The sequence below is a fragment of the Humulus lupulus genome, chromosome X (assembly GCF_963169125.1).
Source record: "Humulus lupulus chromosome X, drHumLupu1.1, whole genome shotgun sequence".
Taxonomy (NCBI): Eukaryota; Viridiplantae; Streptophyta; class Magnoliopsida; order Rosales; family Cannabaceae; genus Humulus; species Humulus lupulus.
Window position 1 is genome coordinate 210,430,810 of NC_084802.1, and position 72,089 is coordinate 210,502,898.

General features: G+C 35.6%; 1 protein-coding gene and 1 pseudogene across 1 annotated transcript; both read right to left on the minus strand.

Moving 5' to 3' along the window:
- Positions 1-3,615: 3,615 nt before the first annotated feature.
- Positions 3,616-17,317, minus strand: LOC133806696 (uncharacterized). The gene is made up of 4 exons (XM_062244791.1): positions 17,302-17,317; positions 17,080-17,151; positions 16,793-16,974; positions 3,616-3,757 (listed from the first exon to the last, which is right to left on the minus strand). The coding sequence occupies exons 1-4, from the start codon at positions 17,311-17,313 to the stop codon at positions 3,616-3,618; spliced, it is 408 nt and encodes a 135-aa protein (XP_062100775.1). The 5' UTR covers positions 17,314-17,317.
- A 1,453-nt stretch (positions 17,318-18,770) lies between these two features.
- LOC133806697 (trafficking protein particle complex II-specific subunit 120 homolog) lies at positions 18,771-55,381 on the minus strand (annotated as a pseudogene).
- Positions 55,382-72,089: the final 16,708 nt, after the last annotated feature.

Here is a 72,089-nt window from a genome sequence, read left to right on the forward strand (position 1 = left end):
TATGAAATTATATGTTTATTTGATATATTTGATTGTGATTATGTGAGTTGTATGATAATATAACTCGTTATACATGTTTAGGAGTATTAAATATGCATGTGGGCCTGTTTCTTATTAGAATGGAAACTTTCGTAATTTGGCTCGTTATGGGCATAATTGTATATGTGTGCATATATGTGAGAGACCACATTATTATGTGGGTTTATTTGGATTACTCGGCACGAGACGATCCTAGGGAGCAAGTTAGCGAGAAAGTCACAACAGGACCCAATACCCGACTCGGGGCGAGTTAAAGGGCATTTTAGGTATTTAGCATTAAATCGGGTTATCGGGTAATGCGAATGAATAATTTAGGATATATTTGGAGTTAGTGAGTTTAGGAGGGAATACTGGGGATTTTGACCATTTTGCCATCAGGAACGTTTTTGGTACCCTGAGCCTCAGAATTAGCTTAAGTCGTTTAAGCCTTAAGGAAATAAAACACTCAAACCAACTCTCTCTTTCTCTCTCCCTCTCTCTAATTTTTCTCTAAACTCTTATAAGGGGAATTCTTTGAGAATTAAGGGGAAATTGTTAGCTGAAGCTTGGGAGATTGAAGGCTTAACCTTGGGATTGGATTAGCTACAACTAGGGAGACTTTAATCATAGTTGAGGTAAGCTTTGGGACCTTGATTTCCATTGATTTTTCTATTTAGTTTGGTTGTTCTTTAGGTGTTCTTGAGTCTTAAAGCTCAAGAGTTTAATTGGGAGTTTTTATGAGTTTTACATCTAGGTTCTAGTTGGGTTTTGTTGCTGGGAGGATATTAAAAGTGTTATATGGATTGAATTATTGTTTTAGGGTGAAATTGGGATAGTTTTGGTTGGATATGGCTGATGAAAAATGGAGGAAATCTGGGTTCGTAGGGCCAAGTCGCGACCCTGTTCTTGAGGGGCCGCGACCCAACCGAACCCAAGGCCCTTGGGGGCTTCTGTCTGGGAGGCGCGCCACGACCCTCAAGGGCATGTCGTGGCCCGCCTAGGTTTATTTGGCCATGGAGATTTTTTAGTGATGGGAATCTTTTCCTTAGGGCTTGGGATCAAATCTACAACGCAGTTTAGTAGAGTTCGAGGTCCCGGAGGCTAGGACTCGGTCGAGAAGCCTTTATTTGCTCATTATTGATGGAATCCTATATTGTGGATGTGACTAGGTTATTGCTAGGGGCTCAGAACTGGGATCATGCTTGAGGGTCGTTCTTATTTTACGCTATACTCGGACCTGAGCTAAGAAAACTGCACCCAATACGTGTTATATGTGATCTGGGCTTGGCCCGATCGTTAATAATAACTATGATTAAGGATTGGGCCCCTGAGAACGTTTATGTTTAAGTTATCGTTTCACTTATTGGTTAAACGTACTTGAATATTCTTACTTGCTTATGTGTTGCATGACTGTTCGCATGGTTTGTGTGGCTAGGGTGTGGTCCTGTTAAATTAGCATGATTTTTACTATTATTACAGTTACTTGATGATATTATGTGATTAACATGTATGTGTGTTTATCTTGTTGGGGTATGCCTCTCCACATCTGCTTCTGTATTGATATTCGAATACCTGGATTAGGGCTTGACTTATTAGTCAAGGACGGCAATTGCGCGCTATGCGCTAGTCAAAAGGCTTAGGCCTAAATCAGCAACGTACTATTACGTTGGCTGACCCTATGTTCATTGGAAAACTAGAGGTGTTTGGCTAGCTCTATGGCTAGTTACTCAGAGCTGAGGGCGAGGGCCCCAGGTGACTCTATGGTCACATAGCTTGGGCATAGGGCCCTGGGATTGACTCTATGGTCAACTGTTCAGGGCAGTGGCCCCAAATTGGTCCAATGACCATTTATTTGTAATTGTTGGTTGCTAGATAAGTATCTGAGAATCTGTATTTTTTGTTTATGCACATGTTTAAGTTTTCTTGCTAAGCCTTGGCTCACAGGTGCTTTGTGGTACAGGTAAGGGTAAAGGAAGGCTTGACCAACCATGAGTTGGAGAGCTTCGGTGGCGGCGTGTACATATGTGGCTGCTCGACCACCACGACCGAGGATATCTCAGAGGAACTAGGGTTGTAGCCCTAATTTCGCCGCTTAGGTCAGCTGGTTGTAACTTTTGATGTATATACACCCTTTTAAACGTTTGTTTGTAATATTTTGGGATCCCATGTATGTATGAAACTTTTTAAATAAAAGTCAACAATTCCTTTGACCAAATTTTTTAACCTTAACCCTTGATATTAACCTTAGTTACATGTGTATGACCAAATGACTTGATCAGCAAGTCTGACAAAATTTAAAATACACAGTGTAACGGTCCTGGATTAGGAGGACGTTACAAGACTAGAGGTAAGAAAACTGGCACTTGCACCGAGTGTAGAGCATGGGTACGATATGCATCTACACAGCATGAGTTGTATACTGATTGGAAAATTAATGTGAACATGTTGTGATTATAAAGTATGCAGTACATGTTAATGTGTATCTGGATATTTGTTTTACTTGTTCAAGTTTTCTTGTTGAGCCTTGGCTGAGAGGTGCTTCATGGTGCAGGTAAGGGCAAAGGAAAGATGGACCAGCCATGAGTTGGAGAGTTGTGGAAGCGACATGTACATACTCAGCCTGCTTGGCTACCACGGTCGAGATACTTTTGAGGAACATGGTTTATTAGTTTGATTTTGCCGCTTAGGTCAGCTAATTTTGTAATTTTGATAAACCTATATTTTTATTTAGAAACATTAGGGATCCTTTGTATTTAGTCAAACCTTTTTAATGAAAAGTTTCACTTCATTGACAAACTTTTTTTAATACTGAAACTGTTGTTTAACCTTAATTACACTTTTAAGTCCAAATGACTTGCTTAACGAGTTGAGTACTATTTTTAACATAGAGTGTAACGGTCCTGGATTAGTAGGACGCTACAGGTCTAATGCTATATTAAAAAAATATTATACATATATAATATATATTTTGATTTACTGATATCTCTCTAACCTAACCCTAAATATTTGTTGTTGCCTACCTCTGTCTCTCTCTACTATCTCTCTTCTCTGAACTCTTGATTGAGTCTTGACCATTACCAGGTGGAGGCAGCTCCATCTGCAGGCAAAGCTCCAAGCAGTCGAGGCTCTAGGCAACAGAGGTGGAGAGCGCACGGGGTCTAGGCGGTCGAGGCGTCAGGCTATGGCTCCAGGCGATCGACGGAGGTGGAAAGGGCATGAGATCCACAGTCACAGCACACTAGCCCACCACCACTACTCCCTTCAGCACGACAGCCACCACCACCACCACTCTTCCCTCACCTTCAGCATGGCAGCATAGCAGTAGCAAGCTGCCTTACTCCAAGGAAAATACGGTAGCAACTCTCCAAGTGTGTGAGTTTTCCTTTAATATATTTGTATATAAATATTTATATATGTGTTATTTAGTTAGTTCCTGTACCATTTTTAACTTTGATTTCTCTATCCTTTTGTTTTCTTTTACTGTGATGTATTTATTTGATATCTATTTTTTCTTTTGTTGTTGATTTCTCTATAATGTTGAAATATCTATTCTCTTACTCCTGGAAGCTGAACAACTTGGACTCCTAAATAAAATAGTCAAAGAAATGGTTTAAGGGACATTAAACCAACTTTGTATGAAGCAGAAGATGTATAAGAACTCATTTCATCGTTCTTTTGCAACTTTGATGTGTGGGAAGACAAAAATTCTATGAATTTTCCTAGTAAAGTTGTTACCATTCTACATATTGTATACATTTTCCATCAAAATTTCAAAAATTGAATTAACTCCCTTTTTTGGATTTGACTGTAGGTGTCACCTAAAGAAGTTTTGTATGAAAGCAGAGGTGAAATTTTTGGTCCAAACCTCCCCATCATCAATCCCTTAACTCTTTCTTCTTTATTTTGATTGTTATAAGCTAAACAAATATTTTTGTATCTTATTTATACTTTATATGTTCTATTATATACTCTATTAGTTGATATTTGTTGGTAATTTTGTATTTTATATCCTCAATGTGTGGTTGATTTAGTTGATAATTGTTTCTATTTTTTTTCTTCAATAAATTTAATAATGTTTGCTTCTTTAATTATAGAGGCCGAATATAGAGGCAAAGAGGAAAAGGAGACGACCAAGACAATTGTTGATTGATAAATTCTAAGCTTTTTATTTTATTTTTTTATTTCACTTAAACTTTTTTTTATGCGCAATATTATGAATGATTGTAATATCTTTAGTACTTATGTTTAATATGTTTCTTTTGACTTATGTTTGATAGGTTTGATTGAATATATGTTTACAAGTTTTCAAATTTCTTAATTAGGTTGAAGGATGAAATAATATGATTTATAGATTTTTAAAATTAAATATAACATGAATTTAAAAATTGGGTTCTACCCAAACCAACCCAACCTAACTCAACTCATTCTTTTGTGGGTTGAGTTGAGTTGGGTTGCACAATAAATATATTTATAATATGTCTCTAGACCGATGTAGTTGAGTTGGCTCATTAAAACGCTCTAAACTCGGCCAACCCTGTAACGACCCAACTATCTATGAAACTTAGGTCATTAAACCTACTAGACATAACCACAACTTTGAAAAGAACATACATAAGAAAATTCATAACTTTATTGAAAACTTTAAAGAAACAATATTTGTAATACATAAATGAGCTCATTGTTTTAAAATAAAACACAACTTTAAATAAAGTTGTTTACAAAGCTAAATGCGGAAAAATACATAAAAACATAATTTTAAAGAGACTAAAAAAAAACGTTGTCCTCGAATCGACACGCAGCCCATCCACTCCATTCACCTCCATACACACACCAAGCTTCCAAGAATCCTTCTGCCTCTGCATCTATTTTCCAGCATCATACTAAAAGAAAATGAGTGAGCCTAATGCCCAACAAAGAAAAACTACTAATAACATAAACATACACATAAAATCATATCATAACATATGCTATAAACATATCATAACATAAACTAAAAACATATCATAACATATACTATAAACATATTATAACATATACTATATAAGACTATACTAATAATGACCATTATGACATATGATAAACCATCTACGTCCCCTATCTAATATTTGAGGTAGGGTAAATCATATCATACAAACATACAAGATCTAGCCTATTTTCCTTACCAAAACCGGGATATGAGAACAAATGCGGGACGTAGAACACTCCTAAAACCAGCAATAGAATAGTGAGTATTTCTAAAGAAAAGAGATGAAAAGAATAGAACTAAACCACCAAGAGAAAACTTACCGAAAAGACACCTTAAGTTCAAAGAACTTAAGGCCCTGATTGGTAGGGTATTTGAATACATTTTTATTATTTTGAAAACTTAAAATTTGTGGACCCCACAAGAATACATGATTGGTAACTTGTTTTTGGAAACCAAATGTTGGAAATGTTCCCTGAAAGCATATGTAGTAGACATTGTTTTTATGAAATAAATAAATGAACTGAATTTGTTATGTATATATTTTATGGACTATATTATTCTGTGATAATATTAAGTAAATATCAGGAAAATTCCTAAGTTCATATATGTGATCTCAAACACGTATTGGTACGGGAGGATTGTGTTTGAGATAATTGAACTTGAATAGTTAGCAGTAAAATAAAGTTATGGAATCTTTAGATTAATTACTACAAGTACGGTCCACTGGTATTATGAATACATGTGATCTAGATCCGGATCACTAGTGTGGTAGGACACTTTAGTGGAGGTGCTTCATATATTAGAGAATATATAGAACTGGACCAAATATGTTTATTAATACTTAGTTAAATATCGTTTCGAAGTATTAATTAAATATATCAACTGATGATCATATACAAATAGATCTTAATCCTGAAGTTACTACGAACTCCTGTTTATGTTATATGAGTTCTTTGATTCACTTGTTAGGGTCTGTCAGAATGATCAGGCTAGAAACTTTTGTTTTGGGAACTCATTAATGTAGATAGCTGGGGACATAGTATACAGATATGGAATCTATGCCTTCTCGCAAGAGATTGAATGATGGTTCTCTTAAGGGTTGACTTTTGGGACTGAAAGGTTATTAAGCTCAAATTCATAATTTAGTTATGAATTAACCTTCACTAGTAGAGTCAATGGTTCTTAAGGAAACAAGAGATAATTAAAAGGGTAAAACGGTAATTTAATTCCCGATTAATTATGAACCATTATTAGAGGGTCAAGTTGTATGCAATGATTATATCAATGGACGCTTTATGATTATAAAGTACTCAGTAAATGAAATGTCTATAATTACAAGAGTGCAGTCTCATATTTATAGTGGAATAATCATGAGATTAATAAATTAAGATTATTTAATTAAAGAGTTTAATTAATAATCTCAAATTTATTGGAGCTTGGAATTATAGGTCCATAGGTCCCCATAGCGGCTCTATCAACACTGTTCAAGGTAAGAGTTGATATGAAGGAAAAATAGTTTAAAGACATATTTAAGAAGAAATTTGTTCTTCAGGCCAAATATGCAATTATATGATAATAGTGATTAATTAATTAATTAATTACAAATTAGTTTTAGTTAACAAAATTAATTAATATTTAATTATTGTATAATTTTTGAAATTATATTAAATAATTAAATTAATTTTGAAATTTAATTAAATAATTAATTAGTTATAATTTTTGAAATTATAATAAATTAAATATTTATTTTAGAAAATTTTAGATTTAATTAATTGGTAGAATTAATTAAATATCTTTATTTGAGTGGGAGATAATAATGTGATAAGTTCAAATTGGATTTGAATTTAAAAGATTAATATTTATTCAAATAATTAATTATATTTGATAATTAATTTGAATTAGTTATTAGGTTGTTAGATCTTATTGAACAAAGTAGTTTGAATAAATAATTAAATAAAAATTGAAAAAACCAACATCCCTAAAAATTAGGAAGGCTACACGTTCACACACAGTCCATGGACTATGTGTGAATAATTAGGAAGGCTACAGTTCACACACAGTCCATGGCGTATAGGACAATTTTCAGGGATGAGATTTTCATTTTTATTTATTTAATTAATTAATTAATGGATAATTCAAAAATTGGTTTTTGGATTTTTTCATTAATAGAATAATTAATTAATTAAAAAGTAAATTGTAAAATGGTTACATATTTATTTTTTAAAATTTGAATATTTTCTTTTAAGTATGACTAATCAGAAAAATATTCAGATATGTGTAAGACAACTCTGAACATTCACTCTGTGAAAAATAGAACGATAGTTTTTTCTCCCTGAAAATAAAGAACCAATTCTCAGGCCTATTCTCTTGATCTCATGTGTTGAGTACATCAAGTAGAATCACAAATATACTATCCTTCATTCTCTAAGTGCCCACACATTTCTTGACGTGTAGAGAACGCTTTGGAAGATCTTGGTGTGAGTACGTGGGAGCGGCTTGGATAGGAAGATCGTTCTAAATACGAAAAGATAGCAAGGATACTTGATAGGCTTCAAGATGTATGAATTCTATCCTTATCTTGTTTATGATTAATGTATGTATATTAATGGATCCGCATATTTAAATGTAGTTTAAATATGTTACAAAATTTTTGTTGTACACTGGGCCAACCACACCACCATTCCGCTGCGTATTAGGAAACTCGTTCCTAACACCAAATCCAAAACAATATTTGGATTTTGTGTTGTAAAATTGAAAACAACCAAATCACGTTTTCTAATGTATCCAAAACCCCGAAATCATATATCCTCCTCTCCTTCTCATAGCACCTCTTATTACCGTCGTTCAAATCCAACCACCGCTTCTTCGCTCGCCACTTCTCCAACGCCTCTTTCCGCCCCGATAACTATTTATGTTTTTTTTGGGTGAATAAATGAGAAAATGGCTACTTGATTATACTATTATTATTTATTTGACCACTGATTTGATGAAGGTTATGTCTTCATTATAATTTCAATATATATTTTTAATGAAGATTATCTATTTTTTGTTCTGGGGTTTCTCTGATTTGTAATTATGTGCATTTTTGGCTGTAGAAGCTGTAAAATATTTGATTATTTATAGTTCAGTATGAAAATTTGGGCATTTAGTTAATTAAAAAAATGTAAATTTAATTTAGAAAAAAAATCAAAATTAATGACAATGCAATATTGTTATTAATTTAATCAATGCACTATTATTAAATTTTAATTTATCAATATAATTAAATTTTACTTAATTAAATATATTGATAAATCAAAATCTAATATTATACAACTTATGTATATAAAATATATAAAATTAAAATAATATTCAGAATTAGCTAAACCAATCACGTATTCAGTTTCTGTTATAGTTTCAAATTTAATACCAATCAAAGATTCAGTTTTTTAAAACTAAAAAACAGTTTACTGACATTGAACCAATCACATTTTCATAAACATGTTTTTAGTCACTAAATTCAGATTTTCATTTCAGAATCTCACTTTTCAAAAATACAGTTTTTTAATCGCGAACCAATCAGACCCTAAAAACCTGTAGAGTCCAAGAACTTTACTTAGCTAGTTAGATAGTAGTATAATAGTAATAGTAGTATTATTGTTATGACTGTGGATTTTTGGTTCAGACCGGGATTTATTTGGACACTCATAGTAACACTTGTAGATTTTCTAAGTTTAACCTATAGTTTAAGAATATTAATTTTAACCTAAGGTTTGATTAATATGACTGATATTGAGGATAATATTTATTATACTATAAGGTTTAGATAAGAACCAATTAGATAATAGCACATGTTATGTATGGGTTTATTAATGATTAAGTATTTTGAGGATTAAATTTATTAAGGTTAAAATTTGAATACTCTAAGGTCAGTCAGCAGCTTTGAAAACGTTAGAGGGCTTAGTCAAGGCTGTTTACTCAATTCAAATTAAGCTAAAAATGTGTAATTTCGTGTTTAAATAATCAGTGTATGCCGATATATCGCAGCACGAAGATACGAAAAACACGAAACGTTGCACGATTGCCTCGGGCATACTGGCCCAGGCGATATATCGCCTACAGGGGGCGATATATTGCCTCTCTCAGCATATTTTGAAAGTTTTCAAAAACGTTCTCCATTCAAACCTTCAACCTCATGATAAGTCCAATATCTTTTTGAACAAGTCTTCAGCCTCTGCTGAACGATAATTCAAATGTTTTTCACTTAAAAATCCATTATTTTTATTCAAGTTAAATGAAGATCTCTTCATTCCTAAACTCTATAAATAGGACCTAGTGCCCAGCCATTTATTCATCTATTACTCTAAGTTCAGAGGCTGCAAGTTGCTAGGTGAGTGTGAGAGTGTAAACACTTGGGTTGTGAATTATAATGTAGAGTCCAAGAACTTTACTTAGCTAAGTTAGATAGTAGTATAATAGTAATAATAGTATTATCTTTATAACTGTGGATTTTTGGTTCAGACCGGGAATTATTTGGACACTCATAGTAGTACTTGTAGATTTTCTAAGTTTAACCTATAGTTTAGGAATATTAATTTTAACCTAAGGTTTGAATAATATGACTGATATTGAGGATAATATTTATTATACTATAAGGTTTAGATAAGAACCAATTAGATAATAGCACATGTTATGTATGGGTTTATTAATGATTAAGTATTTTGAGGATTAAATTTATTAAGGTTAAAATTTGAATACTCTAAGGTCAGTCAACAGCTTTGAAAACGTTAGAGGGCTTAGTCAAGGCTGTTTACTCAATTGAAATTAAGCTAAAAATGTGTAATTTTGTGTTTATATAATCAGCGCATGCCGATATATCGCAGCTATAGGGGGCGATATATCGCAGCACGAAGATACGAAAAACACGAAACGTTGCACGATTGCCTCGGGCATACTGGCCCAGGCGATATATCGCCTACAGGGGGCGATATATCGCCTCCCTCAGCATATTTTGAAAGTTTTCAAAAACGTTTTCCATTCAAACCTTCAACCTCTTGATAAGTCCAGCACCTTTCTAAACGAGTCTTCAGCCTCTGCTGAACGATAATTCAAATTATTTTCACTTAAAAAACCATTATTTTTATTCAAGTTAAATGAGATCTTTTCATTCCTAAACTCTATAAATAGGACCTAGTACCCAGCCATTTGTTCATCTATTTCTCTAAGTTCAGAGGCTGCAAGTTGCTAGGTGAGTGTGAGAGTGTAAACACTTGGGTTGGGAATTATAAGCTTGATCATTATAAGCTTATCAAACACTTGGGGAAGTAAGGTTCTATACATATTTCGGTGAAAGGTTTAGATTGATCATATAAATCTTCAAGGTATTTCCAAACTCTAGTCCATTTCTGTATTATGTTCTTTAAGTTCTCATAGTCTTCTACTCATTCTAACCTTATTCTTATTCTTGGTTAGGAAATCCAAGTTCTTAAGCACATAAGTTTTTGGTAAGTATATTCTCAATGGTATAGTTCTTCCATTCTTTTCATCCATTTTCTTCAAATATACTCGCCATATTATAAATGGTTTTTAGGAGTGTTCCAAGGTCCCAAATCAGTTCCCATATCCCTGTTATTTTGGTAAGGAAAATAGGATAGGATTTATGTGTTATATTCGTTTATATGTTATCTTATGATTTTATGTTATGCATTATGCTATGATAAGTATGATTGTAGACTTGGGCATATGACCCATATGACTAACAAGCCCCAAATAGATTATGGGCATATGATTTGCATAGCTAGCAAGACCCCACTAATCTAATGGGCATATGACTTGTTTAGTTTATGGGACCCCAAGTAATAATGGCCATTATAGTATGTATGTGACATAAGTGTTATGGTATGTTTTTATGTTGCATTATGAATTTATGTAGTTTATGACATAGTTTATGTAGTTTATGATATAGTTTATGTTTGTATGACCTAACATTTCAGGTACAATAAAGGGGTAAGTGTGTCTGGACCTAAGGTGTCCAATGATGTATGACGGACTATGTCCGGTAGGCTCGGTTGTCAAAACTTTATGACGGACCTAAGTGATGTTCGGTGTATGACAGACTTTTGTCCAGGGCTTAATTTCAACCCCCTGTATAAGCACTTATCTTTTTAATATATCTGACTTGTTATTGTGACCTATGACCTATAGTTATGATTATGATTTATGACCACTTCAAGAAAAAACAGTATTCATAACACTTAAAAATTGCTAACCGGGACTATTGATAGCACTTCTGAAAATGCTAACATAGCCCCTGTTATTAAAAGTCCAGTCTTTTCTATAACAGTTTTTGAATGTTATGTTCGGTGTTATCTTAAACTATTCAATAACACATTTTTAGGTGCTATAATATTCAAATAATAACATTTAGATAGAGTTTTTGGTTACAAATTTGAAGTTTAATCTTGTACTTTTTTCATAACACTTTTCAACTGTTACATTTGATTATTTTGATAACATTTTTAGTTTGTTATATTATATAAACCATAACAATTTTTTACGCTTATAATATGTTTTTAAATCATAACATATAGTAATAAAATTTTAAATTTTATTTTGATAAGTATACTTATATGGTTTTTTTTTTAATTAAAAGATTTTCATTATTGTATTTTGATAAAAAAAATTCAAAATTAATCATAAAATGTAATTCTCAATAGATTGATAAACCATAAGTATTACATTAAACAATAACTAATTCAAACCATGAATGTATCTACTTCATGAGATCTTAGTTCTAACTTAAGTTTGAAAGCATAACATAATAAAGTTTTATAATCTTGAACAATTTTTACTTCAAAAATGAAAAATAGAAACATTACAAGATACACAAAAGTAAATTGTAACGCCCCAACTCCAGGGACCGCTACAGTGCACATTGCAAACAGTGCTAAACTCGCTAATCGAGTCGTTTGGCCATAAACGTGTAACTAAGTGTGATTAGCGGTTTAGGGGTTAAAAACTTTGGTTAAGATATAACGTTTCACTAGAACATTTACTGTATACATTGGGATCCCAAAAAAATATAATTTGAGAGTCTATTACAAAAGAATATTTACAAGAGGCCGTTCTAAGCGGCAAAACAGGGTTAAACCCTAGTTCCTCTTTCAAACCTCGCCCAAGTATTGGTCGAGCAGCTGCATATGTACACGTCATCACCTAAGCTCTCCAACTGTAATGACCCACTACTCTAGACTAATTGGACCATTATCGAAACTATACATAAAACTTACATTTTTACGAAAATACCATAATTTATTGAGTAACTTGAAAATAAGAGTTATTTACAAATAAACAGAATACTAAGAAGGATTTTGGGATCCCATTGTCTTTAAAACAAAACAAGATTTAAAATAAAAGACATTACATAATAATGCGGAAAATACACATAAAAACCATAAAAACATAAAAGGAGACTATATCCTCGAATCGAATAACGCTCGGCCCCTTGACTCCATTCATCATCGATACACATTCTCCAAGCGTGACGAATCTTTCTGCCTCTAAACTTATTTTCCTGCACATAAACAGAAAGGAGTGAGCCTAATGCCCAGTAAGGAAAATCTAACACAAAGTCACATACATAATTTCATAAGAAAACATAAAGACTTAACATAATACATATAACATACACTTATTATAATGGCCATTATTACTTGGGGTCCCATAGACTAAACAAGCATATGCCCATGGGATTAGTGGGGTCCTACTAGCTAAGTAGGTCATATGCCCATAACCCATTTGGGGTCTTGTTAGTCATATGGGTCATATGCCCAAGCCTACAAACATACACATATATCATAACACTTTTAATAGCATAAAACATATAGATAACATAATCACATAACATGTTGATTCTAGCCTATTTCCTTACCAAAGTTACCGAGATTATGGACTGAGTTGGGATTGTTGGAACACTCCTAAAACCATAAGAAAGAGTAAGTCTAAAGAAAGGAGATGAAATGAAAGAGATGGAAAGACTAAACCATAGAAAACATACTTACCGACTTATATGCTTAAAAGCTTGGATTCCCTAACCAAAATAAGAATAAGGTTAGGGGACTGAGTAGAAGGTTTTGAGAAAGGAAATAACATAAAAATACAGAAAAGAACTAGAGTTTTGGGTTTACCTCAAAGATTGCAAGATCAATCTAACCTTCACCGAAATACTATAGAACTCACTTCCCAAAGTGTTTGATAAGCTTATGATGTTTAAGCTTATAGTTTTTCCCCAAACCAAGTGTTTACACTCTCACACTCACTTAACACTAGCAGCCTCTGAACTTAGAGCAAATGGTGAATAATGGCTGGGTACTAGGTCCTATTTATAGAGTTTGGGAATGAAAATATCTTGATTTTACTTGAATAAAAATAATGGCTTTTTAGGTGAAAATCATTTGAATAATCGTTCAGCAGAGGCTGAAGACTCGTTCAGAAGATGCTGGACTGTTGAAGGAGTTTGAATGGCTGAAGGGAAAAGAATTCAAATGTATTTGAATTCATGCTGGTGGAGGCGATATATCGCCCCCTATAGGCGATATATCGCCTGGACCTTTGTTCCCGAGGCGACCATGCATCGATTCGTGTTTTCCGTATCTACGTGCTGCGATATATCGCCCCCTATAGCTGCGATATATCGGCATGCGCTGATTAATTAAACACGAGATTACACATTTTCAGCTAAGTTTGAATGGGGTAAACAGCCTTGACTAAGCCCTCAACGTATTCAAAGTTGCTGACTGACCCTATACATTCAAACTTTTACCCTTATTTAATTTAATCCTCAAAAATACTTAATCCTTAATTACCATTCAAAACATGTGCTTAAAATCCTATTGGTTGATGTCTAAACCTTATAATATAATAATATAATCCTTAATATCAGACACATTAATCAAACCTTAGGTTATACTTAATATTCTTAAACTATAGGTTAAACTTAGAAAATCTATAAGTACTACTATGAGTGTCCAAATAACTCCCGGTCTGAACCAAAAATCCAAAGTAACAATGATAACACTAAACATACTATAATACTACTAAACAATTAGCTAAGTAAAGTTCTTGGACTCTACACCAACTCAAGGATGGCCCAGCTTCCTTTTGCCTTTACCTGCACCACAAAGCACCCGTGAGCCGAAGCCCAGCAAGAAAACTCATATGCTCATAAACGGTTATATCATGATACCAAATCATATCTGGCATGCCTAGCATTCATAGCTCTATTCAGCATGCAAATGAATTCAAACAGATGCTGGGGTATCCAGAACAAGAAGTCCTGGCCTTCTGATTGGAGGACTATCAAGTCAATCATAATCAGATGAGTGTCATAACACTAGAGGTTCCGAAAAACCATGCTGAGTGACCAACAAGCAAGTCACTAGGGGCCTCAGTGCCCAAGCCATGCATATGATGATCAAAATGATCATACAGAGCTCATATCCCTGATCAGACGAGTGAATATCACTTGAGGTTCTAGTAAACCATACTGAGTGACTGACAACCAAGTCACTAGGGGCCCAGTGCCCATTTCCCGCAATGGCTCTACATGGCTAGCCCTTGGCTAGATAAATGCTTGTTTATATTCATCGGACTGGAGGTCGGTCCTACATTAATGCTCCTTGAGTCATTCAATGCAGAGGGTCGATTAGGTCCAATCGACGTAGCTTGTACTACACACTAGGGTTGTCATGACTGGTGAGTTAGCACAATGTGACCAGTGCCCAGTACCACTGCCGAACCTGACTAGTGAGTCACGGCTTCACAGTTGATACTAACACCTTTGCCAAATCTGACTAATTAGTCAGTACGTGACCAGTGCCTAGTACCACTGCTGAACTTGACTAATAAGTCACAGCTTCACAGTTGATACTAGCACCTTTGCCAATTCTGACTAATTAGTCAGAGCCATGCATGAGTAAGCAATGCTATCAATGTGTATCATATGCCAATTATCCAAGAATAGGGCATTCAGCACGCTTACTAAACAGTTGCTAGCATATTTATGATCATGCACAAACACAGAGACTCAAGCTCTGACCAATCTCATATTCATCATTCATGGCATGCCCTAATCACATGTTTCTCATGCATCACATGCATCACACTTAATCATCCAGCATGCCTCAACAACAATCATTTGCAAATGGGCAAGATTTCCAAGCGTTCATTATGCTATCAATGTGTACATTTAAACACTCAACATGCATCAATCATAGCCATGCATGTCACATATGGTGTGCAGTTTTCTTACCTTTGGTCCAAGCACAGGTTACCAACAAATGAGCCACAAGCACGATCCTGACTCCAAGCCTCTAGTGTTAACCTAGTCACAACCACAAATGGTGATCCAATGAGTTCAAGTTCTAAAACCAACCCTTGAACTAAATCTTAGCCTCCAATACATCAATCCTCACTAATCCGGGTAGTAGGAATGATCCCGAAGCCTAAAACCATGTTCCCGGGGTCAAAACACCCAAACGGGCTCAAAAGCCTGCCTGAGCCGCGGCCCCCAGCACCACCAGAAGCAAGCGCCGCGGCGCCCAACCCAAGGGACGCGGCGCCTAGCAAGACAGAAAAGGCACCTGCTTCATCGAGCAAGGGCCGCAGCGCCCAAGAACAGGGCTGCGGCCCAACTTCGGGGCAGCCATTTTCCCTTCGTTCTAACCTTTTAAAACCTCCCAAAAATATGTCTAAACATTCCCAAATTATCAAATCAAAGTTCCCAAACTTCCCAATGGTCCAAAACCACCAAAACCCAAGGTTCAAACAACCTAAAAACTCAACGATTCACAAAGTCCAATTCAAGCTTAAAAACTTTCAAAAACTTAAAACTTAAACTTGAATTACCTCCGATTGAGTTGTTTCCAACTAAATCCTCCGACTAATAAGCTTCTAATTCTCCTTAGGATTGCTATGCCTCGATCCTTGCTTGATTCCGAGTCCTAGAACTCAAGTTATCTTCGAAAATGCAATCGGGAACGAAAAGGAAACTTTAGGGAGAGAGAACGTACAGAACGTTCTTTTTTATTTCCTTAAAAGGTTACTTCAAGCTTAAGTAGCTTCCAATAAAACCTAATGCTCAGGGTCCCGAAAACAGCCCCGGGGACATTATAGTCAAAACTTCCAGACTTTCCCCCTGGTCTTACTAACTCCCAATTTATCACCAAATATTAATTCCCATTACCCAATAACCCGGTAATGCTCTAAATACCCCTTGACTTACTCCAAGTCAAGCTTAAATCCCGTTGTGACTTTCCCACTAGCTTACCTCCTAGAATCGTCTTGTGTTGGGTAACCCTGGCATAACCAGATAATAACAAAGCACCACGCCCATTTCACATATATGCCAAAAATGCCCGAAATGGCCAAAATATGAAAATCACCCAATTAATCACAAATGGGTTCACATGCATATTTAATACACCTAAACATGCATATTATCATTAAATAGCATAATAAAGCAATTATGGCCCTCCCGACCCCCTAATCAAGGTCCTAAACCTTATTAGGAAATTTGGGGCATTACATAAACCTTGCGTGAAACTTGCTCCATCCTTCAATTCATCATCCTTTGTGCACTTGTCTTTGTTGTGAGTCCATTTGTTTAGCTACAACAAAATTTAAATAAGTAATGCTTCAACTTAAAGTTATAGTAAACTAAAAGAGTACATAAAAAAAGTTAATTACCTAATTATAACTTTATCAGCTGGCCATGCAATTATACTACCTACAGCATCTTCTATAGTAGACATAATTATTGAAGGCCTCCACAGAAATGCATCATTCTTTCTCACAAGATCTATCCCCACTTTCATAGCACTAGGCCCAAGAGGAACATGGTGAACCTCATCCTTTGGGTCACTTGAGATAAAATAACCTTCTGCAATAATTTCTCCAGATCCAATCCAATCTAATATTTTGCATTTTGAGCCAAATGTGTGGTTCTTGACACTCTAACAATATATCAATATAACAAATTCAGCAGCAGTAAATGATTTTATATTGAATATTATATGTTTTAGATTTTATCATTTTCATATAATTAGTATCATAATTACCTGAGTGGAATGAACATGAGAATTTGATTGAACATTGACATTTGATTGCTCCTCACTCTGAGTAGATGTATTCTATTTACAAGTAAGATAGAAAGACATGAATTCAACATCAAAATTAAAAAAAATACAAAAGTAAAGACTAACCAAAAAATTAAACATGAATCTTAGTTATTATTGCAATTCAGCCACATGAAAATATAGTTTCAGCATCAAAATACTTACTTGATTTTTCATTAAAGAAACAACGAGTTGCTCCATGTGTTGCATTTTGTCTTTCAAATCTTTGCATTGACCTTCTATCTTCATCAAATGGTCATCTCTTTCTAACACAATTTGCAACTTTGACCGAGTAACTCCTCTTCCGAAAGCTCTCATGTATGTATTTTTTTCAGGACCAAGGACTTTTGTGAGGATGTCTTCATTAACACTTGTAGTTGAAGACATAGCAGGATCTTTCTTATATTCTTCAACCAAATCCTTCAAAAATAAATAGTATCAATAAATGTATTCAAACAAGACTGCATTTGTATGCATGCATTTAGTTCTTTTCTTTATTTTCAATGTATGCATTTGTTTTTCATATGGTAGAACTACTTTTTTTGGTATTCTACAAGACTTGCACTTAATATATAAATTTTAAACAGGAAAATATCCAGAGAATTTTCTCATAAATAGTACTTTTGTTAATGGGATGTTACTCTTTCTTTTGTATTTGGTTTTTGATGTATATATTCAAACTAAAAAAATTTATGTACTGGCCTTGCACTAAAAAATGTTTTACATTTTATTACCCAAGTTTTTGAATTGCAAGAAGCTATTTCTATAATTATTATAATATATTTCCCCACATGGGTTTCGATTCTACTTTCAAATTTCTATGGTTTTTGAAGTTTATTAGATATACATCAAATAACTAACAAAAAATCAGAAAACATTCCAACCATATTTATTAACCAACCATCAATCACAAATTCTCAGAACCTACTTCACTAATACACACAAGTTCTCAACCTTCCGTTATCACCGCAGCACACAATAATAATAATCTCAGAACCTACTTCACTATGGATGAATATCTAAGATATTCAAACTCCTCTAACATTTGCAAAGTATTTTAACAAAAATAAAAGAAAACATACCTCTTGCAAACTGCTGCAAATAAAGTTCCCTCCAATTTGAAATCCAATGAAGCAACTAAAATGAAAGCAAAATTACATACCAATTAATAAACTATCAACATCATTCGACCTTTAATTAGGAGTCATCATTAAAAAAAATTACATAATGAATACCTTGAAAGTGAAAAAATAGCCAAATGAACCAAACCTAGCTGAGATGAAAATATGAGATCCCTTTATAAATGCCTCAGTTCCCTAAAGTTGCTTGTCTTCTTTTCTGAATTTATGAAAGAGTTAAAGAAATTTAGAAACTTGTGTAGAGAACCCAATAAATCAAAAAGTCATGTCACAATTATCTCATATTGAAAGAACAACATGCTTATAAGATCAAAATAAAAATTACATGAACAAAGACATAGATATTATTTACATACTCAAATGATCATTGATTAAAAAATATAATAACCTCCTTTAGTTCAGCTCTTATTCTGTTTTAGCAGTTAAGCCAAGACTGTTTAGTTGTTAATATATTTTCATGACAGTTGATACAGTTTCTTGATAGTTATTAATGTTCTATCCAAGTTCAACACTCAATAGATTCCAATCAATGCTCTTATGGTCTTTCACTGTATTAGGCAACAAAGTTTCAATTCCCACTTCATCCAAGCATTTTGTCATCAAATGGAATCCCAGACAAGGCAATATCTCAGCTTATCAAAATCAACTGTTTATTTATTACTATATGTAAACTATTTTGTCTAAATTTCCAAGAGTATTTGTGCGTATGTTCTTTGGCTAGACAATGAATTTATGTTGGTTAGGGGATAAACTTGCTCCATTTTAGGTTAAAGCATTGTAGGTTACAACATTACATTACAATTGCGACTCACAGTCGCTTAACATTACACTGCCACTTTAAAATGAACCAAAATCAAAAGTAAAAGAGAAGTACAACAAAAAAGGTACCTGAATAATGGATCAACAACACAGGACTGCTTCCATCCTTGGAATGCCTCACTATACTTCCAGAGGCACTCTTTCCACCAGTAATATCAACATCCCCTACACCAAGTCTCCATGCTTTTAAGGTCACAGGAATTGTCACTTCTGCACCAGGTTTCAAAGGAAATGCAGATTGTAAGGTTTCACTCGCAATTGAGATAACAGAATCTTGGTTCTTCCCTGATAGTGAAATATGGGCCTGCTCAACTGAAATTGTGCCAGCATTTGCCAGACGTATCCAAATGTCACGAATTTCACCTTCATGTAGAATAATTGCACCATCACCAACAATATGTGATACCAGCAAAGGTAGTGGTGGTACCACAGAAATATTTGGAACTGATACATTCTTCAACTTCCCAGACCCACAACATCTAAAAGGATCAGAGAGCACAAGTCCTTGCATCGCTCCAAGGAGCAGGTTATCAACATCCTTAAACAGGTGTTCTGTAATAACACCAAAGTAGTGGACAGTGCACCCATGAATTGTCACAGGCCCCACTGATGTTGGAATCCCAGACAAGGCAATAACCTTTGAGGAATTAGTTGGAAGATTAACAGTAACAGGGAAAGGATCAAAATTTCTTGAATTCACAGACAGATAAATACTATCGACCCTCAAATCAAAGCCACAAGGGTTTGCCAACTCAACCAAAACTTCAACAAGTTCCCCAACAACCCAAATCAACTCCTGTTTACTGTTGTTATTTGGCTCTCCTTTGCTGAATGGTGTATATATAAAAGGTCCAGAAGGAGCTGATCCAGCCCACCAATCTTCTTTAGCTGAATTCCGCTTAACAATGTCCATTTGTGATTGATGAAGGGGAAAAGAATGTAATCTGGAATAAATTGAAAATTGCATAATAATATGTGATGATAAAAGTAGAGCTCTAAGAGTGAATTTACCCTATTTTTAACGATCCAGCCTGGGAAAATTTAAAAGATAGACTGGTAAATAACATAGTTGAAACTGCTACTGAAGCTAGAAATTTTGAGTTGAAAAGAAGTAAAAGAAAACAAATATATATGGAAAACATCTACCATCCATAACATTTTTATTTTTGGGGAAAAAATGCTAGCAGCATCTATGTCATACTATATCTTAAAGTTGCCAAATATTTCAGATTGTATTCAAATCAAAGTTAAGCAGTACAAATGTCGCCATAATTTCTTCTAATTTAAGAGTGTTTACCATCTCTAATAGTAATCTAGATTTAGTAATATGTACAAGTGAAATTGATCAAGCAAAAGCAACAGTCGAGAACTCAGTTTAGCAAAAGAAATATTCACATGCAAGTTAGTATTAGCTACAGTTATCACATTATCAATAATGGACAGATTTGGACAAGAATTATAAAAATCAACAGCCAAGTATAAACAATAAATCAAAGTGGATTATCATACACATATTATTCATACAAACATATATAGCAAGATAAACACCATGAAAAGTTTTTCTTTTACAAAGAATGGAAAGCCAGAACCTAGCCTCAGTCTGTCTATCAGTTCAGCAATTCACAACTCACAAAGTAAAGCACTACCCTTGCTTAAGCATTATGCATTCTGTGCGCATACATCACTAAAAAATATCATGTTATTTGCTCGTAAAAGTAGAATAGCCTCCTTAAGATATTGTATACTTACCTAATGAAAGGTAGAGCAGGATCAGCAGAGCGTGTTCCAGAAGGCAGCCTATCAGCTGAATTTGAAAGTGCACTAGCAAGACCATTTTCCCTACAGGTGTAATTAAAGGATAATATGACCTAAGCAGCCGTGCAGCTGCACTCCAGGCAGCAAGAGGATCTCCTGCACGGACAGCAGATAGCAGAATCTCTCTCAGTACAACCATTTGCAGGGTGCTCCATTGAGACTCAAAAAGAGAGATTACGACCTGGTGCAACATTTTTGTGCTATCAGCATGACCTAATCCAGCCTCCTTCAGTAAAGTTTCCAAGTAAGATAAAGGCAAATAAACTTGTTAACAACATATTTACAAGATATGTTCCACAAAATAAGAGGATCTGGTCAGTGAAAATTAAAAAAAAAAAAAAAGTTTAATAAATGACAGATAGTGGTAAAGAACGAGCTCTAAAATAGCTATAAGAAACATAAGAGTCCACCAACAATCAAAGTAGACAAAGTGAAACCCAACTCCTCGTGTCAAATGAATGATATGAGCCAAGAATGCTGCTTAATACACGTAAAGACATGAGATCCCCGAAAATTAAAAACCATCTCCCAGATAATATTTATATACTCACTTTTACAACAGAAGATCTAGAAACAGATGCTGTACTCTGAACACGATATGCTTTTGTTGTCAATGCCAAAACATTCATAGCACTAATAGCAGCCAACTTATTTTCTTGTTGCAAATATAACTGAGCTACCTGCCTTGAAAAGAACGCCGCCTTACGCTCATAACCAAGAGTACCATATAATCGAGCTAATTCAACATATAATATCAGCCTATCACTAGCATCAATCAAAGATTTAGCACCATCTGCAGCAGTGGTCAAAAGTTCAACAACTTCCTTAGCCAGCTCTCTTATGCAAAAACATAATAAAATAATAAAAATACATAAAATGATAAATAACAAAATAATCTCAAACAACGATAATAATAAATATTCCTAAAAGTAAATACAGGCAAATATGTGAAATCTTTAAAAAAATATTTAAGCTAATAAACATTAGTCAGGCTGAACATTGATTATATCATAATGGGTCATTGCACCAAACCCCTGCAACCCTTAGCCAGCTCAAAAAAAAGTACCCAACAATCCTTGGTAGGATCTCAAGCAAAATACTGGGTACTTTAACTTAGTTCACAATGTCTGCTAATAATGAATGTTAAAACAGATGAAACACATCAATATCGTGAGAAACTTCTTTGTATTAATATCATGAGAAGATGACCTCAAAGTGTCTGAATACAATTATGAGAATAATAATGTAAAGCAAAACAAAACAATAAGACAAAACTGCTTAGTGCAGAAAACTTCCCCAATAAGACTAATGATCCATATTGAAATATTTTCTGATGTATTTTGGGATGTGAATCTCTTCCCTCTACATATAAGACTTAAAAGATGTCATTTGTGTGTGTTTCTAATAAAAAAAAAATAGAAAAGAAAGAACGAAGCAGAATAAGATTTTGTGTTTTTTTTACATATATAAGATAAGAAACGAACCTGAGATAGTGAGCGTGAGGCAGAAAAATCGTGAGGCAGAGAAGCTCCACTCTGGAGCGTGACTTCGTGAGGCGGAGAGACGAGACGAGAGAGAGACTTCATGAGGGCGGAGAGGGCGGAGTGAGTCTTCGTGAGTGAGAGATGGAGGCTGAGAGAAACTTTCGGGTAACTTAGATTTAGGGAATTTGGCAGATGTGAGACTAACAAAAAAAAATTCATTTTGGCGCCTGAGTTTTATTCATATGGCGCCAAGTCTTCCGTGTGTTTTTAATCCCCTCCAATAATAACACTTCTAAATATATGCTATTCTTTAATTTAATATATACTAAATATTGTTGTAGTGGACCTATAGTTATGATTATGACTTATGACCTACGATCTATGACTTATGACGTATGACTTATGACTTAGAGTATGATTTATGATTTATGACTTAGATCATGATTTAGAATTATGACTTAAGCTATAATATGACCTAGAGTTTTTTGTTTGTATGGCTCTTGTGAATTTATGTTATGTTTGATTATATGACTAACGTTTGTATGTATTTTCCTTACTCGGCTTAGAAGCTCACTTCTTATGATGTTGTTATTTAAGACAATTGAAGATAGAAAGACCGGTGGCGAGTGGGACCTAAGAGCTTCGTGATGTACTCGTGGGGACCATATAGTCGTGGAAGATCAAGCGGGCATATTTATTTATTTTTAGTAAAGAAAGTTTATTTTAAAGTTTTATTTAAATGTTGCTCATTTTTATGTTAAAGACAATTATTTTATTCTTTGTAAAACCATGGATCCATGTCATTATTTTCAATATTTTATTCAATAAAAGAGCAATATTTATGAATTATGATCCAATGCTGTGTTCTGGGTAATCTATGAGAAATTAGGGCATTACATTACACTAAGGTAAAATTCAATGAAAAACATTTTACTTTATGCACCAATGCAACTGTTTCTATAGAGAGTGATTATTTAATCAAGTGGGGGAATATTATATTTTAATATAATGTTTGATTGATTAAATAAGTATTACAAAGAGTGATTATTTAATCTAAGTGGGGGTGTTATATTATTTTAAATAATATAATGTTAGATTAAATAATGTGACATAATGTGATTTGTCACACAAATGTGATTTGTCACATCTTGTAATATATTATTGAGAGTCACAAAATTAGACACATGTGTGTGCCCAAATGTGACATATTTTGGAGTTACAAAATCAGTTACAAATTTGGAACTCCCAAATATTTTCCAATAATGTGTAGAATGTGTATAACACATTTTAGTTTGGATTTCACAAAGCCATTATGAAATATGGCTATTGGAGACATGTTTTTAACTCCCATTAGGTGTATGGAGGTTACAAAATCATGTGGGAAAGAGTTTGGGACATTTTGGAAAAACTGAAATTTTTTATGCTGAAAATGGGTTGTGGCCGCGGTTTGGAGGATAGAGGCCACTGGTCACGACCACTGCTAGTGAGGCTAACAGCCAATACCACTTTTTAGTTTTTTCCAATTTGAACAGTTCAAACATCCCAAGTAACTCCCAAATCTTCATTTTAATTCCATAAACATCCAATTAAACATTGGTAATGTAGAGTCCAAAGAACTTTACTTAGCTAGTTAGATAGTAGTATAATAGTAATAGTAGTATTATTGTTATGACTGTGGATTTTTGGTTCAGACCGGGATTTATTTGGACACTCATAGTAACACTTGTAGATTTTCTAAGTTTAACCTATAGCTTAAGAATATTAATTTTAACCTAAGGTTTGATTAATATGACTGATATTGAGGGTAATATTTATTATATTATAAGGTTTAGATAAGACCCAATAGGATAATAGCACATGTCATGTGTATGTTTAATAATGATTAAGTATTTTGAGGAATAAATTTATTAAGGTTAAAATTTGAATATCCTAGGTTCAGTCAGCAGCTTTGAAAACGTTAGAGGGCTTAGTCAAGGCTGTTTACTCAATTCAAATTAAGCTAAAAATGTGTAATTTCGTGTTTAATTATTCAGCGTATGCCGCTATATCGCAGCTATAGGGGGCGATATATCGCAGTACGGGGATATGAAAAACACGAAACGTAGCACGATTGCCTCGGGCATACTGGCCCAGGCAATATATCGCCTACAGGGGGCGATATATCGCCTCTTTCAGGGCATTTTGAAACATTTTGAAAATGTTCTCCATTCAAATCTTCAACCTCTTGATAAGTCCAGCGTATTTCTGAACGAGGCTTCAGCCTCTGCTGAACAATAATTCAAATGTTTTTCACTTAAAAAGCCATTATTTTTATTCAAGTTAAATGAAGATCTTTTCATTCCTAAACTTTATAAATAGGACCTAGTACCCAGCCATTTATTCATTCATCAAACTAAGTTCAGAGGCTGCTAGTTGCTAGGTTATTGTGAGAGTGTAAACACTTGGGTTGGGAATTATAAAGCTTAATCACTATAAGCTTACCAAACACTTGGGAAGTAAGGTTTTATAGCATTTCGGTTCAAGGTTTAGATTGACTATAGAAGCATTCAAGGTATTCCACACTCTAGTTCAATTGGTATTATTTTCTTTAAGTTCTCATAGTCTTCTACTCAGAATTCTAACCTTATTCTTTATTCTTGGTTATGAAATCTAAGAACTTGCACATAAGTTTTTGGTAAGTATATTCTCAATGGTATAATTCTTCCATTCTTTTCATCTCATTCTCTTTAGTATACTCACCCTTCCATTTATGGTTAATAGGAGTGTTCCAAAGTCCCAACTCTGTCCTCATATCCCGGTAATTTTGGTAAGGAAAATAGGATAGGATTTATGTGTTATATGATTTATATGTTATCTTATGATTATGTGTTATGAAATATGCTATAATATGTATAATTGTAGACTTGGGCATATGACTTGCTTAGCTAGCAAGCCCCACTAATCTAATGGGCATATGACTTGTTTAGTTTATGGGACCCCAAGTAATAATGACCATTATAGTATGTATGTGACATAAGTGTTATGATATGTTTTATGTTACATTATGAATTTTATGTATATGGTTATATGTTAGATTTTCCTTGCTGGGCATTAGGCTCACTCCTTTTTGTTTATATGTGCAGGAAAATAGCTTTAGTGGCGGGAAAGGTTCTTGGAAGCTTGGGAATGTGTATTGAGGCGGAATGGATTCAAAGAGCCGAGAGTTTCGATTCGAGGATGAAGTCTTTACTTATGGTTTTATGTGTATTTTTCCGCACTTATTTATGTAATCTCTTTTAATTACAATTATGTTATGTTTTCCTTTTAAAACAATGGGATCCTATATCCTACTTTAAATTTTATGTAAGTTTAACATTTACTTTTTTCAAGTTTTTAATAAAGTTATGATCTTTTCACTTGTAAGTTCTATTAAGGATTAGGATCTATGTATAGTTTTCATTAATGGTCCAAAGTCTAGAGTAGTTGGGTCATTACAGGTAACAACCATGTGGGTTGGTGGAATTTAAAATTCAAAGGGTATCTCAAACTCTATAAATAAGAGCCTAATGCTCACTTGTAAGACACATAATTTTCTGTCCACAAATGACTTGGTTAGAAAATACACCATAGATGCTTGATAATCTCAAAGAGCTATTTCCTTGAGAGATCCCTTAGTGCTTAGAGAATAGGGGGAAATAAGCTTTTGGACAAAGGTTTTGAACCTTGTTCAAGTTGGTGATCCCCACTACTCTACACTTTGGTTGTGTGAGAGTTTGTGTTCTTTTCTTTCTTTTGTTATACTTGTTTTTATTTTACTTGTATTATCATTGTTTTGAGTTTGTAATCTTCTTCTTCTACATCTTTCTATTTACTTGTATTTTGTGCAATAGAGTTGTAACACTTGTATAAATATTACCTTGTCTATTGTATTTTTTGCATAGAGATGTATTTTGGTTTCCACATTTCCATTGAGTATAATATGTATTCTCTAACAAAAACAACCTAGTGTTTGTGTAGGCAAGTCTCAACATATAAGAAGAGAATTCCTAGAGAGAAAACTAAGAGAGAGTGAGCGTCTAGGTATAGAATATATGTAGTGAATTTTCACCTTGTCAAATTCATCTTTTTTAATACATTCTATAACACTTGTATATATAGGAAATTAATTAGGACATAAAATAGGCTTTAGTTTCCATTTTAATTTAATTATTTAATAATTATAATTAATTAAATACTTATCAAAATTAACCAATTATAATTTTTACCTTTATTTAATTCATTTTATTAATATTAATACTAATCTATCAATACTAACAAAATTATCTCAATTGGCTATAGTACTATCTTTTTGAGACTTTGCAATAAAATCCTCAAAGTTTCTTCTATTTCTTTTCTCACAAAATATCAATAAATAATTTAACATTTTTTATTTTCATTGACCTAGTCAATATGATATTTTTATAATTAATAATTAAATTAATTATTCAAGACTACTAGGTTCATTTTGATAAGAGATGACATGTAGGCCATGGATTCATAAACTCAAGCTCCAATAAATTACCATAAGTTTATTTATAACAAATAATATCGCTAGCTTATTAATTCCTCGTGACTCCACTATAGGCTCAAAATTGCACTCTTGAATTCATAGAACGTTTTACACCAAATGTAAATACGTTATCAATTGTCAGAACCATAACCATCATTCAATCCTCTATAGATGATCTACTAATGAGATGAGTGCAAATTACCATTTTACCCCTCATTGGTATTTTATTCTTAACTCCCACTAAGTTCCTTGTTAATGATATTTGCAGAAACTTAATTATAGAAATAAGTACTCTATCATTTAACACTTGAACCAAGCTATAAGGAAATCATCGTTTCACTTTTTAAACAGATTCTATAGATTTCATGTCTATGATAAATACTTTCACTCAATTATACTACCAAATCTCCAATATGTAAGTATGAGTTAGTCTGTAGGGTAAGCTGGTAACGAACAAATCAAAAGACTTGTATAATACAATTAGCAGAATATTAATCACTCATAATTAAGATTGAATTGACCTATGGTCAACGTTGTGATATGATTAGATTAGATAATAATGATACTTACTTATCTTATCAATAATCAATATCGGTTTAGTCCAATGGAACAAAATACATCCGATCTTATCTACTTGGTCAATGCCTTGGATAAGAAATCACACCCCGAATGTGTAAGTAGATCACATCGTAGATTACCTAATCAGTGAAAATCCAATGCAATGACTTAATCTTAGGACTCGTTCTTTTGAACATATAATTACAATTATAATCCACTGTGACCTAGTCACTATAATTGTAATTATTTAAATGTTCAAGATTTTATAAATGTTTGTATTATTCAAATAATCAAGAAAGCAACACAGTTGTCAAACTAAATGATTTCTACTTCTTTTATTGACAATATAAAATTGTGTTGCATGTCCGACATGGTTTTATAAGGGCATAAAACCCAACACTAACAACTTGTAGAATAAAGAAAAAGGGCCATGAAAGCCTTGAGACACTTGGGTGGTGTTGGCCAAAGGTACTATGTTGGTGAAGCTAGTAAGCAATTTAATATGGTAAAATAAAAGACTGTAAAGAGATACCACCTATCCGAGTGATAGAGACAAGCTAGTTTAGGTAGCTAGAATGTGAGTATTGAGTTGAATTGAGATTAGAGAGAGTATGAGAGCAGTGTTTTAGCTTGAGAGAATTCGTCAATCGATTTCCATACACAAACCTGAGGCTGAGTATTTATAAGCCTCTTGGGAGTGCCATTACCTAACCTCCACTGAGATGACTAATGAAGTGGTCCCTTCTCCTATTTTGGGTGAAGACCACTTCTCTAGGGTTTGGTTTGATCTTGATCTAGTTGTGTTGCAACACAAGCCCAAATGTTCACGTAGCCCTTGGATTAGGTCAAGCCTGATGTTGGGATGGGTTGGTCCAATCTTTTAGGGACCCTAGGCGAAAATCTACAATGAAGCATTTTTTATAGAAATAAAATTCAACTTTTTAACATTAATAAATCATCCAAAATTGAATAAAAACTTTATAGTTTGAAGAGATATTGAATATAAGAGAATTTAATTCTTAGAAAATAAAATATAGTGTAAGACATGACAATTGTAATATATATTTATATATATATATATACACACTAGGTAAAAACAATATGGAGCAATGTATATTTCCTTAGTTTTATTTAGAAAATTTATTAATTTATTTTTATTATGTTTTTTTAATTGCCATATAAATTTTAAATAAATTAACAATTTCATTTATAATAAAAGGATGACATAAATATATTTTTTAAAAAATTAAACCAAAACATTGTCTATGGTTTTAAAAAAATAAAAAATTATTAAACCAAGAATCCTTAGAGACACACATTATATATATAAAGATATGGTACATTCTAGTTTTAAAATTAAATTTTTTTTCTAATTTTCTTTTAGAAAAAATACATATAAATTTCAATATAATAAAATATTAAAAAATTCTATATTAAACTATGAATTTAAAAAATTTATTTGATCAAATTTTAATTATTTAATTTAAAAAATATTAACGCTAATACAAAGTTACATATAAATATATATTATTTAATTAATGACTAGAGCAATTAAAATAAGTAATTTCTTATTTAATAAAAAAAACTAAACGGCAAAATAAGAAAATATGTATGTTTATGTCTTATTTCACTATTATATATATGTTTGGAAAAATAAAATACATTAAATGACAAAATAAATAATTAATAAAAGAAAGAAAAAAATAAATTTAAGCACTTAAATATTTCTCAGCTATAGTTTTGAAAACATAATTGATAGAGTAATTTAAATACTTTATTATAAAATTTTAAAATATGTGATGAGAAATTATTATGTCTAATTTATTACTTTTTTATTTTCTAAAATTTATTTACCTATATTTAGATGACTTTAAAACTAACAGTGTTAGAAAAAAAAAGTGTTAAATCTAATGAAAAATAACAATTTCTGTTAAACACACATTTATAATATATAAAGATATATTAGTAATCTGGTAAAAATAACTCTATAAATTAAAATATATATATATAAATTCAAAATGTTAATCTAGCATAATTATTGTTTATTATGTTATATTATATATATATATATATTATATAATATCATTAAAGTATAATTTGATTTATAAGAAAATATACATTCATTAGTTTGCACTGGAAATTAAAAGAAAAATTAACCATTCTTTTTTTTTTTCTCATTAAATATACACATTTGCTGATATTAAAAAAATATTTAAAAATAAAAAATAAACTTTTTAAATGTATAAAAGTATATATATACCCAATTTTTTTCTTCTATGATGGTGTTCATTGTAATCATAGCAGACCTCTTGCAAAATTTCGAGAAAAATTAGATAATTTACGCTGCTAAAATTAGGGTTTAAATAATCTATTGTATGAGTGCCTTTTTTTATACGCGTGGGAGAACAAACTATTTGAACCCATTTTTTGACCCGTAAATTATTCGTATTTTTCTGAAATTATGCATGAGGCATGCTATGATTACAATGAATACCGTCATAAAAAAAACTTGGGTAAAAATTGATTTATGTGCCTAAAATAGGACTGTGTCTTACAATAGCGTGTCTTACCTTAGAGTTTCCTTATATATATATATATATATATATATATATATATATATAATGGGCACCCAAATATTTGAGAGCCTAAGAGCACTCACACTAATTTCTTTACTCTATCATTCAAAATACATCACAAAAACCCCACATTTTCTATTTTACATCAGTCTATACATCACCATATCTATATTTTTCTTTACATAATTTAAATATTGTATTTTAAAATAATATTTATTCATTTAAATAAAAAAAAGCAATAAATATTAATTAAAATCTCTTTAAAAGAGAAAAATAAAATATTAATTAATATTTTTTTGAAAGTTCATTTCTCTAGATGTAGAGAATGAATAGTAAATTTTAGAGAATCTTTAAAATGAAGAACCAATATAAATCATCCGATGGAGGGTATTTTTAATTTGTTTATTAAAATATATGAAGAATTCTTTATTATGAAGCATTTAATGAGAGTGCTATAAGGTTGTGGCCTCACTTGCATTAAGGTGAGGTCGACCCTATTGCTGTACTAGTTAATGACATTGGATTGTGGCCCAAGTTCGTTATAAGGGCTTAAACAAATTCAAGATTGACTTACATGCCTGTGTGGTACTTGAGCTATTTCAACTGACTAAAAATGGGTTGGTCTATAATTGGAATCAAATCAAGTGTTGCAAAGCCTAAACTTTTTATTGCACCTAAGAATCTTTTTTCTAGTCAAAATTGATCCACGATAGCCTACTTTTGTGTAGAGTCCAAGAACTTTACTTAGCTAGTTAGATAGTAGTAGTAATAGTAATAGCTAGTAGTAGTTGTAGTATAGTTATGACTGTGGATTTTGGTTCAAGCCGGGACTTAGTTGGACACTCGTAGTAACACTTGTAGACTTTATAAGTTTAACCTATAGTTTAAGAATATTAATTATAACCTAAGGTTTGATTAATATGGCTGATTATGGAGATGATAATTATTATACTATAAGGTTTAGATAGACCCAATAAGATATTAACACTTGTCATGTGTAGATTTAATGAGAAATTAAGTATTTTTGAGGAATAAATTTATTAAGAGCAATATTTGAAAATCCTAGGGTCTGCCAGTAGCTTTGAAATCGTTAAAGGACTTAGTTAAGGTTGTTTACTCAATTCAAATTAGGCTGAAAATGTGTAATTACGTGTATAATATTTCAGCGTATGCCGATATATCGCAACTCTAGGGGGCGATATATCGCCATACGAGGACACGAAAAACATGTAGCTTCGCACGACCACCTCGACGAGCCTCGGGTATATCAGCCCAGGCGATATATCACCTAGCATGGGCGATATATCAGCTATGGTACAAGATTTTTGAACAATTTTGAAACCGAGCTCATTTTAATCCTTAACCTCGTAATAAGTCCAGAATCTTTCTGACCGAGTCTTCAGCCTCTGCTAAACGATTATTCAAATGTTTTTCAATTAAAAAGCCATTATTTTATTCAAGCTAAATGAAGATCTTTTCATTCTTGAACTCTATAAATAGGACCTAGTACCCAGCCATTTCTTCATTCATCAAGCTGAGTTCAAAGCCTACAAGCTGCTAGGATTACTTTAGAGTGTTAAACACTTGGGTTGGGGTTATAAGCTTTATCATTATAAGCTTATCAAAAACTTGGGAAGTATGGTTATAGTGTATTTCGGTTTCGAGGTATAGTTCGGTCATAGAAGCATTCAAGGTATTCCTAATTCTAGTTCCTTTCTGTATTGATTCTTATAGTTCTTCTCTACTCAAATCCTAACTCAATCTTTTCTATTCTTGGTTAGGCATCTAAGTTCTTGAACTTGAGATTCTTATTGGTAAGTATCTTTTCGATGGTGTAGTTCATTCTTTTCATCTATTTTCTTTAGTATACTCACCTCTCTATTATGGTTTTTAGGAGTGTTCCAAAGTCTCGATCTTGTTCTCATATTCCGGTATTATTGGTAAGGAAAAATAGGGTAGATTTGTATGCTTTTATGTTGTTGATATATGTTTATGTTGTAAGTATGATATGTTTTTAGTTGTTGGATTGTTTAGATAACAATCACATAATTTGTTTAGATAACAAATAAATAACTTGTTTAGATAACAAGTCCCAATAGTAGATTCCTTGGGCATATGATTGTTTAGATAACAGCCCCATAAATTTATATGACTTGTTTAGATAACTAGCCCCGTAAATTTATGGGCATATGATTGCTTAGCTAGCAAGTCCCAAGAAGTATGATGGCCATTATAATAGATGTTGTATTTATATAGTTATATGATTATAGTTTACAGTTTATAGTTTATAGTTTATGTGTATGTATATGTTTCATGCTTGTAGTAGATTTTTCTTGCTGGGCATTAGGCTCACTCCTTTATGTTTTATATGTGCAGGAAATTAGTTATGGTGGCGGGAAGGTTCTTGGCAGCTTGGGGATGTGTATTGAGGCAGGATGGAATCGGTGGACTGCGCGTACGATTCGAGGATGAAGTTTTTAAGTCTTTTAGTTATGATTTCTATGTATTATTTTTCCGCACTTAATTTTGTAACCAATTTATTTAAGTATGTTTTATTTTATTTTCAAAACAATGGGATCCCATATCCTAAGTGAAATTTTTATGTATTTAAACCTTTACTTTACAGTTTTAAATAAAGTTATAGTGTTTTCATATGTACGTTTTCTTAAGATTAGTGTAGTAGTTATTAATGGTCCAAGGTCTAGAACAGTTGGGTCGTTACATTTTGTGACTCAAGCAATGCAGATATTAGTTGGAGACAAGCTATGGCAGTTGAGTTGTAATCACCTAACTATTTTTAAGACTTTGGATCATTAAAACTACTAGACATAACTACTACTTTGAAAATAATAATCACTTTATTAAAATTCCAAAAAAAAAACAAATATTACAAAATAGAATGTAAAACATGGTATGGATACCCATTGTTTAAAACATAAAAACATTGTTTGACAAAACATAAAAAACATAAACTTTAAATACTAGTTGCGGAATTACATCAGAACATAATTTTTTTAAAAGACTAAAATAACGTCATCCTCGATCGACATGCAATCCACTCTGTCCGTTCATCCTCAACACACATGCCAAGCTTCCAAGAATCCTTTCGCCTCCATATCTAACTTCCTGCATCACACTAAAAAATAAAAATAAAGGAATGAACCTAATGCCTAGCAAGGAAAAACTACTAACACCATAAACATACACATAAAGTCATATCATAACATATGCTATAAACATATCATAACATATACTAAAAACATATTATAACATATTCCATATAAGACTATACTAATAATGGCCATTATGACATGTGATAAACTATCTACGTCCCCTGTCTAATATTTGAGGTAGGTTAGATCACATGTAGTGTATGATAGCCCATCTACGTCCCCTATCTAATATTTGAGGTAGGGTAAATCACATGTAGTGCATGATTACCCATCTACGTCCCCTGTCTAATATTTGAGGTAGGGTAAATCATAACATAACATATTAAAACATAAACTTATCATAACATAGTATACATAACATAACATAAAAGCATAACATATCATTCAAACATACAAGATCTAGCCTATTTTCCTTACCAAAACCGGGATAATTGAGAACAAATGCGGGACTTGGAACACTCCAAAACCAACAATACGAATAGTGAGTATCTCTAAGGGAAAGAGATGAAAAGAATAGAACTAAATCACCAAGAGGAAACTTACCGAAAAGACACCTTAAGTTCAAAGAACTTAAAATCCTAACCACAAAACCATAACAAAAGTTAGAACCTGAATGAAAACTAAAGAAACTAAGGAATCAAAAGAATTAAACTTAAGAATAAGGGTACCTTTGTTGATCTTAAGGATTGGCCTAACTCCAATACCGAAATACCCTAATCCTTACTTTCCAAGTGTTTGATAAAGCTTAAGAATGATAAAACTTTTTCTTTCCCAACCCAAGTGTATCACTCTTATGTTCCCACTAGCACCTTGGAGTATGATCACAGCTAAAGAGTCAGTGAAAGGGCTGCGTACTAGGTCCTATTTATAGAGTTTGACGAGTGAAATTATCCTATTAAAAAAACACTTAAATCCTCAAATAAACATGATTATGACAAGTGTCATGCTCTTAGTGGTTCTGGAAGGTTCTAGAGTTTCTAGATCTTTCTTCTATTTAAAAAAAAATACTTAATTTCATTCTAACTATAATCCAAATTTAAATTTAAATAAAATAGAATCCTAACTTCTAACTTTCTAAATCTCGTAACTCTAAACTCACATATAGTAAAATCAATATAACTGGAGCTGTAGAACTTGGATTTATACTATCTTTATACCGTTAGAAAGCTAATTCAATTATCTACAACTTTTTAGAAATACTATTTTTCGAAATTCATAACATAACTGGGTCAAAAATAGGTCGGAAGTTACAGTATCTTAAAGTTACGGAAAATCTATTTAATTATCTAAATAACAATCTAATCCACAAATAAACAAGATTGTGACAAATGTCATGCTCGTAATGGTCTTGGAAGATTCTAGAGCTTTCTTGAACTTTCTTTTATTTAAACTATAAGTAAATCCTTAAATAAACATGCACACGACAAGTGTCATGATCTTATTAATTCTATCTAAACTTTATAGTATAATAAATAACATCTTTATAATCAACTTATATTAATCAAACCTTATGTTATAATTAATATTCTTCAACTATAGGTTAAACTTATAAAGTCCATAATTTTTGCTATGAGTTTCCAACTAAGTCCCGGCTTGAACCAAAATCCACAGTAATGAACATACTATAACTACTACTAGCTATTACTACTACTACTACTACTACTACTACTACTACTACTATAGTGCTCTACATTAGTATAGTGCTCTTATGGATAATCATAATTAGGGTTTAGTTCCAGGTGAAAGTTTGTACAATATGGTTGGAAATAAATAGATGTTTTAATTGAAGTTTTAAGCTAGATGGTACCATTTAAAGATATAAAACTTGATCATTTGCTAAAGGATTTCATCAAATACCCGGAATTGATTTTTATGAAATTTTATTCATGTTACTAAACCAATCACTATTTGAATTATACGTATGATAGTAGTCCATTTTGGTTAGGATATTCAGTAAGTCAATTTTAATAATGTGTTTCTCAATGGTGTGCTTTAGGAGACTTCTTACATGACTCAACATGAAGGTTTTGTCAATGCATGTATATAATCTTATCACGACAACAAAATAGGGGTTTGATGGCAACATAGGGAAGACATTGTAGACATTCGATGTCTCCTCTTGTGGGAGACGTTATTCTGGGAGCCATCTTATATAGCTCTACAATGAGTCACAAGGAGAGACTTTGAATACATTCAACGTCTCCCATTGGGAGACGCCATATGGTGTAAAAAGGTACCTTACGTCATCTCTTAGGAGGAGACGTTGAAAGTATTCAAAGTCTCCCCTACAAGTCATGTCACGCCCCACGTCACACTATGGCTGCTTCCTGGAATGACGACTAGCCCTACAAACCAACACGAGTCTTTCCAGCGTGCTTTGTCCTCACTCCCAAGCTTCCTGGGAAAACTTCCCAGGAGGTCACCCATCTTGAGATTACTCCAGGTCAAGCACGCTTAACTTTGGAGTTCTCAAGTGATGGGCTACCGAAAAGAAGATGCGTCTTGTTGATATAGGTAGTACCCATCAATCCATTTAAGCCCTTTTCAACTGTGTAGTCCCATACCTACACAGTCTTAGAATCATCACACTTGACCTTCCCCAGGCGGTGTGGGAATGCACAGCTTTTTACCCCATCTTTCCCTCTGCAGATCACGGGATTCTGATTATATAAAACCTAAAAATTATATAATTTAAGATTTTATTCAACGAAAGAAAATTTTCATCTTCAAAATGTACAAACATAAGTTCTTGAAAATGATCAAAACCCATAAACAGATGCAAAACTCAAACAAATTCATACTTAAAGTTTTTTGAAAATTTCACTTACAATGAAAATTAACCAACAACAGTAATTATCTAATCATAAAATCTAAGAAAACTTAATAATTTCCCCATTTAAAATCCTATAAACCCTAACCAAATAGATTAAAAAGAAAAATTCAATAGCCTCCAAATATCAGCCCAGCTCCGACCCCACACCCAAGTCTGGTTCACCATCATGGTCCCCACCGTAAGCTCAGTCGCCCACCGTCGTCCCCTTCCTCTGCACCCATCCTCATCGAAATCACATCCTCGTCGGATGCACAGCCCCACCGACGAGATGTGCATCATAGAAGCTTTCTTAAGAGTTATTTATGACACTCAATAAGCATCGTAATATGTTATGATGCTCAAAGAATAACTCATTTGTGCTTCTTCTTTTTATATTTTTGCTTTTTTCGACAAAATTGTTATACAAGCAAATAAAAAGGATGAATTATAATCAATAAACCTAATCTACATGTTATACTCAATTAAAAAAAAAGCCTATGTAGCGTCCCAAATTAGCTAATAAGGCTTAGGGCCTTGATTAGCGTGACAGGGGCAATAATTGATTTAATCATGTTATTATGTAAATTTGAGGTTTATGTGATTAAAAATGCATGTTTAGGTGAATTAAATATGCATGTGGGCCCCATTTGGTTAGTAGTGACATATTTGTAAATTTTAGCCTGTTGAGGGCATAAATGCAATATTTGTGTATATTGTGAGTGATACCACGAGTAAGTGATGATATATTTGTGATGCACGATCCGAGACAGTCCTAGGGAGAAGTTCAGCTAGAAAGTCACAACGGGGGGTCAAATACCCGTCTCGGGAGGAGCCTAGGGGTATTTTGGGAATGTTATGTGTGTTCAGGATTTATCGAGAAATGGATAGTAATTTAGCTATTATTTGAATATGTTGGGATTAAACAGGGATTTATAGGAACGCTCGAGGAGTTAGTGGGATATGGCAAATGACGGAATTGCCCTTGGGTCACTTAAGGACGTAGATAGGCTTAAGGGGGCATTTTGGACATTTGGCAAGGGATATACTTAGATTTCTTTGACTGCTAAGACACTAGAAGGTGTTAGAAGGGGAAAAAACGAAACAGAAGAGAACTTAGTTTTTGGTTTTCTCTCTCCACCGATTCTCTCTCTCTCTCTCTCTCTAATGGTGTTTGAGGATTTTGGAGGAAATCAAGCCTAGGAATTCAAAGCTAGAGGTTTGCCGAGCTTAGGGAGAATTGAAGTTTGTGGCAATTGGAATTTAGCTCTGGTCGAAGTTAACTCAGAGGTAAGGGATTAAAGCATGTTTTTTGTTTAAAGTATCTCTGTTTTGTTAGAATTTTTTGGAGTTGGAATTTAGGTGTTTATGAGACTTTTTGTTGGATTTATGGATGTTTAAGCTAGTTATGTTGTTTGGATATGAATCCTAGGCAGAATTCTAGGATTAGCGCTTGGAATTGGAGATTTTCAGGGTAATTAGCTCGTAAAATTGCATGGGATTTCTAGGTTTCGGGCTCAAGCTGCGGCCCGCTTGAGTTTATAGGCCAGGGGACCTTGAAGAGTTTCCCAAGCGCCACGACACAAGGTTGGTGCGTCATGACCCGTGTCTCTCAGCAGAGAGGCATTTTGCCTCTGACTTGGGGCGCGTCGCGACCCTTAAGGGGGGCTGGGCCACGACCCAAATGCAGAATTTTGGCTGTTTGAAGGTTTTTAGCTCGGGAACTCAAACGTTAAGGCTCAGGAAAGTTTCTACTACCCAGTTTGGTAGAATCCAAGGTCCCAGAGGCTAGATTTATGTCTCAAGGCTAGTTATTGGATTATAATTTGATGAATGGCTATTATAAATATGTTGTGACTAGGTTTTCAACGAGGCTCGTGTTAGAGAACTGTGCTCGGGATTGCGGTGCTCAGATAGCTTGGGACATAGGTAAGAAAACGGTTGTACCCGTAGAGCAGGGTGTGGCCCTATTGCTTGTATTGCAGAGCATAACCCTATTGATTGAATTGCAGGGCATAGCCCTATTGTTTATGTATAGTATATGTTTAAATATTTGTTTATATTATGCTATGTAGTGCATATTTGTGAATTAATGGTGAAGGTCGAGAACGGCAGGAAGCCGAGTACGGCAAGGGGCCGGGAATGGCGTTGAGCATGCGGAGTGCAGAACGTTAGGGCATGACCCTCCTAGGATGCTGGTGTTAGGGTTTTATGCCCTAATTAAAACCCAAATTCTTTGTAATCTCATTTTATTATCAATAAAAGAATAGAAATCATTTTTTGACTTGGTCAATCACTTTGCTCACATGTTTTAAGTTCATGATTATTTGTTTAATATAAACTTCTATTAAATCCCGAGCATACAGATAATCTTATTTATAGTGACGTAATCACAATGGAATATAAATATGATTATTTGTTCTAAATAAGTTAGTCCTAAGATTAGTCAGTGCACAGGATTTACACTGACTTGCCAATCTATGATATGATTTACTTACACATTACAGTGTTATGTTCTTTCCAGAACATTAGCAAACTAGATAAGATCAGATGTATTTGTTACATCGGACATGAGCGATATTGACAGTTGATAAGATAAGTAAACATACCGTGATTATCTATTCTAGTCATATCATATAGTTGACCATAGGTGAATTCAATCTCAATTCTGAGTGGTTAGTATTCTAACTGATTGTATTATTTGAGTTCTTTGACTTGTTCGTTACCAGCTTACCCTACGGACTAGCCCATACTTACATCTTGGGAACTCGGTAGTATAATTGAGTGAGAGTGTTAATCATAGATATGAACATCTATAGCTTCTAATGAAGAAGTGAAACGATGGTTTCCTTTTAGTTTGGTTCAAGGTGTTAAATGATAGATATCTCATTTCAGTAATTAAATTAGTTTACTGAAATATCATTTACAAGGAACTAAGTGTTTTAAGGATAAAATACAATGAGGGGTAAAACGATATTTCAGCCATATCTCATTGTAGACCGTTTATAGAGGATTGAGTGACAATTATGGTTGTAACAATGGATAATTAATAGTGTATCTGTATTTATTATAGAGCGTTCTATGAATTCAAGAGTGAAATTCCGAGTCTATAGTGGAGTCACGAGGAATTAATAAGTTAGTAAATTTATTTGTTGGATTTATGATAACTTATTGGAGCTTGATTTCATAGGCCCATGGTCCCCATTGTACCTTGGATAAAATCATCTAGATAGTCTCAATTAATTGATTTAATCATCAATTAGAATTATCAAAGTTGACCAGGTCAATTTTGGATAGTTTCACAGAGTTATGTATTTTTGAGAAAAAAAAGAGAAATTATGGCAGATTTATTAATTAAGACAAATTGGTATCTAAATTAATAAATAAGTTTAAATCAAGGTTCAAATTATAAATAATTAATTTGATAAATGATTTAAATAATTATTTAATTAATTAAATCAATAGAAAATAATACATGCCTTGATTTTAAGTCCAATGGGCTTATAATCAAATGAGAAATTTCACAGGCCTAAAACCCATGATAATTTCGACCTAGGGCTTCAAATTGGCTATTATTTTATTGATTTTTTAATTAAATTAAAGGGCCTAATTGAGTCTATAAAAGGAGTGCTTAGAGAGAATTCATTAGTTAAGATTTCTGAGACGACATATAAGTTTAATCACTAGTTTTCTGATAGTTTTAGATTATCTCTAAACACAAGTCATTTTCTAAGCCTCTTTGTTATTTTCTCTTCTTCTCTCTATATTTATCTCATGTGTTGAGAATTGCCCACACTAGTCTAGGTGGTTCTAAGGATTCATTGGAAGATTGTGAAGAAAATAGAAGATCGGTTCAGTTTCTTGATAATACTCTGCGAAAGTGAGGATACAAGAGTTAGAGAAACTGAAGGAAGGACTGTTTCATTCCGCTGCGTATACTGTAAGTATTCTAATCTTTGTTTCTCTTTGAATTCAATTTTAGAAACATGTTTTAGGCTATCTCGCATTAATTTGTTTAATATTAGATATACATGAAAATAAATAAAGATCCTGTATAAGTTTTTCCAACAGCTGGAGTCATCCTCTCGGTGAAGACCGTGAACCCAGGGCCTAGTAAAGCGCCTGGGACGGCATGGCCGCTATGTGTTTAGCCTGTGGGCTGCTTTGTTATATGATGTTGATAGATATCCATATGTTAATTGTTTTGTGTTGAGTAGTTTTGTTGGACTTCAGCTCACGGGTGCTCTATGGTGCAGGTAAGGGCAAAGGAAAGGTCGACCAACCATGAGTATGGTGAGCATGGAGCGATGGGTACATGTTCGGCCTATGGCTTCCACGACTAGAGTTATTTTGGGAAGATGTAATTCATTGGTATAGATTTGTCGCCTAAGTCAACCTTAAATGTATTTTGAGATGTAAAGTATTTTGGGATCCCAAATGTTTAACTCTTTACAATTTCAATGAATGACTACGTTTTACATTAAATGTCTTTAAACGACTTTTAATTCTAGTGTAGCTACACTTTTAACCTAAAACCTCGATTAGCGAGCTAATGGCACATTTTTAAATCACTTAGTAACGACTTTCAGGAAGTAGGACGTTACAACCTAGCTCCATTTCTCTCATCTCTCCTTCTGACCTCGTAACCCATTTCTCTCAGCCCCTTACTCTTTTCTCAACTTCACCTCTCTCCCTATCCCGCTCCCTCTCTATCAACGCTACAACAAATAAAAAATTTAGTGGGAAATTTCCCGACCCCTACCAACGACCCCGTCCCTTACACAACCCCTAGCATATCCTGACCCCCAACCCTGACACTAACCCCTATGTTGGGAATTGTGCCCTGAAAGCATATGTAGTAGGCATTGTTTTATGAAATAAATAAATGAATTGAATTTGTTATGCATATATTTTATGGACTATATTATTCTGTGATAATATTATGTAAATATCAGAAAAATTCCTAAGTTCATATATGTGATCTCAAACATGTATTGGTAAGGGAGGATTGTGTTTGAGATAAATGAACTTGAATAGTTCGCAGTAAAATAAAGTTATAGAATCTTTAGATTAATTACTGCAAGTACGACCCACTAGTATTATGAATACATGTGATCTAGATCCATATCACTAGTGTGGTAGGACACTTTAGTGGAGGTGCTTTATATATTAGAGAATATATAGAACTGGACCAGATATGTTTATTAATACTTAGTTAAATACCGTTTCGAAGTATAATTAAATATATCAACTGATGATCATATACAAATAGATCTTAATCCTGAAGTTACTATGAACTCTTGTTTATATTATATGAGTTCTTTGATTAACTCGTTAGGGTCTGTCAGAATGATCAGGCTAAAAACTTTTGTTTTGGGAACTCAGTAATGTAGATGGTTAGGGACATAGTATACAGATATGGAATCTATGCCTTCTCGCAAGAGATTAAATGATGGTTCTCTTAAGGGTTGACTTTTGGGAATGAAAGGTTATTAAGCTCAAATTCATAATTTAGTTATGAATTAACCTTCACTAGTAAAGTCAATGGTACTTAAGGAAACAAGAGATAATTAAAAGGGTAAAACGGTAATTTTATTCCCGATTAATTATGAACCATTATTAGAGGGTCAATTTGTATGCAATGATTATATCAATGGACGCTTTATAATTATAAAGTACTCAGTAAATGAAATGTCTATAATTACAAGAGTGCAGTCTCATATTTATAGTTGAATAATCATGAGATTAATAAATTAAGATTATTTAATTAAAGAGTTTAATTAATAATCTCAAATTTATTGGAGCTTGGAAATATAGGTCCATAGGTCCCCATAGCAGCTCTATCAACACTATTCGAGGTAAGAGTTGATATGAAGAGAAAAATAGTTTAAAGACATAGTTAAGACGAAATTTGTTCTTCAGGCCAAATATGCAATTATATGATAATAGTGATTAATTAATTAATTACAAATTAGTTGTAGCTAACAAAATTAATTAATATTTAATTATTGTATAATTTTTGAAATTATATTAAATAATTAAATTAATTTCGAAATTTAATTAATTAATTATAATTTTCCAAATTATAATAAATTAAATATTTATTTTCAAAAATATTGGATTTAATTAATTGGTTGAATTAAATAAATATCTTTATTTGAGTGGGAAATAATAATCTGATAAGTTCAAATTTGATTTGAATTTAAAAGATTAATATTTATTCAAACAATCAATTATATTTGATAATTAGTTAAAAAGATATTTAATTTAAATTTGAATTCAAATTTGAATTAGTTATCAGGTTGTTAGATCTTATCTAACAAAGAAGTTTGAATAAATAATTAAATAAAAATTGAAAAAACCAACATCCCTAAAAATAGGGATGCTACACGTGCACACACAGTGGCGTGTACTGCTATTTTCAGGGATAGGATTTTAATTTTTATATATTTATTTAATTAATTAATGGATAATTCAAAAATTAGTTTTTGGATATTCTCATTAATAAAATAATTAATTAAAATGTAAATTGTAAGTTGGTTACAGATTTAGTTTTTAAATTTGAATATTTTCTTTTAAGAATGACTAATAAGAAAATATACAAATAACCAATCTGAGAAAACTGAGAAGATTAGCTCTGTGAAAAATAGAATGATAGTTTTCTCTCCTTGAAAATAAAGAACCAATTCTCAGGCCTATTCTCTTGATCTCATGTGTTGAGTACATCAAGTAGAATCACAAATGAACTATTATTCATTATCTAAGTACCCACACACTTCTTGAGGTGTAGAGAACGTTTTGGAAGATCTTGGTGTGAGTACCTGGGAGCGACTTGGATAGGAAGATCGTTCTAAATACGAAAAGATAGCAAGGAAAATTGATAGGCTTCAAGATGTATGAATTCTATTCTTAACTTGCTTATGATTAATGTATGTATATTAATGGATCCGCATATTTAAAGGTAGTTAAATTTGTTACAAAATTTTTGTTGTAAACTAGGCCAACCCCGCCACCATTCTGTTGCGTATTAGGAAACTCCAACCCCCAACTCCCAACCCACAACCCTGATAATTTAAATATTATAAATTAGTACATAAATCTACAAAAAAAAAATTAGGCAGTATTTTCCCTATACTAATGACCTAGCCATTTGGGAATATTGAAAAAAAATAATTCAAACAACACACAATAAGTATCTTCCTTATATATTCGTAGCACACAAATATTTCTCAGAACCTACTTCACTAATACACACAAGTTCATAACCTTTAGTTATCGCCGTAGCACACAATATGTATCTCAGAACCTACTTCACTATGGATGAATATTTCAGGTATTCAAACTCCTCTAACAATTGTATTGTATAATAATATTAAAACAAGAAATACGAGACATACCTCTTGCAATTAATAATCCAAGAAAAATAACTAAAATATTAATTTATAATATAACACTTCTATCCTATTTTTTGTAATAAAATTTACTTAAATATTTATTGATAAATTAATTAATAACTTATCTAATTTTTAATTTAATAGTGAATTATTATTAATTAGTTTTATTTATTATTTAATTTAGTCACCTAACTCTACCAAAATTTCGACAGCATAACGACTATAATCTAACATATCCCAAATTGTAAAAGCTTGCAAATAACACTTAGAAAATCCCAAAACATTCACAATATCACAAATACTATTTGGAAATAATCAAATAACACTAAATTATTCTAAAATTCAGATTAATTTCAATTAATTTTATATACAAACACTAATTTTTTTTATTATTTATATATTCATATTATTAACCTAATGATGGCAACAAATTACACCATTAACAACACTCAAGTTCACATATTAAATACATATATATATCCAATTTCAACTGTCAAATACACATATACAAATTTTTAATTAAAATGAATACACATATCGAGTCAAGAGAGACATCCCAATCGGTAGACACAAACCTAAGTTTCTCCTTTCATTGAAATTGATGAACACCAAAAAATATCAATATATGTATATATAATAACATGTACAAATTGATATATATATACGGACACATATATATATTAATATGCTTATGTATATACACACACATACATATGTATACACATATATATACACGCATACACATACATACACGACCATACACATATATACAAATATATATATACACCACATACATACACAACCACACACAGAAAAATAAATTAAATAAAAATTGAAAAAAATTAAAATTATAAATTGAAAAAAAAAACAAAATATATATAGTTACGGATACCTATGTATGGTGGTGATGGTGGTGGCGTCGACGTTGTGGTGGCCGCTGCGGATGTAGGTCTACTGCGATGACATGTTGTTGCCAAAACGGCATTGCTGTAGGTCTGTATCTGTAGCAACCTACAGCGACGACAAAACACAATCGTCGCAGTAGTGTTTTACTACAACGACGACATGTCGGTCGCAATAGGAAATTCATTTTTTTGGTTGGACTAGAATATTGTGACAACATGTCATCACTAAAGGTGGTTGCAAAATTTGAAATTTTGAATTTCAAAAACCTACATCGACCATATGTCTTCGCTGTAGGTCCGTCGACCGCTAACATCTACAGCGACGATATGTCGTCGCTATAGAGTGTGTGAGTTTATATGCCTTCAGCGGTAGGGTCATGAGATCTCATATTTTTGTGTTCAGCGAGCACCCTACTGGACGATAGGTCGTCGCTGTAGGTATATAATTTTAAAAAAATTAATTAAAATTTATTTAATAAAATATTAAATTTTAATTGAATAAATAAATAAAAGCAATTTATTTAATGAAATAATAAAACAAATTTATTAATTAAATAACAGAACCAATTTAAAATCAATACAGTCTCCAAATTGTAAAAAACAAAACATAAGTAGTATAGTCTCCAAAATAAAAAAAAACAAAACAAAATATTAATAAGTTCAAGGGAATAATATAACCAAACTAGATGTCATCTAAATTAATCAAAAAGTCATCATCATCGTCGGGTTGTTGTGGTGGTTGTGGCTGCTGTGGTGGAAATTGGCCCGAGCCTGGAAAGTTCGTCATCATGGACTGTATCATATTCATGTCCAAGTTGACAGGCTGAAATTGTGGAGCTTGGATGTTCAGATTTGTAGCTTATATAAATTGTTGCATTTGTTGGAAGTTTCTATTCTGAGTCATAATGGCTTGACTGATTGTGAAGATGATCTGGTGGCACCTAAGGCAAAGGTACTAGAGCCCTTCAACTTACGTCCAATACCTCGGTTGTGGCCACGACGTTGACCAAGTGTAGAGTCCAAGAACTTTACTTAGCTAATTGTTTAGTAGTATTATAGTATGTTTAGTGTTATCATTGTTACTTTGGATTTTTGGTTCAGACCGGGAGTTATTTGGACACTCATAGTAGTACTTATAGATTTTCTAAGTTTAACCTATAGTTTAAGAATATTAAGTATAACCTAAGGTTTGATTAATGTGTCTGATATTAAGGAATATATTATTATATTATAAGGTTTAGACATCAACCAATAGGATTTTAAGCACATGTTTTGAATGGTAATTAAGGATTTAGTATTTTTGAGGATTAAATTAAATAAGGGTAAAAGTTTGAATGTATAGGGTCAGTCAGCAGCTTTGAGCACGTTGAGGGCTTAGTCAAGGCTGTTTACTCCATTCAAACTCAGCTAAAAATGTGTAAATTCGTGTTTAAATATTCAGCGTATGCCGATATATCGCAGCTATAGGGGGCGATATGTCGCAGCACGTAGATACGGAAAACACGAATCGATGCACGGTCGCCTCGGGAACAAAGGTCCAGGCGATATATCGCCTATAGGGGGCGATATATCGCCTCCACCAGCATGAATTCAAATACATTTGAATTCTTTTCCCTTCAGCCATTCAAACTCCTTCAACAGTCCAGCATCTTCTGAACGAGTCTTCAGCCTCTGCTGAACGATTATTCAAATGATTTTCACCTAAAAAGCCATTATTTTTATTCAAGTAAAATCAAGATATTTTCATTCCCAAACTCTATAAATAGGACCTAGTACCCAGCCATTATTCACCATTTGCTCTAAGTTCAGAGGCTGCTAGTGTAAGTGAGTGAGAGAGTGTAAACACTTGGTTTGGGGAAAAACTATAAGCTTAAACATCATAAGCTTATCAAACACTTGGGAAGTAAGTGAGTGCTATAGTATTTCGGTGGATGTTAGATTGATCTTGCAATCTTTGAGGTAAACCCAAAACTCTAGTCCTTTCTGTATTCTATGTTATTTCTTTTCTCAAAACCTTCTACTCAGTCCCCTAACCTTATTCTTATTTTTGGTTAGGGAATCCAAGTTCTTAAGCACTTAAGTGGTGGTAAGCATATTTTCGTTTAATGGTTTAGTCTTCCTATTCTCTTTCATTTCATCTCCTTTCTTTAGACTCACCCTTGTTCATTGTGGTTTTAGGAGTGTTCCAAAAGTCCTAACTCAGTCCATTTTATCCCGGTAACTTTGGTAAGGAAAATAGGCTAGAATTAATATGTTATGTGCTTATGTTATCTATATGTTTATGTTATTAAAAGTGTTATGATATGTATATGTGTATGTAGGCTTGGGCATATGACCCATATGACTAACAAGACCCCAAATGGGTTATGGGCATATGACCTACTTAGCTAGTAGGACCCCATTAACCCCATGGGCATATGCTTGTTTAGTCTATGGGACCCCAAGTAATAATGGCCATTATAATAAGTGTATGTTATATGTATTATGTTAAGTCTTTATGTTTTCTTATGAAATTGTGTATATGACTATGTGTTAGGTTTTTCCTTGCTGGGCATTAGGCTCACTCCTTTCTGTTTATGTGCAGGAAAATAAGCTTAGAGGCGGTAAGATTCGTGATGCTTGGGAGGATGTGTATCGATGATGAATGGAGTCAAGGGGCCGAGCGTTATCGATTCGAGGATGTAGTCTCCTTTTATGTTTTTTATGGTTTTACATGTATTTTCCGCATTATTATGTAATGTCTTTTATTTTAAATCTTATTTTGTTTTAAAGACAATGGGATCCCAAAATCCTTCTTAGTATTCGTTTTTTTGTAAATAACTCTTATTTTCAAGTTACTCAATAAATTATGGTATTTTCGTAAAATGTAAGTTTTTATGTATAGTTTCGATAATGGTCCAATTAGTCTAGATTAGTGGGTCATTACACCAAGTACCTTTGAGATGACTTGTGTCTCATCGACAGAGGCACTTCCTGCTGAAGATTAAGATTAAGATTGGGATTGAGATTGTGTCTGGACTTCTTGCTGCAAGGCATCCTGCAGTTTAGAAACAAGATAATTAATACATAATATAATTAAATAATAAACATATATACAAAACTTAGAAAGTTACTTGTATATTCATCCTTAGCATTCGTGTTCACCCATCCACGTGTCGAATGATTGTGCATGTAATGAAACATATCAATAATGTTGGGCAGTTCTTTGGTCTGAAGATTCATCTTTAGAAAACAAAATGTAACAAAATATTAACTAAATATTGAAATTATTATTAAGATAACTAAAAATATTTCAAATTATATATATATTTACCTTCTTAAATTGAGCAGAAGCATGAGAGGTCGATCCATGAAGACTTGGATACTTCTGTTTTGCTCTTTAAGCGTGCCCTGAACTGTGGAGTGGTGTAAAGGTCAACCAACTTCTGCCAACTCTTGTCCATGTCCCCTAGTGGATTCTTCCTGGCTATCTCGATATCATCATACTCTCCATGTTCATTGAAGTATTTTTTTCTTGCGACCTTTTCTATCCTTGTAACGATCCTCAAACTCTCGCTCAATCCTAGTCTCTATCAGTCGCCACTCAAGGAGAGCTCAGGGAAGAATGAAAAATTCCTTCAAAAAAAAATTAAACTGGCTAGAATTTTGAAATTATAAAAAAACATTATATGTGAATAAGTTGATAAATTTACGTCAATCTTTTGCGTCAATCATATCTTGTGCTCATCCGAAACAGTCTGCCACGAGTCATAATATAACGGGACATGGTGACCAATAATGTTACCAATAAGTCTCATGAACAATCTCCCAAAATCACCAACTGCTTTGTAGGTTCCCTCATTTAGATCAAATTGTAGAGCCAACAAACATTTATTGTCATTGACGAGCTACTGCAAATTTTTGGATCGAGACCAACCTCTTCTTTTCGCGGCAGGCGCTGCATATTTTAATTAAACAATAAAATTAAATTGAATAAAATATAACAATCTGTCATTTATTGATAAAACATAAACTAATTATAGTATATTACCTGTCTCACAGGAAGTAGGAACTCACATAGGATGTGGAAGAGAATCACCCGCTCCATCACTGCCATGAGAACGAGCAACATCAGCAGACATATCTTTATAATTTAAATAATTATTAACTTAAAATCAGCTATAGTTGGAGGTAATTACATAACTTAAAATGTAGAGCATTTGTCATTAAAATTTCGATAATGCATTTAAAATTATTGAAAAACAAACATTGTTGAGAAAAATCATATATTGATTGAAAAGTCTTGAAATTAGAACATACATGTAATGACCCAAATTTTCTAATAAGGCTTAGGACCTTGATTAGAAGGTCGGGAGGGCCATAATTGATTTATTATGTCATTAAATGATTATATGCATGATTATGTGAGTTATATCATAATATGACTAGATATGCATGTTTAGGTGTATTTAATATGTTTGTGGGTCCATTTCTGTTTAATTGGGAAATTTTCATATTTTGGTCATGTAACGCCCTACTTCCTTAGAGTCGTTACTAAGTGATTTTTAAGACAAAACAGTGTGCAATGAACTCGCTAACCGAGATTTTGAGACAAAAGTGCGACTAATTAAAATTTAAGACTGTAATCTTAGAAAATGCATCGTTTCATTTAAAACTGCTAGTATTAAACATTTGGGATCCCAAAATAAGGTTTGAAAACTATTTACATCTTGAAATAAGTTTACAGTTGGAAAATCATAAAATCATAGGTTATTACAGCCATTTTCAAATAAACCCCCAACCAAAGCAGTCGGGCAGGCCAAACATGTACACGTCGCTTCACGCTCTCCGTACTCATGGTTGGTTGACTCAGTCTTTGCCCTACCTGCAACACGGAGCACCCGTGAGCCGAAGCCCAGCAAGAAAACTCATGTAGAACATAACATATGCCAATATATATATAATTAATCATATCAGATAGCCCACAGATAAACAAGTCAACCATTAGAATAAGCAAACACGGCCAAGCCGCCCCAGAGCCTTACCGAAGCCTGGGGTATCGGTTCTCACCGCGAGGATAACTCATGTATCCCTTGGGTCCCACCCTGAAAATAGCATAACACATGTATCCACCGGGCCCCGCCCTGACTATAGCATCCCATGTGCTAGGTGTTACTTTCGGCCCCACGGCCGCCCCGGCCTACGTCGTACTCGGCCCCACGGCCGCCCCGGCCTACGCCGTACTCGGCCCCACGGCCGCCCCGGCCTACGCCGTACTCGGCCCTTGCCGTTCATTTCATCATAATCACACGTATAGTACATTCGAAATAAACATTCACACACGTCACGGTTCATTTAAGGTTAAACATTTACACATAATACAATCCGGGGCCATGCCCTACAATCACACAGTGGGGCCATGCCCTATTATCGGGTGTTACCGTTTTCTTACCTTTCCAATCCATAGCTTAGGTCACCTGACTCCTTGAGCACGATCCCACTCGAGCCTTAGCGCACACCTAGGCACAAACATAGGTCAAAGTCAACAACAAACCCCAAGTCCGAATACCTAGCCTCGGGACCAATCCCGAGCCCCCGGGAAGTCCCAAATCCCCAAAACAAAGTGGCGGAAACAAGCCCCGAACCCTGGGTCAAAATCCCTCATCAAAACTCAAAAATTCCCCTCTGTGAACAGTGCAGCGCTACAGCGCTCTAAAGAGGGCGCTGTAGCGCTACAAGCAGAACACTCCCCCCAGAACAGGGGCTAGCGCTACAGCGCCCACTGACTAGCGCTGTAGCGCTAGTTGCAGCCCAACAGAACCAAAAATCGCATCTTGCGATTTTCTCCTCCCATTTCAACTCCAAACTTGTCCAAACCTTTTCCAAACCCAAAATCAAGCTTATACACACTCCACACTCATCCCAAGCATCCCACTCACAATATAAAGCCTTAAAAATCTATCTTTAAAGGAAAAATGACCAAAATGCCCACCCTATTAAATTCTAAACCTTTAAGTCCATAAAGGGGCGTTTTAGTCATATTACCCAAATTCCCACTAATTCCTCAAGTGTCCCTTATATTTTCCCGTTGCTTCCCAACACCTGATAAACCATCAAATAAGTACTCCCCATCACCAAGGTACATCTCACTCTATCCTCTGAATTCCTGTTCATACCCCCAGGCTCGCCCCGAGCCGGGTATAATTTCCCGCTAAGACTTTCCGCTAGCCTGCTCACTGGGATCGCCTCGAGTCACAAATCACAGAAACATCGACATACCACTGGGGTCTCAACAATCAACACATATCAATACAGTTATGCCCAACATGGCCAAAATTACAATCATGCCCTTCTAACGCGATCCGGGCCTACATGCATACTAATATACATAGTCATGCATCTCAGATAACAAATAGTCATATAACATGCTTTAGCTCATAACCATGCATTTAATTCATAAAATAATCACACATAAATTCCATCATGCCCTCCTGGCGCGCTAATCAAGGCCCTTAAGCCTTATTAGCTATTTTGGGTCGTTACAGGTCATTTTGGGCATATTTGACATATATGTGATATGTGTGTGGTACTTCATTATTATTTGGTTATGCATGAGTTACTCAGCACGAGAAGATCCTAGGAAGCAAGCTAGTGGGAAAGTTGTTGGGGTTTTATGCCCTAATTAAAACCCAAATTCTTTGTAATCTCATTTTATTATCAATAAAAGAATAGAAATCATTTTTTGACTTGGTCAATCACTTTACTCACATGTTTTATTTTCACGATTATTTGTTTAATATAAACTTCTATTAAATCCCGAGCATATAGCTAATTGTATTTATAGTGACGTAATCACAGTGGAATATAAATATGATTATATGTTAAAAATAAGTTAGTCCTAAGATTAGTCAGTGCACAGGATTTACACTGACTTGCCAATCTACGATATGATCTACTTACACATTACAGTGTTATGTTCTTTCCAGAACATTAGCAAAGTAGATAAGATCGGGTGTATTTGTTACATCAGATAGGACCGATATTGACAGTTGATAAGATAAGTACACATACCATTATTATCTACTCTAGTCATATCATATAGTTGACCATAGGTCAATTCAATCTCAATTCTGAGTGGTTAGTATTCTAACTAATTGTATTATTTGAGTTCTTGGACTTGTTCGTTACCAGCTTACCCTACGGACTAGCCCATACTTACATCTTGGGAACTCGGTAGTATAATTGAGTGGGAGTGTTAATCATAGATATGAACATCTATAGCTTCTGATGAAGAAGTGAAACGATGGTTTCCTTTTAGTTTGGTTCAAGGTGTTAAATGATAGAGATCTCATTTCAATAATTAAATTAGTTTACTGAAATATCATTTACAAGGAACTAAGTGTTTTAAGGATAAAATACAATAAGGGGTAAAACGGTATTTTAGTCCTATCTCATTGCAGACCGTCTATAGAGGATTGAGTGACAATTATGGTTGTAACAATGGATAATTAATAGCGTGTCTATATTTTTCATAGATCATTCTATGAATTCAAGAGTGCAATTCCGAGTCTATAGTGGAGTCCGGGGAATTAATAAGTTAGCAAATTTATTTATTAGATTTATGATAACTTATTGGAGCTTGATTTCATAGGCCCATGGTCCCTATTGTACCTTGGATAAAATCATCTAGATAGTCTCAAATAATTGATTTAATTATCAATCAGAATTATCAAAGTTGACCAGGTCAATTTTGGATAGTTTCACAGAGTTATATATTTAAATTAATAAATAAGTTTAAATCAATGTTCAAATTATGACAGATTTATTAATTAAGATAAATTGGTATCTAAATTAATAAATAAGTTTAAATCAATGTTCAAATTATAAATAATTAATTTGATAAATGATGTAAATAATTATTTAATTAATTAAATAAATAGAAAATAATACAAGCCTTGATTTTAAGTCCAATGGACTTATAATCAAATGGGAAATTTCATGGGCCTAAAGCCCATGATAATTTTGACCTAAGGATTTAAAATGGCTATTATTTTATTGATTTTTTAATTAAATTAAATGGCCTAATTGAGTCTATAAAAGAAGTGCTAAGAGAGAAGTCAAAAAAGACGACAGATAAGTTTGACAAGTCACAAGTCAGATTTTCTGATAGAATTTAGATTCTCTCTAAACACAAGTCATTTTTCTAAGCCTCTTTGTTATTTTCTCTTCTTCTCTCTGTATCTATCTCATGTGTTGAGAATTTCCCACACTAGTCTAGGTGATTCTAAGGATACATTGGAAGACTGTGAAGAAATTAGAAGAACGGTTCAGTTTCTTGATAATACCCTGCGACAGAAAGGACACAAGAGTTAGAGAAACTGAAGGAAGGACTCTTTCATTCTGCTGCGTATATTGTAAGTATTATTATCTTTGTTTAACTTTGAATTCAATTTTAGAAACATGTTCTAGGTTATCTTATATTAATTTTTTTAATATTAGATCTACCTGAAAATAAATAAAGATCATGTATAAGCTTTCTTAACAACTGGCCTCAAAGCCAGGTTAATCTTTATTTTCATGCATGAACATGTTAAAAATTGGATTATTTGATGTGTTTGAATAATTGGATGGATTTTTATATTTTTATCAAGCATATTGATTTTATGTGATTATTAGCAATTTTTAGATTATTTTGTAGTGTTTTCTATGCTATTAATTTTTATAGGGTTTTTACCGGCAAAAATACCCAATGTTTTCACGTTGTTCCAATTTTACACCCAATCTTTATTTTTTGCGGTGAATATACCCAAACCCACATGAACTGTGTCTCCGTCCCTACTTAACCCCTAACAACGTTAAAAACGCTTACGTGGCCAATTGCGTGTAAAAACCTAAACACATCATTTAGCCCAGATAAGTTTTTAATTATTGATTTCCAAAAAAAAGCTTTAAATCCTTAAAAACCATATGCACGAGAGATCTCCATTGTTGACATTAACCCAGAAATTCTTGTAAACCATCAAAGACGAAGAAGAAGAAGAAGAGAGAAGAGATGAAAGGGGAAGACCCAAATGTGTCTTGGGGCGAATCAATAAACCGAGGTGGAACCAAAATGAGGTCGTTGAGATCTAGGGCACGAGGTGTATTTCAAGCTTTTTGTAAGCATTGTGATTGTGGGACAGAAACAGTGGATAGGACATCATGGACCGATGATAATCCAGGGAGACGGTTCAAATCTTGCTATAGGATGAAAGTGAGCCAGTTTATATTTTTTGTCTTCTTTTTCCTTTATATATTATTAGCTTGGAAATAAATTAATTCAAGAAAACTATTTGTGAACAGTGGAATGGGGGTTGTAACTATTTCCAATGGATTGATCCCCCTATGTGTGAAAGGTCAAAGATGGTGATACCTGGTTTGCTAAGAAGAGTACGTGAGTTTGATGGTGATCGGGCATATATTATGAATATGAAGATAGATATGAGTCTTGCTTTGAACCTAGTGTGGAGCCTTTTCAATGTCGAAATTGTGGCTATATGAATGGAAGTTTGGATGGAAGAGTTCATTCAAGTTCCTGGTTGGTAAAGGGAAATGTGAGGAAGATGATGTTTTTATTTTATTTTTTGTAATTGTGTATTGGCTGAAAAAAAATGATGTAATGTTTGACCATTCCCTGTTTATTTTACTTGTGATGATCATGGCTTCATTGAAATAGTGTAAGAGACAAATATATTTATTTAGTGTTGCTTTCAAGCATAATAGAATGATGCACCAAACCATGACATTTTGTCATTGATTAATATTTTCAACTTTACTGAGCAAAAGTATGACATATTGTTAAGTAGCATAATGTCTACATGTCAAAAGTATTCCTAATGGCCAAGATGTCCCAAAATATTGATAAAGTCAGACTCAATATCTACATGTCAAAAGTATGGTAATGCCTATATTGTATGGCAACTACACCAAAAAGAAAACAAGTTTTCTACATCAAAAGGGCTTAAGATTAAAGAGCAGCTTCTTAGTTGGTCTGAGATGTGGAACCACCATTCCTTTGCTTCTGTCTCTTACCTCGCTCCTTCCTTTTAATTGTTTGTGTAGTAGGATTCTTTGCTGGTGGTCTTCCTCTCTTTTTTTGCCTTGCAGGCTGTAATTAAACCAAAAACATAACTCATCATACTTAAGCAAATCACATTCATTTTAACTGCAAATGAATACAAATCAAGTACCAAGTTTACCTCCATAGTTGCATTCTTGCATGTTACTCGTGAATGGCCTGTTTGCTTGCAATTGTTGCAGTGATTAACTTAGCCAACTCTCATAACCTTTGTTGCAACAGTAGGTGGTGGTTCATCTGCCTCTTTGTTTCTAGACTTTTTAGGCCTTCCGGGTAAAACTGTCTCTATTGGAGGGTGTATCGGATTCAGACCAGTGTCAGGCCACTTATCTGGGCTAGGCATTGGTTTGATTGGTGTCGCATAAGTTGCTTCATATGCTTGCCTCTTGTAGTAGTCATCTATGAATCCCACTGGATCTAGGTTTGAAAACTAGATAACAGCTAAAGCATGCCCACACGGTATGCCAGACAATTGGAATAGCCTACTTGTGCATGTTTTCGTTTCCAAGTTCACAACAAATGACTGAGCATTGATGCTTTGCAATAAATTTACCTGGAACTTACCACCTCCAGCAAGCATAGGGAAACAATGCTTAGCAACATTCTTGTTTTTCTCAATGATGTTCATAATTCTTTTTGAAACAGGATGCACCCACTTAGAGACACTTATTCTTCTATTGCAGAACAAACTCAACATCCAATACCTAATATTTTTTACCAAAGTGATAATAGATTTGTCTCTGGCATCAAGAATGGCATTGTTGAAACTTTCACAGAGGTTATTAATAAGAATGTCACATTTCACATGCTCCCTGAAATGAGACTTGGTCCATTCTTCTAGGTTTTTTTTCATCAGCCATTCATATGCCTTGACATTCTCTTTCTTAATTTCATTCATCCTATTTTTCCATTCCACTTTAGTTGTTGCCCTTGTAGCGGCCCACAACATTTGCTAAAGTAAGAGTCCAGGGAATTGCTTCTTGAAATTGGCATGCATATGTCTCACACAGAATCTCACTTCCGAACCTTGAAATACAGTACTTAATGCCTTTTCTAAGCCCTTTTGCCTATCTGAAAGCATTGTTATTCTCTCTGGTTAATCAATCTTCAAATCCTCCTTCAATAAATTTAAAAACCATGTCCAGCTGCCTGTGTTCTCCTTCTCCACTATAGCATAAGCCACTGGAAACATGGCATTTGCTGGATCAATGCCAATTGCAGCTAATAACATTCCTTTGAAATATCCTTTTAAAAAAAAACCATCCAAGCAGATAAAGGGCCTACAACCATTAAGGAATCCATCTTTACAAGCTTTAAGACATATATACATCCTTTCAAATAACCTCTTTCCATTCTACATTCTGGTTTTCAATATTGATGTGCTCCCAGGATTTGTCTCTAACAGTTGCTTGCAATAATCTTCCAGTATGGCATACTGTTCCCTTATAGTCCCTTCTAACATCACTTTTGCACAATTCTTTGCTCTGTAGAAAGTTGACCTTGTTGTTCTTGAAAACTGAGTATGTGTTGTTAGCTGCATGAAACCTGTGTAAGTTAAGTTTGGGTTTATTCTGAATTGTTCAAGATAATGCTTTGCAAGCCAAGTGGAGGATACATGTTTGTTGTTAAAAACCAATCCACACGTGTGCCTATCCACCAATGTATTTACCCTGAATGAGTGCTTGTCTGACAGTTGGACTCGTGCATAAATGACCAAATTGCAGCCTGCACTCTTGCATTTTGCCCTTACCCTCCTTAGGTCATTGGCTAGCCAAACATACTCCCTGTTAATCTTAATAAAATGCTCCTTCAGTACAGTCCTAAATTGGTCCACGGTAGCAAAAAGCATGCCTAATTTAAATCTGAAGTTATCCATGTTTGTTGCATGATTGAATTGGTTGTTGGATCTTTTTCTCCTCCTAGCATTACCATCCTCATCTGAACTAGACAAAATTTGCAAGTCTTCATCACTAACATAAGCACCTTGATCATCATTTGGATCAGCTTGGCTACAACCTTCTGTAACTAAATGCCACCATGTTGCAGGATTAGCATTAGCAAACATCTCTTCAGCCTCACCCTCATTCTGCATGTACTCCTCCTCCTCCATAACAAATTCAGACTCTTCATTACCTTCACCTTCATTTTTCCCATTCTCATTAACATCAGCTTCATCATGCTGACTCTCTAGACCCCCTTCACCAACATCACCTTCACTCTGAATATTCTTTCCAACATCAGCTTCATCATGCTGACTCTCTAGAGCATGCTCATCAACATCATTATACTCGCCAAAATCATGGTCAAAATTCTCACCAAACAAATTTTCATCATTAAATTGGGCCTCCTCAACAGTTTGTGACACTTTATTCAGCCCCTCATATTCGACCTATTCTCCAACTTGGGCCTCTTCTGCAGCATAATTGGGTTTTCGATTGACAACCACATCGTTAAATACATCTGCATCATCAGGCAAGTATTTAATGACACAACTAGATTGTGTCCATTCCTCTGGCATATTGACAACAAAAAAAAGGTCCTCATCATCTACATTTTCCTCATCTTCCGAGTTCACAGAGTCAATGTCTACAACTTTAGGACCATCCTCATATCTAATTTCATTGTGATCAAACCAAGGATCTTCATCATCTGATAATGGGTTGACCACTACATCTGCTGGGATAGTGGTATCATCAGGCAACTCTTCTATAGTGCACACCATCTTCTTTGAAAGTTCTGGGATATAAGGAATTGTATCTTTCTCCTTACTCCATTCCAACTCCAAAGTTCTTTCTAGTTGGACCACAAAAATATCCACTTGTATATACTTTCTCCTCATCATATCTTCAGCCATTTCAATCACTTGTTTATCACCAATTACCATTTCAGCAAAATTCAAAAGCTTCTCCTTAGGCTTCCACAAAAAACCCACAGGCAATTTATACCCTAAGCATTGCACCATCCAATCCAAATCATATCTACTGAAGTAATCAGTGTGATTCCAGTAAAAAAAAAAAGAAACTTTGCCTCCATGATATCTTTTGTTGCCAAATGAAGTGAAGAAATTTCCTCCATGGTGCATTGCCACAGTAAAATGGCCCCCACATAGATCTAGCATATCAGATAATAAAAAAATACAAAAAAAGTTAGTGGGAAAATGGACAAACTCATGTGATATACGACAAAGCACATTACCCAAACAAAATAAAGATTATCCCACAAAAGTACATACACAACACAGTCAGACAAGTGAACCCCACTTGCTCAATATACAAGTCCAAAAAAAGATTCCAAAGTAAATGTTTCTCTGAGGTAGACTTAAATGTCTAACTACCTAAAAAAAAATAAAAAAATAAAACATTTTTTTGCCCTAGACTATAAAAATCATTCCCTAAGCTCATATACAGACTGTTGACGTCGTTTTTCGTCAACTTAAAATGTAGAGCAATTAAACAATAGGAACTATGGCGCAGATGAATAATACAGTAGAACAACAAGAATTTTACGTGGTTCAGCAGTTAACTCTGCCTAGTCCACGAGTCAATTTTATTAAGACTTTGGAAATTTTAAGAAATTCTTCAGGGATGAATTCTCCAGAACTTCTCTCAAGATATCAAAAATCCGTCCCCTCCAAATGTTCACGACCTCTCTATTTATAGAGGGTTCTCAGAGTTCGCTCCAACATATTTCGGGAAGATACTCCTATTTATTAATGGAAATAATGACATTAAATTCTATAATTCCTATATACAAGGAAACGTCCCCTGAAGACCAGGGGGCATATAACAGACTAGTTAATATCCCTTTAATGTAGGGAAGTTACAATAATAAATATCTTTTGAATGCATGGACTATGTCTCATCAGATGACCCACTAATTTTTCCGAGTCCAGCAATCAGCATCATACCGGTCAAAGTCTATAGATAAGCTATGAGCTAGGTACCTTTCCCCAAGGCTAGCTCGGAGCGGGTGGATACCACCGAGGTTGTCACACTCCGAGGTTATACTTGTGCCAGGCTCGGACTACTTGATCCGTAGACACCCGACATCGGGGCATATTTTGATGCTAACTCTTTCGATCTCAGAAAGAACGTCGAGGTTAAAAAGTCTTCGAGGTTTCCATCTTGACTCTAGGGTTCGACATCTAGGTCATGCACATGCGGTTCAGATATTTCGTGTCGCAATTGACGAGTCCAGCTGTCGAGATCACAATCTCGGGTCTCGAAATCTGGGTGTAACATTTTTCCCCCTCAAAAGTATTAGTTCGAATCCTATGAGAAGGAAACTTTTGAACTACTTCCTTCGGGAACCGTTCCGTCACACACTCGAGTATGGACACGCGTCAGCTGGGTATTGCTTACTCAAGGTACTCGAGTACCTTGAAACTCTGCCCATGATCGTTTGCATGCCACCTTTATGGTACCATCATGTCATTTATCCCTGGCCATCGGATCTGATACGGAATCTGGCCAATGGCCTAGATTAATCCTACCTCTTTCATTCTCACGGGTTTATAAATTGGACTCCAGTCGTCTTCCTTTTTTACTTCCACGTTCATTTCAGAGAGTAAAAAGGAAGAAAGAAAAACCAGAACCCTCCTTGCTCAGTTCTTGCATGTTCTCTAAGCCGAGCAGACAAAGTAACATTGGACTCTTCGACTCAGTGAGGTCGCACTTGCAACTGCTCGTTCGCTCATCCATTTTTCTGTTTCCTTCGATTGCATTGTGTAAGTTTTCGATTTATGGCTTTTTTACGTTATACATGTACGTTTTTTTTTTGTCTGCTTTTGCCTCCGTTACACCGTGAGTGCTAGGATTTAAGCTAGTTTTGTGCATTAGGAATAGGGTGCTTTGACTAATAGTCATTAGGCTCAAACCCAGTTTCTACGAAAGAAGGTCCAAAAATGGTTCCTTTTCTGGGTTTTCAAATTTTAGGAACCATATCTTGCACACCAAGATATTGGGTACAAAATCAAGGTTTTTTAAGGAATGCACGATTCCCAAAAATATCACCTTTTAGACAACCGCCACCTTTTTTCCCTAATATTTCGGGACTTTTCATAACTGATCCACCTTCCTTCCTTTCGGTGGATTACACGCTCTGAGACTGGTCTCACCTTTTGGATCGAGCCTGCCTTGCAGTCTCGACCATTCGAGCTTAGGTACTATTTATTTCTTTGTTTCTTGCTCGCTCGGCCCTCACCCTTTTACTTTCTTGTTAGATGCCACATAATTCGGGAAAGTGGTGGGGGTCAAAGCTTGCAATTCCTTACTCACCAGTAGTTTCGAGCCCGGAATCTCCATTCACTCGGAACCAGCGCTTAATTCGGGAATACGAACTGAGACGTGAGCAAGAGGACACTCGAGACCACTTCCGATGTCAGATTGACGAAGTCGAAGAAGGAAAAAGGAAAAGGCTAAGGGTTGCCCTTCATTCAGATCCGGACACCAAGCCCAGACCGATCCTTCTCGACCCTACACTCAAAGTGACAATCGCGTTCAAACTCGGTGAGCTTCAGTTTTCACTGATGGGGGAACCCTCTACCTCGCAGCCAAGGAGAGAATTTTTCAAGGCCGAGCATTACTGGAGCTCAGTCACGTCACTAGGCCAGACAACTGATATTCTGGCCTTTCATGGCATAGGACTATCAAGCTCGCTGAGGTGTCAAGCCCCTACCTCGCACAAGCGGAGCTGCCGTGCTCCAGGAGATGGAAATCCTAAAAGCAAGCTGAGATATGCGGCTTGGAGCCAGGAGCATATGAAAGCTGGGGCGATACTTCCCTTGAATTCTTTTTTCAAGGACTTCACAGACTTCGTCGGGTTGGCCCCCTTCCAGCTCAACACCAATTCCTACAGGGTATTGTCTGCCCTGAGGTCGCTATATCACGAGTTGAAGTGGGTAGGACCTTCACCAGAGGAGATTTTATATCTTTTATGCTTGAAAAGCAATCCCTCCCGAGCTCGGGGAGGGGACGACTTCTACTACCTCTCGAGCTATCTGAAGGAGAAGAAGATGTTTGAAGACCTTCTCAATCATCCTCCTGACTTCAAGAAGGCCTTCTTCTAGACAGATGGCCTAGCCCCGTCTCGATGCTATTCTTTCAGACGGATTCGTAAGTATTTCAACCTCCTTTTTTTGTGCTCGAACTGTGTTTTTTAGGCCCGTACTTAGTTGAAATGCGTTTGACTTTCCAGCCAACTACCATCGCCCTACCCCTACCAAGGAGATGAGGGAGCACAGAGAGACTCTGCTCCAACTTCTGTATGGCAGGAGATCCCTTTCCTATCTCCTGCATGAAGACAAGCTCCGGGCGTGTGGGCTCTTAGGAGAGGATCAGTCTACATCGGACTGGTCCAATAAAAAATACGACTGATGGGAGCTTGTGCCTCTGCCAAGCAGAAACCTTCCTCCAAGGAGAGATGCGAGGCCTCCACCTCCAGTTCGCCATAGGAGTCCACAATCGGGGAATGAGACCAATGACGAGGCCTCAGGCTCGGGCTCGGATGATCAAGGTACAGTCATCCTCAGCTCGAATATGTGGTCCCCCTCCCTATTAAAGCATAAACCCGATAGGTTAATATTATGTAAGGATGATAGGAGCCATTTCTACGAATGGTCTTGGGTAGATGATATGGTACATAGGTTTGATAGCTGGCTCGAGAAATATGACACCATGTATAGCCTGAATGAGGTATGGAACAGGATAGCTGTCCAATACGGGACTAACGACTATAGGGACCTTTCGAGGTTGGCTTCCACCTATAGGGAAGGCACTCCCCTCGCCTCTTCTGAAGATGGGGGAATTTCGTGGTCGCCGAGCACAAGCTCGGAGGAGAGTTCCAGTTAGGTTTCTCTCCACTTGTCTTTTTATCCCATGTATGTTTGCATTATGCTGAGTTACTTTATTTTGCGATAACTCATATTGTGGTGTAACTATGCAGGCAAGATGGACTCCGACATCGACAAAATCCTTGAGAGTGGCGGGGCCAAAAGAAGCAAGCGCCCGAGAGGCTCACGGAAGTCCGAGCGTCCCGCCAAGGTCCTTAAGAGGACTGAAAAGACACCTCCTCCACCAGCTCCGGCTACTACAAGCTTGGCTATGGAGCCATCTCCTCATCCTGAAGCATCTACTACGGTCAAGCTCCCACCTCCTCCCATCATGGTTCACTCAACACTTGGTCCACCTCCGAAAAAACCCTCAGCTTCCAAAGCATGCAAGTTGTCAGTTTCTACTCACATTGATGAGTATTTAGTTGACAATGTTGCTGGATCCCATAGGGCTACGCTTGGCTCGGACATTCTGTCTCGAATGGGCCAGAGCTTTAGTGGCTTTGACGCTCCTCATTGGCAGTTCTTGAATAATGCTCGAGACTGCAATACGCTTTATGAGAAGAGCATCGAGCTCACTGCTGCGGTAACTTCCCTCATCTTTTGGTATTAGTTGTATTTGCACTTGGTCAATATGCTAATTTGATTTCTTTGTATGCCAGACTCTTGCTGTCTCTGCTCAGCTCAACTATAAGCTGAACCATGAGGTCCACTCGAGCATGTCAATTGCTCAGGAGGCGAGGGATCTTCAGCTCAAACTGAGTGATGAGCTCAAGGCAACAAAGGCAACGGTGGAGGCAGGGGCTGAGGAGCTAAAGGCCAAGTCTTCCGAGCTTGAAAAGCTGAATGCCCGGCTTGCAGAACTTGAACAGGAGAATGTCCGGGTTAAGGAGACCAATGCCAAGCTTGAAGAAGAGAAGGTTGCCGCTTTCGAGATCATGGAAGGTGAAAAGAGTCGTCTTCTCGAGGAGTTCAAGGAGAAGAAGGACCGGGTAGTCGACATGGCCATGTATAGAATCTGGGCCAACAATGTCGACCTTGACACCAGCTTCTTAGGCCCTCTTGAAGCGAAGCTCGTGGCTCAATGGCAGGCTCAGCTGGATGATGAGGAGACTGCCCGAGATGAGGCAGAGAAAGCCGGAGGGAGCGCTGATGCTGAGAAGGCCAAGGAGAATGCTCCTTCTTAATTCTTGCCTCGGGGCTGTGTCCCTTTGAATCTTTTGTAAAACTTCTTTTATTTTGTTTTTTATGGCCATGGGGCCGAGAAAATTTTATGGCTCGTGAAGGAGCTAGTATTACTTTTTTGAACTTACTTTAATATCTTTGCTTTACATTTCTTGAGCTGAAATATTTTGCGCAATTTAAATTAAAGTGTCATATATTCCTGTTTATTCATACAAACATAATTTGGATTTAAGCTCGAGGTTCAATGCATTCATGCATAGTTTGCTCGAATTATCCACTTCCGATCTCGTTATTTGTCAAGGTCGGATATTACTTTTACCATGCACCCGAAAGTACTTATATGGCGTGTAATGCAGATGGTTTAGTTGTATCTTACTTTTTAGTTGCTTTTTCTCGTCTTCGGTTAGCTCTCTGAGGTTATGAGGTCGAAACTATTGTTTTGCAAGATACTCCAGCCTCGATCTCGACTTAGCACGAAGTGGGTTATGTTCCAACTTACTGCCGATTAGTTTTTAGCTGGTTTGTTCCAAACCTATTAAGGTTGTGTTAGGTTTGTAATCCATACACTTATAATCTAGTTTGCATATTTTGTTATATCCAAACATTATTATCTATTTGGAAGTTTGGTTATATCCAAACTTATCTCATTTCGCGCATTTGGTTATATCCAAACACTTGTATGTTTTTGACAGTTTGGTTATATCCAAACAGTTATATGCGTTTTGTATGTGCTATTTTATTTTTTCAAGCGGATGGCATATGTACCACTGATGCCCCCTTAATATCCTATGAGTGTGACCATAGGTTATTAAATTAAGAGAGATTGCAAAAAATACAACATATTAAACGAAATCAAACATCATTTGAAAATAATCCAAAAATAGAAAAACAGTACAGATAAACAAGCATGGTTATAGGCAACATCCTTCCTATACTATTGATAGTAAGGTCGTAGGTGTTCGCCATTCCATGCTCGTGGTACTAGACTTCCATCCAATCTTGCCAACTTGTACATGCCGGGTTAGATGACTGACTCTATCTGGTAGGGTCCTTCCCAATTTGGCCCGAGCACGCCAGCTGCTGGATCCCGTGTTGCCAAGAATACACACCTTAGCACCAAATCTCCCACGCCAAATTTTTGATCCCGAACTCTTTTGTTGAAGTATAGGGTAGCTCGCTGTTGGTATGCATCATTTTTTAATTGAGCTTCGTTCCTTCTTTCTTCGATCAGGTCAAGAGTTTCTTCGAGCAGAGCATGGTTCGAGGTTTGATCATAAGTGAGGGCTCGAATTGTGGGAATTTCGACCTCGATTGGCAACATAGCCTCGCAACCATACGCCAGAGAGAATGGGGTATGTCCTGCCGATGTACGAGCCATGGTCCTATATCCCCACAGGACTTGGGGCAATTCTTCGGGCCATCTTCCTTTAGCTTCTTCCAACTTTTTCTTCAGCAAACTTTTCAGAGTCTTGTTTACAGCTTCGACCTGGCCATTCGCTTGGGGATGGGCCACTGACGAGAAGCTCTTTATTATTCCATTTTTTTTGCAAAATTTGGCAAACAGATCGCTGTCGAACTGGGTTTCATTATCAGACACAATCTTCCTCGGCATCCCATATCGACATATGATGTTTGTCACCACAAAGTCAAGGACTTTTTTGGAGGTTATTGTTGCCAAAGGTTCAGCCTCTGTCCACTTTGTGAAGTAATATACGGCGACTACTGCGTATTTTACCCCGCCCTTGCCTGTCGGAAGGGAGCCTATGAGGTCGATTCCCCATACCGCAAATGGCCATGGGGAGGTCATCATAGTTAGTTCGGACGGTGGAGCTCGAGGAATTGTGGCAAATCGCTGGCACTTATCACACCTTTTTACATAGTCGAACGAGTCTGATTTGATGGTAGGCCAGAAGTATCCTTGGCGTATGATTTTCTTGGACAGGCTATGCTCCCCAGTATGGTCTCCACACAACCCTTCATGAATTTCTTCTATGATTTTCTTAGCTTCGGGTGGAGTCACACACCGGAGTAGTGGCATGGAATATCCTCTTCTATACAGTCTTCCATCTATAATGGTATAACGAGGGATTTTATACATCAACTTTCGGGCCTTGGCCCGTTCTTTCGGGAGAATTCCGGTTTCGAGATATTCAACTATCGGAGTCATCCAGGTAGGCTCGGAATTGATCATACATACGTCCTCCTGTTATGGCTCATCAATACTGGGTGTTGAGAGATGTTCAATTGGTACGACATTCAGTTCATCATTCTTGGTAGAGGTAGCGAGCCTGGCTAAGGCATCCGCGTTCGAGTTCTATTCTCGGGGGACCGGTTCTATCGCGTAGAACTCGAAATGCTCTAACGCTGATTTTGCCTTTTCTAAGTATGCCCCCATTCTCATACCACGAGCCTGGTACTCTCCCAAGATTTGGTTAACTACTAGCTGGGAGTCGCTGTAGCAGTGTATTGCATTACCTTTGAGCTCCTTGGCTATGCGAAGTCCCGCCAGTAAAGCCTCGCACTCGGCCTCGTTATTTGACGCGTCGAAGTCAAATCTTAAGGCAGATTGAAATTGGCTTCCTGCAGGGGTGATCAAAATTACTCCTGCCCTCGATCCATTTTCAATAGATGACCCGTCAACGTAAAGTCTCCACAGCTCGTGGGCCGGGGCTATAACTTCATTGTTGGCCATGCCGGTACACTCCACTATAAAGTATGCCAAGGCTTGCCCCCTAATGGTCATCCTTGGATGGTAGGTGATCTCGAATTGTCTGAGTTTGACGACCCATTTAAGAAGTCGACCTGAAGCTTCCGGCTTGGACAAGACTTGTCTTAGTGGTTGATCAGTTAGTACATGGATGGGGTGCGCTTGAAAATAGGGTCGAAGCTTTCGAGACGAGTGAATTAGGCTAAGAGCTAGCTTCTCCATCAAGGGATATCTTGATTCTGCCCCCAATAATCTTTTACTGACGTAGTACACGGGCCTTTGCACTTTTCCCTCCTCCCATACAAGTACTACGCTTATGGCGTGCTCGGTCGTAGCAAGGTACAAGTACAGAACTTCTCCCGTAATGAGTTTTGACAAAATTGGAGGTTCTGTGAGGTGTTTCTTGAGTTCCTAAAAACCCAACTCGTATTCCTCTGTCCATTCAAATTTCTTGCCTCCCCTCAACAGGTTGAAAAACGGAAGACAACGGTCTGTAGATTTTAATATAAACCTACTTAGTGCCGCCATCCTGCCAGTCAAACTCTGGACATCTTTGTGTTTTTGCGGTGAAGGCATGTCGATCAGGGCCTGGATCTTATCCGGATTAGCTTCTATTCCTCGAGCATTTACAATGAAACTCAGGAATTTTCCTGAAGATACTCTGAAAGAGAACTTCTGAGGGTTAAGCTTCATGTTATATTTCCGGAGCACGGCAAAGCATTCTTCGAGGTCATCAACATAATTATTGTTAAGTTGAGATTTGACTAACATATCGTCAACATAAACTTCCATGTTGTTCCCTATTTGCTCGGAGAACATCATGTTCACGAGCCGCTGGTAAGTGGCTCCAGCATTTTTGAGCCCGAATGGCATGACGTTATAACAATATAACCCTTTATCTGTTATGAAGCTAGTATGTTCTTGGTCAAGGGCATGCATGGCAATCTGGTTATATCCAGAATAGGCATCCATGAATGACATTAGTCCATGCCCTGCCGTGGCATCCACGAGCTGGTCAATTCGCAGTAAAGGAAAACAATCCTTAGGACATGCCTTATTGAGGTCCAAGTAATAAATGCAAGTTCGCCACGTCCCATTAGGCTTTGGGACCAGGACCGGATTGGCAACCCAATCGGGGTAAAAAGCATCCCTGATGAATCAGTTTGCTTTTAATCTGTCGACTTCCTCTTTAAGGGCCTTTTTCCTATCATCATCCAGTTGTCTTCGCTTTTGTTGCTTCGGCGGGAAGCTTTTATCAATATTTATCGTATGGCTCACTACATTTGGACTTATTCCTATCATATCCGAATGTGACCACGCGAAGACATCCTGGTTCTTCTTCAAAAAGAAAATTAATTGCTATTTAGTTTCTTCGTGGAGGTTTTTCCCGACCTTTACCGTTTTCGGGGGGTTTGATTCTTCGAGCCTGATTTCTTTGAGCTCTTCCAATGGTTTGAGATCAGATCTTTCCTCCACTCTTGGATCGATTTCTTCATCTATCTCCAGGATTGTCCTATCCTTAGTCTGAATAACGACGAGCGCTTGTGCGCTCGTCTGCTTCTTTCCCCTTATTGAAATGCTATAGCATTCCCTCTCGGCTAACTGGTCTCTCTTTAACGTCCAGATGCCACTAGAAGTCGGGAACTTGATAGCCAAATGCCTTACAGACGAGACTGCCCCCAGCCTTACTAGGGCAGGTCTCCCGAGCAACACGTTGTAGGCCGACGGCAGGTCCACTACTAGAAACTCCATCATCTTGGTTGTTGAGACTTGATAGTCTCCCAAGGGAGTTCAATGGACCCCATACAAGCAATCCTCTCTCCTGAAAAATCGTACAATGTCGTTGCACAAGCTTTTAGGTCTCGAAGCGCGAGTCCCACCTTTTCTAAGGTGGCTTTATAGAGAATATTCACCGAGCTCCCATTATCAATGAGAACTCGGTGAACTCTCTTATTCGCGAGCTGGAGAGTAATGACCAGTGGGTCATTATGAGGAAACTGAACATGGGACGCATCCTCCTCAATAAAGGTTATTGGCTGAGACTCAATTTTTTGGTATTTTGGAGCTCTAGGTTCGGGTTCATAAGGAGACTCGTCCCCAGTTTCTAGCTCGTTTACGTATCGCTTTTGGGCATTCTTGCCCGATCCTGCAAGATGAGGCCCGCCCGAGATGGTTATCACTTCTTCTCCATCAATTGAAGGGGGCCTATCTTCTTCTCTAGCTCGGGAATTATTATTTTGAGCAGGCGGCGGCGCAACTGCCCTTTGGCTAGTAGAAGCCTGATTATTATTCTGGTTCCTAACATACTGTCTGAAGTATCCTCTCGAGATCAGTCCTTCGATCTCATCCTTCAACTGCCTGCATTCATCAGTAGTGTGTCCAGTATCTCTGTGAAATCGACAGTACTTGCTGGAGTCTCTCTTGGACTTCTGATTTCTCATGGGGTCTGGATGCCTGAAAGGGACCTGGTTTTCATTAGCCAGGTATATATTCTCCCGAGACTAGTTGAGCTCGGTGTACACTTTGTACACGGGAAATACCTTTCCCCTTTCTTCTTCTTTCCCCCTTCCGCCTCGGGGTTACTCCCTTCATTCTTCTTCCTTTTGGAAGGGTTTTCTGCAGGGGGTTTTGAGGCTGATGGGTCCGCCAAGGCCGAGATAGAGTTTACGTTTATCATTGTAGTTATGGGCTGAGAGGTCATATTCAGTGTTGACCTCACCTCTTCTACATTGACAAACCTCTGAGCTCGTCTGTTAAACTTGGTTAAGGACCTCACAAGATTTCTCTGCATATCATCCCAGAGGGGACTTCCCGTCATTACCCCAGCTTGGACGACCATTAGATGACCGTTTTCGTCTACATCCTGATCTCGGGCGACCTCCAGATTGAACCTTTTAAGGTAGCTCTTCAACGTTTCACTTGGCTGTTGCCGAACGTTGGTCAGGGTCGATGCTTCGGGTCTTACCCCGATCATGGCTCTAAACTGCTTCTTGAAATCTTTTGATAGCTGATCCCAAGAAGTGATTGAATGTCTCTTATACTTTTTGAACCAGTTTTTTGCTGGTCCTGTAAGCGATGCTGGAAATAACATCCATCTGAGCTCGTAACCTACATTACTTGCTCTCATTATGGTTTTAAATGTACTCAGATAACTGTACAGGTCAGATTTCCCTTTAAAAGGCGGGACATGAGGAATCCAAAACCCTTGAGGAAACGGAGTGTTGGAAATATGGGGAGCGAATGGTTCGAGCTCCTCATCAGAATCCTCGTCCCGTCTCTGACCTCGCTCATTCTGCAAGAGCCTAAATGCCCTTTCCAACTGATCAATTCTTTCTTGAACTGGTCCACTGGGGTCTCGCCTGAAATTGGCAATCATTGATCACAATTCCAGGCTCACGTCTTCGCAGGGGATCTTTGCGCCCATTTAGGTGATCTCTCAGGTCTGGGTTCGATGGATTACCACTACCCCGATTCTGATTCAGGTGCTCCCGCAGGTCGGAGCGGTTCCTTTGGTTTCCAGTATTTCTACGTCCATGATCATACATGCTGACTGATCTGGTGTCCCCTGAGTCGTCACTGGCAAGGCTTGTCACATGATTGTTCCGAGACGGATTTCTTTCATGCTTCCTCATCTCTGCAGTGCGAGATCGATACATTTGGCTTCTTGTAGGCTGGGCGCCTCTTCGTTCCCTAGTAGCCTCTCTATTTCCCTGTTTCCATCCTGCCCGCCTTTCCTCATCACCCTGAGTTGGTTGTGCGTTCCTCCGAGGTGGTGAGGGGTATCTTATTGGTGATGGAGGGAACCGTATGGGTGACGGTGGCTGCCAACCATTTCGGGGCCTGGATGGTCCCGAATTCGCCCGTGTTGACTCGGTAACATTCTGTGTGTTACCAGGAATCTGAGTCCGAGCCTCTGCAGGGGCTCAGTTATTCCCAGTTTCTGTTGTTAACTCTGCAGTTGAGTTAACCGGAGCCCTAGCCCGAGTGTTTCTTCGGGGCCTTGATGGAGCAGGTTGCTTTGCCGGTGGCGGAGGTTGCTCCGTTCTTCTTGTGGCAGGGTTTTTCTGAGGTCGCCCACGAGGCCTGCGGGGAGGAACATGAATGTCCCACGGAGGTGGGGCTTGGTTCTCCTACGGAGGTTGAGGCTGAGCCGCCTCCGCCTCCGCTTCCACGGCTAATCTAGCCAACTCCTCGTTCCGCTTCTTGGCCTCAGCCAACTGTTTCCTTAACTGTCGGTTTTCAAGTTCCACTATGGGGACGTACCGTTTGGGATTATAGTACATGTCCTCATCGTCCCTGGGAGTCGGAGGTGCTAGAGGTCCTCGAGAATCGGAGGACTCACTTCTCTCTTCAGGTTCAGGATTCATCATCGGCTGCTTCCCAGGGCGCCGTGGATAGTTTTCTTCAGGAATATTCTGATCATTCGCGGCCATAGCTAATCAGGGATTGTTTTGCTTAAGGCTCTCAATGAAAATACCAAACTGTTGACGCCATTTTTCGTCAACTTAAAATGTAGAGAAATTAAACAATAGGAACTATGGCGCAGATGAATAATACGGTAGAACAACAAGAATTTTACGTGGTTCAGCAGTTAACTCTGCCTAGTCCACGAGTCAATTTTATTAAGACTTTGGAGATTTCAAGAAATTCTTCAGGGATGAATTCTCCAGAACTTCTCTCAAGATATAAAAAATTCGTCCCCTCCAAATGTTCATGACCTCTCTATTTATAGAGGGTTCTCAGAGTTCGTTCCCACATAAATCGGGAAGATACTCTTATTTATTAATGGAAATAATGACATTAAATTCTATAACTCCTATATACAAGGAAACGCCCCCTGAAGACCCGGGGGCATATAGCAGACTAGTTAATATCCCTTTAATGTAGGGAAGTTACAATAATAAATATCTTTTGAATGCATGGACTGCGTCTCATCAGATGACCCACTAAGTTGTTCGAGGCTGGCAATCAGCATCATACCGGTCAAAGTCTATAGATAAGCTATGAGCTAGGTACCTTTCCTCAAGGCCAGCTCAGGGCGGGTGGATACCACCAAGGCTGTCACACTCCGAGGTTATACTCGTGCCAGGCTCGGACTACTTGATCTGCAGACACCCGACATCGGGGCATATTCTGATGCTAACTCTTTCGATCTCAGAAAGAACGTCGAGGTTAAAAAGTCTTCGAGGTTTCCATCTCGACTCTAGGGTTCGACATCTGGGTCATGCACATGCAGTTCAGATATTTCGAGCTCGCAATTGACGAGTCCAGCTTTCGAGATCCCAATCTCGGGTCTCGAAATCTGGGTGTAACACAGACATTACCATTTCATTCCTCAAAACAAAATTCCCTATTTGCAATACCAAGAAAAACCCAGAAAAACATTGGCATTAAGCTTAGTTTAGTTCGTTCGTGGCTTACCATATTCAGGGGGTTCTTCGTCCTTAGTCCGAAGCATGGGCATTTTGTTCCAGTTCCTCCTCCTTCTGCTCCTACTCGTCGTCCTCTGTGATCTTCCCAAACGTAATCTACAGAGTCTCAAGAAATTAGTTTCAAAAAAAACTTTGAGTGTGGGTTTGCTTTTTCTACATGAAATGTGGGTATAAAGAAAGCATTCCCTGTTTAAGCCACTGGAAAACTTTTTTTTTTTTTTGCAATTAATATTTTAAAGCATATGTGTCTAGGTTTTTACACGCAATTGGCCACGTAAGAGATTTTAACGATGTTAGGGGTTAAGTAGTGATAGAGACACAGTTCATGTGGGTTTGGGTATATTCACCGCAAAAAATAAAGATTTGGTGTAAAAGTGGAACAACGTGAAAACATTGGGTATTTTCGCCGGTAAAAACATGTTAAAAATTTGGTTTATTTTATTTTGGGTATGCTTTATTTTGTGTATACCTTAAAAGTGGAACAACGTGAAAACATTGGGTAAACTTTATTTTGTGTAAAACATGTTAAAAATTAATTAGAAAATGGTTTTGGCCTGGCTGCCCATGCGCACACACACACCCGCCCGCGCGTGCCCACACGCACCAGCCACCAGCGCGGTGAACAGTACCCACAAGTATTATTCATCCAAAAAAATAAAATTTGTGGAAGTAAATTATTTATAATCAAAACCAAAAATATCTTTTTTGTTTTATCATTTAAAATTATATATTTTTTTTAAAATAAGATATTTTTGTTAGTTGATATTTAAATAATTAGATATTTTCTACAAAGATTCAAATTCAAATTTAAAAATAGACTAACAACTTAATTTTAAATCTTTTAATATATTAAAATATTATAATTATGATATGAGATATTTAATATATTTTCCTTTAAATTCTTGATATTTTTATTAAATCTTTATTTGAAAATATAAATATCTTTTTATTCTATAGTTTTTAATATTTAAATTATTTGAAATTTGAATATTGTTAGTTAGATATTTTTATGGATATTTGAATTTGTTTAACTGTTTTAAGATATTTTAGATTTGTTATAACTATTAATATTTTATTTTTTTTAAATGGTTAAAATATTAGCTAATAGTTGTAACAACACAAGATATTTTTGAAAAACAGTTAAGATATTGATTTTAAATTTTAAAATTGGTTAAATTTTGAAAAATATGATTTTTTTTAGCCAATTAATAAAATATTTTTTTTAATAAATGGGATTTAAATCAACTTTGATTAATTGTTGATAAATCCTATTTAAATTGAATTAATATTTTTTTTTCAAATTAACCTAAACAAAGTTGATTGTTGATAAATGAAATTTAAATTAACTACTGTTAATTGTTGATAAATTTCATTTTGTACGCCCTGATATTCAGCCCGGGTCTTTTATGCAACTTGAGTACAGTTGGCTATCTAAGAACAATTCTAAGGGACCCATAAGTTGATATCTCCTCGGCGGAGGCAGTGCGACCCCCCAGATAATAAC

Excerpts from the sequence above, each read along its gene's own strand:
- LOC133806696 (XM_062244791.1), bottom strand. Across the intron at positions 16,975-17,079 it reads CTCATGTTCATTCCACTCAG|AGTGTCAAGAACCACACATT; the intron begins GTAATTATGATA and ends ATATATTGTTAG. Across the intron at positions 3,758-16,792 it reads AGAAAGAATGATGCATTTCT|AATGGTAACAACTTTACTAG; the intron begins GTGGAGGCCTTC and ends TACAATATGTAG.